Here is a 72,089-nt window from a genome sequence, read left to right as displayed (position 1 = left end):
TAATGGGAAGGTTTAACAAGATGAACGCAACAATCACCTCATCAGGACATCCAACAATCACTCAACTCATAGCTGGAAAATTGAGACAACACATGCTCTAATAAGTGCAAAGTGAAATTAACATAGACTCATGAGGTTTCAATTTTGATCAAAGCTTGTGTACCCTAAAATTCATAGGAATTCCATTAGATGAAAACAACCAAGGCTTTACTCAAAGGGTGCAATTTTTGTGTAGGCTATGCAATGCTTGACTCCCTTAAGCTTCTAATTGGCCTATGTAATGAGTGTTGGTCAGTGACTCCCAAACCAGATGGTTTTAGGGCACTAGATGTAGAAACATTCCTAAAGGCTTAATGGCTCAAATCAAAAAGAGCTACGAAGCCTAACTAGCCATACAATCAATCAACTCGAATTTTTCATCTTTTTACGCGAACACTCGATACTTAGTGAGGCAAGAGGTCCAGTTACACAATGAGAAACCCAAACTAATGATGATTTTTTTTTTTTTTTAATAGCCAAGGTTTCATCAACAAATCATCCTACAAATCTCAAGACACACACTCCTCAATTCAAATCTCATACCCCATAGACCCTATGCTAATGTGCATGTGATAAATAACTCAAACAAGTGAAGTCTCTCTAATCCAACAAATGAGTCAAAGACTCAGATTTCTAATGACGTGCATTGTTCAAGATGTTAAATCAACCAATGACATACAAATCATAGTTATGATGTAATTATGCTCAATCAATAGCATAGCGCAACAATTTTTTTTTTTTTTTACACACAGAAATAACAAGTAAAAGAAAAGACAAGAATGTTTACCCCACCCCCAAACTAAAACGACACATTGTCCCCAATGTGGCCAGAAATACAATACCGAATGGGTGGTGCAAGTCTGGTGTAACGTAGGAGAACGCTCCCCTAAACTTGAACAACAGACAAATCTCCTAAAAACCACAACAAAAACAAAAACAGAACAAGCAAAACCAAATCAAATGACAACAAAAACTAAAAGTAACAATGGGTTGCCTCCCACAAGCACTAATTTTACAGTCTTCAACCAAACTTTCTACAACAGGTGCGTTGCATGGTCCAGACAGCATGCGACAATAGGCAAATGCACCAAAGGCATATGTGAGAGTGGTGTGTTCTAGCTTGCCGGGGTCCAAACATGGTTGTAGCTAGAGTAATAGTCAAGCACACAGTAGTGAGAATGTCCAGCTGACCGTGCCACCAACGGATCAATGAATGGGGGAGGGAAGTGATCTTTCCTTGTGATGGCCTTTAACTTGCTGTAATCAATGCACTCTATCCATCCTATCTGAAAACGAGTTGGGAACAACTCGTTATCCTTATTCCTCCACACAGTCACACTCGGCCACTTAGGCCACATATGAATGGGTCTAACCCATTTGCTCTTAGAAATCAACTCGAGCGGCTCAACTGCTAATGAATATGGTGTGGGGAATGATATCTCAGTGGTTTCCTCACACTCCGGCTGCATCTCAAGAATTGGATCCAAAACTGCCTTAGCTTGCTCAACCAACTCACCCAAGCCCAGATCATCTCCATCTTGAGTAAAGCTCTCCACCTTAGGGTCCTCAAAGCTTAACTCACTTACCGCCTCATCTGTTATCACTTCAATTAAGCACACATTGCGGACTTCATCATCATCAAGTGGCTGCTTATGGGTATCAAATATGTTGAGCTCCACGATCATATTTCCAAAAGAAATTTTCATCACCCCAGTTCTGTAGTTGATTAGGGCGTTAGCCATGGCTAAGAAAGGTCGCCTTAAAATCACCGCAATCTGGCTCTCAACATCACCTTGATTAATACATCCTCAATTATTTTCCTTGGTCTCTTCACTGACCTGTCAGCCAATTGGAGTGTCATAGATGTGGGGTTCAATTCTCCCAACCCCAATTGTAAGTAGACTGAATAGGGCAAGAGTTTCACACATGCTCCAAGATCCAATAAAGCCCTTTCAATCTGGCTGACTCCTATCATGCAAGAAATGGTAGGACACCCAAAGTCCTTATACTTGATGGGAACCTTGCATTGAAGGATGGAGCTAACTTGCCCGGTAAAAAATGCTTTCTTTGGGACATTGGTCTTTCTCTTGACAGTGACCAAATCCTGTAGGAACTTAGCATAATAAGGCACTTATTGGATGACATCAAAAATAGAATGTTTATCTGAACTTGTTTGAATACCTCCAGGATTTCAGCATACTACGCATTCTTCTTTGGAGCTTTCGATCTTTCTGGGTAAGGAGCTTTTGGGATAAAAATCCTAGGGGGATCATCAACAATGGGCTGAACCGTGGTCGGCTCAACTTCTCTCCTCTTATCTTTTCCACTCTCTTGCCCTTGTGGCTTAGCAGGATCCTCATCATCTTGATCTACTTTATTGTCCACTTGTCTCCCTGACAATAGACTGCACTTGTTCATGCCCGTGCGTAGAATTTGAAGAATTTCCAATCGCATACCCCTTGGGATTGGGCACAGGCTGAGTTGGTAACTTCCCCTTTTCTCTCTCACCCAAGTGATTTGCAATTTGATCCATCTGACTCTCCAGCTTGGCAATCGCTTGGGTGTTTACCATGGTTGCACTCCTCACTTCACTTATGGATTGGCCAGTCATCTTTATGAAATCCTGGAGAGTCTGTGTAGTCTGAGAGTGGAGTTCCTTGATAGTGTCTTCCAAGGACAACTAGGAAGAAGAAACTAGCACTGGAGTGGGGGCTTGGAAGGCATGATTCTGAGCCGGCGGAAGAAATCCAAGAAGGTATTGATTGTGAGCATGATGAGGAGCTCCTCCCTGATTTACCGGTTGGTTCTGCTTCCATGCGAAGTTTGGGTGGTTCTGCCACCCTGGATTGCAGGTCTCTAAGTATGGTCCATTTGACTACTTCCAATAGTCGTTGAAAGCATTCACTTGTTCCATAGGATACTCGGCAAAAGCCGGCATAAATGGACAATTCGGTGCTAAGTGCATAGGACTAGCACAGATGGAATAGCTATCAAAATTGAAAGTGTTTGTAACATTGATGGACTGACCCACAGCAAGAGCTTCAACCTTCTTGGTGAGGGCATCAATTTTTAATCTCAAATCAGTGTCCTCCTTAACCCCATAGATGTCTCCTTTCTTGGGGATACTGGCAGATTTATCTCGACAACTCAAAAAATCGCACTACTGTGAGTTGTCAAACAACTTGTCCAATGCCTTATATGCTTCATCCCTCGTCAAACTTAAGAATGCTCCCCCATTCATTGACTCGATCATACTATGGTTGCATTGGGTCAATCCTTGGTAGAAGAATTGAACGAGTCTCCATTTCTCATATCCATGTGGAGGGTATCTTATCAACAACTCCTTGAATCTCTCCCAACTTTCTGAAAACTTCTCATCCTCCTCCTAAGTGAAAGAGCTAATATCCTTTCTGCATTCATTTACCTTTGACATTGGGAAAAACTTGTTATAGAACTTACTCAATAAGCTTTCCCAAGATATAATGGACCCGGGTGTGTTGGAATCCAACCATGCCCTGGCTTTATTGTGAAGAGAGAAAGGAAATAATCTAAAATGGACAAACTCTTTAGAAAAGTTTGAAACTTAAAAGTGGCGCACATGTCCTTGAATTTCTTTACATGACCGTAAGGATTTTCAAGTTGTAGGCCATGGAATGATGGTAGGAGTTTGATGACATGTGGCTTCAAATCAAAATGGGTAGCATTGGTTGGTGGCAAAACTATACATGAATGGGAATTAGTCACAATGGGTGTGAACAAATCCCTAAATGATGTAGTGAAATCCTCATTCTAAGCTCTAGCTTGCTCAAAATTCTGAGCTCTCGCATCCTCATTCTCAACTCTAGGTTGCTCCACATTTTGGGGTATGTTATTTCCCATCTCAACAGGTGCTCTTCGAGTTCTCCTAAGGGTTCTTTCTATGTCGGGATCTAGAGGTATCAAATCTAAGTTCAGGGATCTCTGACCAAGCATATACCAAACACCAACTCTAAAATAAACTAACTAAACAAAAAATAAAATATTCACACATCAATAAGAAGAACAAAACGAAGAATAAAAACAAAATAGAAAGCAAAATATCAACAAACAGAAAATGAAACAAAAGAAATGCAAATATTTTTATTTTTTTTCTTAGCTGCTTCAAGTGTGTTGTTGCCGACAGCAGAGGTGCGCTCAAGCCCAGGTAAGCTGCGATCGATCGCAGCTGCACTAGGGCGCTCGAGCGTCAAAGGCTTGCACTCGAGCTTCGGTCTGCTGTGCGCTCACGCGCACCTATGGACACGTCGAGCGCAGGTGCACAGAATGTGCTGCAATAGGCTCGAGTGTGCTTGAGCACCACTCAGGCGCACTCGATCGCACTAGTAGGAACTGGATTTTGCCAAATCTGCAACAAACTCAAAAACAAACAAACTTTTCTTTCTCCCTTTTTTCTATGTTAGATGAAACAAAACAGAAACAAATAAAAATAAACAAAAATTGCAAAAAGAAAATGAAACAAAAAAAAAATCTACCTAAACTAGTAGAAAAGTAAAATTAATTCAAACAAAAATCAACTTTCACAAACAAACAAATTCCCTGGCAACGACGTCAAAACTTGTTGTGTAAATTATAATTACTCGCAAGCGCACGAGTCGTGTGCAATATAGCGTGTGTGCAAGTGCGAGGTCGATCCACAGGGAATTGTGTTGTGCAAATCAATTTCTATTTAAACTATTTCTATCTTAACCTAGTTCCAAAATTTGAGTGATTTTGTCGTGCAAAATAAAAACAAACTAAAAATTAAAATTGACTAAATGGAATGATAAGAAGGCACTAAGGTTTTCAGAATCCGCCTCAACAAATCAAAATTCATACTCTCATGTTTTGTTCATACATCCGTCAAGAAATTAAACCTTAAGTCTGTTCTATTGTTTTATAAAATCCTATTGAAAGATTCGATAAATCCATTTTTATTACGAAAGACAACGAATATCCAATTGAGATCAAAAGATCCAATGTTTCCGTTTGAACAACAAAAAACAATGGATATCCAATTTCAATCAAAAGATTCGATGTATCCATTGGATGAAACACATCAAATATCCAACGTTTTAACAATTTTATAAACAACAATCAATACAATTTTTGTCACATGATTGGATTGAAATGAACAACCATTGCATTAAAAGTTGGAATTGTACGAGCAAACACATGAGAAATATAAAATTAATCAATGATGAGGCTTCAGCCTCAACCTTAGTTGAAGGTTTTCGCCTCTTATGATAACGAAAGACATAATCAAATCAATTGAAATCATAACAAACATAAAACTTACAAAGGAAAACGTTTGAAAAGCTCAAGAACAACTCTAGGCCGAAATTAGGCTCTCAACGGCGCCTCTCCACTTGTATTTTTACAAGAAAAATAAGTTATTTATAATCTAAACTAGGGTTTTGGCCCTGCCAGGTTAGCGTGGGTGTGCTCGATCGTACTCTAGGTGCGCTCGAGTGCACTCGGGTCTTTAGGGCTACTGCGGCGCAAGACTTGGGCGCTGCGCGTCTGGATGATTGCATGAGTGCGCTCGATCGCAGTCTCCCTGCACTCGAGCGCACTTCTAGAGAATGCTTCTTCTTCACTTCTTTGATTTCTTCGCACATTTCCACACCAAAGACCACAGTTTTCTCTCAATAACCTGTAAAACACCAAAACTAACCAAAAGCATCAGAAAATAACAAAACGAAGGTTTTAACAAATATAAGTTAAGAGGCCCAAATATGCAACATTTGGCACTCATCACCAAGGATAGAGTCCACCTTTACTCGGGCCGTGGAGTAGTAAGGTCCTTGAATGAAGATCCTTAACATGAAAACAATAGGATTGAAATTCAATGAAAACTTGATTAGCATGAGTAAACTGATTAACCGAAATCAGATTTTTTTCAATTTGAGGAACATGCAATAAATTGGGCAAAGAACAATTTTTAGAAGAGGATGGAATTTGAGCAAGACTAGTGTGAAGAATATCCAAACTTGGACCATTACCAACTTTGATTTGATTCGTGCCCTTGTAAATTCAAGTTAGACAAATCATTAGTGAGATGATTCATCAAACTTGTGTCCAGATACCAATTATGATCAGACGAAGATTGCTGAGAAGCAAGATAAGCAGCTGGAGGAGCAGATTCACAATGATAGGAGTGATCAAACCTATTGTAGCACTTCGGCAATGTGACCAATTCTATTATGGACTTGACAGATGGGATGATTTGAAGAAGAAGGACCGAAGCCACGACCACAACCAAATGACGACCTAGATTTCTGTGGCTGAAATGTGCTAGTGTTGGAAGAGTTGCGTTGAGCAAGATTTACCGTGGGGACAGAAAAATCATTGGGATTGTGAGCATGCTCTAGTGGCTGCTCATGGGTGAGCAAATGGCTGTATAGATCATCAAGTAAACATGTTCAATGCGGGTGGAAATGGAAGTAACCATGGATTCATATTCCAATCCTAAACCACCAAGAATATAGGACAACAACTCGGAGTCCTTGAGTGGTTCATCAATGGCAGCCAAGGTTTGTGCAAAGGTCTACGCCTTTTGAAAATAATCAGCAATAGACAATGCTTCCTTCATCAATGAGGTAAGTTGAAGTCCGATTTGCAAAACTGTTGTGCCAAATACCTAACTAAATTAATAGGCTAATATTTGGTACATTTTACTCGCAAGTGCACAAGATCAATACGATAGTATAGGGTGCAAGTACGAGATCATTCCCACGAGGATTGTTGATTTTGTTTAAAACAGGTTTTCCAAATTAAAATAACAGATTTTGTCACGAAATTGATATGTTGAAAAGAAATAAAAATTAATGACAGTTGATAAGTGCTAGAATATTCATATTTTCATCCCTTAACTTGCATGTTTTAATCCTTTAGTTTTGGTTAATTAGGCCATTTTACTTCCTTTTTGTATTTTCTTTGTTTTATAGGCTTTTGGAAGAAAATAAAGCGTTTCTGGAAAAATTCCAAGCTTAAAGGGCAAATTGGGAAGATCTAGAAGATATGATTAAGCTTAACCAATCATAGTTAAAGTTTAATCAAATAAAGGAAAGGATTAATTCGGAATTTCTCAATTTGAAGTCAAATCGGATTGGATGCAAAATTGGATTCTGAATACGTCTCGGTATTTTGGCCATAACTTTCATCTCAGATATCCGATTGAGGTGATTCCAGCGGCATTGGAAAGCTAACTCAAACTACTACAATTCATTGTGAAATATCATTTTCCCAATTCGGAGCGCCGCAAGGCCAAAATCATGCCGCAAGATAGGACCGCAATTCTGGGCGAATCCTATTCCGATTTGGGCTTAGGTTTTCTTTAACCTAATTGGGCTTGGACTTAAATCTCCGAAATTCCTAGGATTACTAGGGCTTCTAGGACTCTCTTAAGCCCTATAAATAGACCTCTAAGCCTCACAATTGAGGGGGGATCAGACGAAGACGCGCCGGAGGCGCCGTTCTTAGTCGCTTTCCGTGTTTTCTGGGTTTTTGTAGCTTGGAACTCGAATTCTTTTGTAAGTTTTTAATTTTAATGAAGTAATTTAGTTTCTTTATGATTTCTTTTGTCATGAAAGGCTAATTCTTCAACTAAGGTTGAAGATGAAGCCTCGCCATTGATGAGTTTTATATTTTTATGTTTCGTTCGTACAAATCCGTCGTTTAATGTAATGTATGTTCGTTTCAGTTCAATTGTGTGACAAAATTGTGATTGATTGTTGTTTATAAATCGTGAAAATGTTGGATATTCGTTGTGTTTCATCCAACGGATACATCGAATGATTTGATTGAGACTTATATCCATTGTGATTTACGGATACAATGGATGATTTGATCTCAATTGGATATTCGTTGTGATTTGTAATAGAGATGGATTCATCGAATGATTCAATTGGTTTATAAAAAAACAATAGAACATATATATGGGGTTTAATTGTTTGTCGGATGCATGAATGAAAACATAAGAATGTATGCTTTGATTTGGTGAGGTGAATTCTAAAACCTTAGTCGTTTATCTTTTGATTATTTTTATTTTATTTAGTTTATGTTAGTTTATTTTCAAAGTCAAAATCATTCGGAACTAGGTTAAGATATAATTGATTTAGATAGAAATTAAATTTCACAAACACAATTCCCTGTGGATCGACCTCGCACTTGCACACACACTATATTGCACACGACTCGTGCGCTTGCGAGTACAATTAAATTTGTACATCAAATTTTGGCGCCGTTGCCGGGGATTTGTTTGTTTGTGAAAATTGATTTTTGTTTAAATTGATTTTATTTTTCTACTAGTTATTTTCTTTTTACAGTTTGTTGCCTTTTATTTTTATTTTTTTTATTTGTTTCTGTTTATAGTTACTAATAAAAATAAAAAAATAAAATTAAAAAAAAAAAAAAAAAGAGAAAAAGTTGTTTGTTTTTGTTGTTTCTGTTGCAGCTCTGCCGAAGGAACTAGTCCCTGCCAAAGCACTTGATCGCACATCACCTACACTCGAGCACATTCGAGCCTAACGCAGCAAGCATCCCGCGTGCCTGCGCTCGACACTTCCGTAGGTGCGCGCGAGCCCACACCCCTCGCCCATGTACGCTCGATCGCACATCACTTGCGCTCGAGTGCACCATCGCAGACTGCACCAAAACGGGCCAGCACCTTGAATTTTGCCAAACTTATGTTTGGTCCGTTTTGTGAGTTTTTGTTTTGAGTTGTTTTTAATTTTTGGTATTTTTGTTTATTTTATTTTCAATAAAAAAAAAAAAAAAATATCCAAAAAATCCAAAAAAAAAAAATCCAAAAAAAAATTTTGGTTAATGTTTCATGTGGAAGTGTGCTTTGTTTAAAGAGTGAGGATAAGCATGAATTTTCCTTTAGGTAATTTTAATGCTACCCTTAGTTGTAGGACACCCGCTTTTTCCAATTATTCTCATAATTTTCACCCACATGGACCATGTTCATACTGCTCTAACCCTTATCATAGTTCAGGTAATTGTCCATCTTGGGGACAATTTTTCAATTTTTCACATGAGCAGATGAACACCAATTTCTCCAGTTTGGGGTCTGAATCAAATTTCAATTGCTACACCCTTGATTGGAGCAACCATTCTAATTTCTCGTGGCAAGCTAATGCTACGGGAAATTATGCTCCCCAATTTGATGAACTGCACCATCCTGAATATCCGCAGTTCGACAACCAATCCTCTACTCCTTCACCCTGCAATTATCCTCCACAAGATTTATCATTGGAAAACACCCTCAAAGAGTTCATACAGTCTAATGGCCAAACCTTGCAAGAGCTTAAAAATGCCACCATAGTCAACTCCCAAGCCATAAATGAAGTGAAGAATGCAGCCATGGCCAACACTCAAGCAATTGAAAAGTTGGAAGGACAGCTTGGTTATTTAGTTGCTGAACTCACTAGAATAGAGGAAGAAGAGCTTCAAAGTCAGTTGATGGCTGAAAGGCACTACATGATTGATGAGGATGATTCTAGCCATCCTTATCATGAGCATGTCAAAGCCACCACCCCAATTAGGAGAGAGAAAATTGTTGAGGAGACTGTTGATGAGACAAGTCTAGAGGACCCATTGGGAAAGTGCTTTGCTCAATTTGGATGTGACCTAGACCTTGACAAGTTACTTGAGCAAGCTGATGCCTTATTGGACTCCACTCCTAATATGCGAATTGAAAATGGGGAAACCACTGAGATATCATTCCCTAACTCACCCTCATTAGCAGCTGAGCCTTTCATTGTGGGTAACCATGAGGAGAAAGAAAAAGAAGAGCAGGTTGATCACATTGAGCCCCCATCAACTCCAAATCTGTCCAATGACAAGGGAGTGAGTACTGAAGCTCACTCCTTCATCAAAATCCCTCTTGCGACAATTCATGAACCCCAACCTTCAATTCTTCAATGTCTCAAAGAGCCGTCTCATGCTGAAATTTTCAAAGATCTATGCACACAAGGTCACAAATCTAGGAACCATGTTCCTAAGAAGATCTTTCGAAGCAAGCAACTAGGCTACCTGAGACGGCAAAACATCCTTCCAGAGGGATATCAAATTCTTAAGAAGAAAGGATGGAAGGGATTGGTTGGACACCCAAATGATCGAGGAAAGTGTGGTATTCTTTCTTTCTTTTTATTTTCAGCACTTTATTTTGATTTCTTTTCCTTTTTGTCATTTCATTTTGTGTCATTTTCTTTTTATTTCTATCAGCAATTAATCTTTTGATATTTGTTTCTATGAGAAAATATTGCTGCTAGATTTTGACAGGTGTTTTGGTGTTCAAGTCTGGGGGACGCCCTGGCCTTTGCACACTCGAGTTTCCGCATCCTACGGTATTGTGTCTCTTGCTACATTGGGGACAATGTGTCATTTAAGTTTGGGGGTGTGGACAAACACATTGTCTTTTTGTTTGTTTGTGTCTTTTTGTTTGTTTTTATCTGTTTGTTTTGTTTAAAAAAAAAAAAAAAAAAAATTGTGCTATGTTGTTGATTGGTCATGAGTTACATCATAACTGTGGTTTGCATGTCATTAGTGTGTTTAACTTTTTGAACACTACATGTCATTAGAAATCCGAGTCCTTTGACTCATTTGGTGGATTAGAAAGACTTCACATGTCTGAGTTGATTATTACAAGCACACTAGCATAAAGTTTGTGAGGTATGAGATTTGGATTGATTAGGGTGTGCTTTGTGATTTGTAGGATGAAGTGTTGATGAAACCTTGGCTTGAAGATAAAAAAATTAAAAAAAAAAAAAAATTAAAAAAAAAAAAAAAATTGTCATCATCAGTTTGAGCTTTTCATTGAGTAACCGGATCTCATGCCTCACTAAGCATTGAGTGTTCGCGTAAAAAGATGAGAAATTCAACTTGGTTGACTGTATGGCTAGTTTGGCTTCGTAGCCTTTTTGACTTGAGTAATTAAGCCTTAGGGATGTTTTACATCTAGTGCCCTAAAACCATCTGGTTTGGGAGTCACTGGCCCAATACTCGTTACATAGGTCAATTAGAAAGCTTAAGGGAGCCGAACATTGCACAGCCTACACAAAAAAAAAAAAAATATATATATATATATATATATATATATATATATATATATATATAATAATAATAATAATTAAAAAAAATGCATGTCTTGATCCAAGCCTTTGGTGTTTTCATTTGTGTAAATTCCTATGAATTTTGAGGTACACCAAACTTTGAGAAAAATTGAAGCCTCTTAACTTTGTGTTAGTCTCACTTTGCACATTTGGAGCTTGTGTTGTCTCAAATTTCCACCTTTGAGTTGAATGATTTGTGGTTGGCTTGATGATTTGATTGTGGTGTTTACTTTGTTAAACCTGCTCATGATATGAGAACCATATGTTTGTATGAAAATTGTGTCTGTCAATGACATAGTGCTAAAAATGTTTGTGGGTATCATTTCTATTAAACCCTCACGAGACTTCACTCGTCCTCTAGGGATGCCTAGGGGTTTAAAAGGCTTGTTGCATACGCTAAATGCAATCGTACATCCCACGAAAGATGGATTTATCTTTTGTTTTCTGTTTTTCCATTCTTGTTTTTAGTTTTGTATTGCTAAGGGACTAGCAATATGTAAGTTTGGGGGTGTGATAAGTGCTAGAATATTCATATTTTCATCCCTTAACTTGCATGTTTTAATCCTTTAGTTTTGGTTAATTAGGCCATTTTACTTCCTTTTTGTATTTTCTTTGTTTTATAGGCTTTTGGAAGAAAATAAAGCGTTTCTGGAAAAATTCCAAGCTTAAAGGGCAAATTGGGAAGATCTAGAAGATATGATTAAGCTTAACCAATCATAGTTAAAGTTTAATCAAATAAAGGAAAGGATTAATTCGGAATTTCTCAATTTGAAGTCAAATCGGATTGGATGCAAAATTGGATTCTGAATACGTCTCGGTATTTTGGCCATAACTTTCATCTCAGATATCCGATTGAGGTGATTCAAGCGGAATTGGAAAGCTAACTCAAACTACTACAATTCATTGTGAAATAGCATTTTCCCAATTCGGAGCGCCGCAAGGTCAAAATCATGCCGCAAGATAGGACCGCAATTCTGGGCGAATCCTATTCCGATTTGGGCTTAGGTTTTCTTTAACTTAATTGGGCTTGGACTTAAATCTCCGAAATTCCTAGGATTACTAGGGCTTCTAGGACTCTCTTAAGCCCTATAAATAGACCTCTAAGCCTCACAATTGAGGGGGGATCAGACGAAGACGCGCCGGAGGCGCCGTTCTTGGTCGCTTTCCGTGTTTTCTGGGTTTTTGTAGCTTGGAACTCGAATTCTTTTGTAAGTTTTTAATTTTAATGAAGTAATTTAGTTTCTTTATGATTTCTTTTGTCATGAAAGGCTAATTCTTCAACTAAGGTTGAAGATGAAGCCTCGCCATTGATGAGTTTTATATTTTTATGTTTCGTTCGTACAAATCCGTCGTTTAATGTAATGTATGTTCGTTTCAGTTCAATTGTGTGACAAAATTGTGATTGATTGTTGTTTATAAATCGTGAAAATGTTGGATATTCGTTGTGTTTCATCCAACGGATACATCGAATGATTTGATTGAGACTTATATCCATTGTGATTTACGGATACAATGGATGATTTGATCTCAATTGGATATTCGTTGTGATTTGTAATAGAGATGGATTCATCGAATGATTCAATTGGTTTATAAAAAAACAATAGAACATATATATGGGGTTTAATTGTTTGTCGGATGCATGAATGAAAACATAAGAATGTATGCTTTGATTTGGTGAGGTGAATTCTAAAACCTTAGTCGTTTATCTTTTGATTATTTTTATTTTATTTAGTTTATGTTAGTTTATTTTCAAAGTCAAAATCATTCGGAACTAGGTTAAGATATAATTGATTTAGATAGAAATTAAATTTCACAAACACAATTCCCTGTGGATCGACCTCGCACTTGCACACACACTATATTGCACACGACTCGTGCGCTTGCGAGTACAATTAAATTTGTACATCAACAGTGTTAGGGTTTTGACATCTGTTCTACCAAATACCCACCTAAATTAATAGGCAAATACTTGGTACGTTTTACTCACAAGTGCACATGATCAAACGATAGCATGGTGCGGTAAATACAAGATCATCACACGAGGATTGTTGATTTTATCTAGAATTGATTTTCCAAATTGAAATTGAAGAATTGTCACGGTTTTTGAAAAGATATAAAAGAAACAATTAATGAAAGAGTTAGGGTTTCGATATCCACCACAAATCACATTAATTAAGAAAATACTAGGCCAATGTTCCAATCATATAGTATATTTAATTTCTGTCAACCTAAGGGCATGGTATCTACACCTTAAGCTATTGATCTCCCTAAGCAATGAATTAGGCATGGTATCTACTCTAATTATTTTCTTCCCTAAAGGATTTAGCATGGTATCTACTAAGTTGTTCTTTAGAGAAACATAATTCTATGGAGATCGACAAACACATGAGTCTAGGGCATGGCATCTACTCCTATTTCCCATGTTGATTAAGCCAAGAACCCGTGATGAGGTTCTTTTGTCACTTTATTAAGCCCATGATTCGGTCATCTAAATTGACTTAACTAATAGATCCATGCCATAAAATATGAGGAATTAAATCACATAGACATAATCAATTAAAATAAATGTTGTGCAAATATCAACCTAAATTAATAGATAAATAATTGTACGTTTTACTCGCAAGTGCACAAGATCAATATTGTAGTATATGGTGCAAGTACAAGATCATTCCCACGAGGATTGTTAAATTTTGCTGAAAAATAAATTTCATAAGACAGACAAAACAAAGATTGATTTTGAGTTGATAATAATAAAAAGTAGGGCTTTGATATCCACCACTAATCATATTTAGATAACATAACAATATGCCAATGTTCCAATCATGTTATGAATATTTAATGTTTGCCAACCTAAGGGTATGAGTGTCTACTCCTTAAGCTATTGATTTCCTTAAGCAACGAATTAGGCATGGGTGTCTACTCAAATTCTTTTATTTCTTAAAGGATTTAGCATGGTTGTCTACTAAGTTGTTCTTAAAGGGTATGGGTATCTACTCCCAGTTCCCCATGTTGATTAACCCAAGAACCTGGTGTGGATTTCTTTTGTTACTTTTACTAAACCCAGGACTCGATCATCCAAATTGATTTAATTAACTTGTCCATACCACATGCATATGTTGATCAGACAAATACTTATGAGGAATTCATGAAAACAGGGATTAATCAAATTAAATATCACAACATGATCATCACAAAGGCGTCAATATTGAAATATTAACTAAACATAATTAGGGCTTCAATCCAGCCCTACTAAATAATTTAGTTACACATGAGTTTGATGTTAAACATCTTCATAAAACAAAAATAGAAAGGAAAAGAATCAACCCGAAACTTGAACTTGAAGAGCTCAAATTCTTCCCTTTGTAAATTCTTCCCCTATTCTAAAGGTTTAAGGATTTATTTATAGGCCTTAGAAATACTCTAGAAACCCTAAAAAATGTAAGGTTTGAACCCTGGTTTGAACCCTAGTTCGCACATGGCTTCAAAACCCTAAAAATGAACACTTTCCGTAAAAGGGATGTGGCTAGCTTGCTTCTCACGCACGGGTGCACTTGATCACATCCCGTGGGCGATTGATCATTTGTGTTGGGCGCTCGATCGCAGGTGCAATCGAGGCTGCTTCTTGTGTGCACAAGCGCACGCCTTGCGCTCGTCTTGGTCCTTGCCTGTAGTGCGCTCGATCGCAGCTCCACTGCGATCGATCGCACTACCAGAGCCTCCAGCTTTTCCCAAAATAGCTCCTTAAGCTCAAAACTTCCGAAATTGCTTCCTTTTCTTCCAAAAGCCTACAAAAAACAAATAAAGCACATAAAAGAACTAAAATGGCATAAATTAATCAAAACTAAGGAATTAACAAATATAAGTTAAGGGCTAAAATATGAATATTTTGGCTTTTAACACACCCCCAAACTTACATATTGCTAGTCCCTTAGCAATACAAAACTAAAAACTAAATGGAAAAACAGAAAACAAAAAAAATAAATCCAACTTTTGTGGGATGTCCGATTGTATTTAGCATATGCAACAAGCCTTTTAAACCCCTTGGAATTCCCTAGAGGACGAGTGAAATCTCGCGAGGGTTTTCCAGAAATGCTACGCACAAAAATCATGCAAGAGCTCATGTTAGCCAAAAATTAAGGTATCACTCATGACCATGATTTTCATTCATTAGCAAGCTTAAAAAGATAAACTCCATCTTCACAATGAATTGGAATTTTAAAGTTTAATTACTTACAAAAGACATGCTAAACCATCACAAGTTTGAAAACAACGTAAAGTGAACTAGCACATAAATATGAAGCTTCCAATTGTTTCCAATGTGCAATGTCTCAATATCTCAAAGTTCACTGAAATCCCTATTAGAATGAATAACTATGGCATATTGTTGTCACAATTACCTACCTAAATTAATAGGCAAATAATTGGATGTTTTACCCGCAAGTGCACGAGGTCAACATAGTAGCATAATGTGCAAATACAGAGTCATTCCCACGAGGATTGCTAGATTTTGCTTAAAATTAAATTCCAAAAGTAAAACAAACAAAGATTGAATTGTGATTTGATGATAATAAAAAGGTAGGGCTTTGGTATCCACCACTAATTATACTTAGCTAATATATCAATATGCCAATGATCCAATCATGTTATGAATATTTAATGTTTGCCAACGTAAGGGTATGGGTGTCTACTCCTTAAGCTATTGATTTTCCTAGGCAACAAATTAGGCATGGGTGTCTACTCTAATTCTTTTCTTTCTTAAAGGATTTAGCATGGGTGTCTACTAAGTTGTTCTTTAAGAAATCATAAATCTATGAAAATCGACAAACACACGAGGCTTAGGGCATGGGTGTCTACTCTCGGTTCCCCATGTTGATTAACCCAAGAATCGCGGTGTGGATTACTTTTGTTACTTATGTTAAACCAAGGACTCGGTCATCCAAATTGATTTAACTAACTAGTCCATACCACATGCATATAATGGCCAATCACATACATATGAGGAATCATGAAAATAGGAATTAATCAAGTTAAATATCACAACATGATCATCACAAAGGCGTCAATATTGAAATATTAAATAAACATAATTAGGGCTTCAATCTAGCCCTCCTTAAGAGTTAGTTACACATAATAAAAATAAAAGAAAAAGAAAAGGGAAAGAAAGAACCGAAAACCGCTCCTAGAAGTAGCCTCCAATCCTGTCCCCAAAGTTGTGCCTCTTCCAAGGATTATTTGGAATGAATAAATTGTGAGGCTTAAGGGTCTATTTATAGAGCTTAGGAGAGTCCTAGAAGCCCTAGTAATCCTAGGAAATTCGGAGTTTTAAGTCCAAGTCCAATTAGGATAGAGAAAACCTAAGTCCAAATCGGAGTAGGATTGCCCAGAATTGCGGTCTTAACATGCGACGCGATTTTTGACCTTGCGGCGGTCCGAATTAGGGAAATTCTATTTCACAATTAATTGTAGCCCTTTGAGTTAGCTTTCCAATGCCGCTTGAATCATCTTAATCGGATATCTGAGCTGAAAATTATGGTTAAAATACCGAGACATGTTCAGAATCCAATTTTGCATCCAATCCGATTTGTCTTCAATATGAGAAATTCCGAATTGATCCTTTCCTCTATTTGATTAAACTTAACCATGATTGGCTAAGCTCAACCATATCTTCTAGGTCTTCCCAATTTGCCCTTTAAGCTTGTAATTCTTCCAGAAACGCTTTCTTTTCTTCCAAAAGCCTAAAAAACAAAGAAAATACAAAAGGAAGTAAAATGGCCTAATTAACCAAAACCAAAGGATTAAAACATGCAAGTTAAGGGCTGAAAATATGAATATTTTAGCACTTAACACACCCCCAAACTTACATATTGCTAGTCCCTTAGCAATACAAAACTAAAGACAAGAATGGAAAAACAGAAAACAAAAGATAAATCCATCTTTCGTGGGATGTACGATTGCATTTAGCGTATGCAACAAGCCTTTTAAACCTCCAAGAATTCCCTAGAGGACGAGTGAAGTCTTGTGAGGGTTTTCCAGAAATGTTACCCACAAACATCATGCACAGTTCATGTTATTCCAAAAATTAAAGCATCACTTCAAAACCATGATTCTCATTCATTAGCAAGCTTAAAAAGATAAACTCCATCTTGATAATGAATTGGAATTTTAAAATTTAGTTACTCACAAAAGACATGCTAAGACATCACAAGTTTGAAAATAGGGTAAAGTGAACTAGCACATAAATATGAAGCTTCCAATTATTTTTATAATGTGCAATGTCTCAATATCTCAAAGTTCTCTGAAATCCCTATTAGAATGAACAACAATGGCTTTTTTTTTTTTTTTCTTTCTTTTTTTTTTCTTTCGTCAAGTCGTGCAATGTTTGATTCCCTTAAGCTTTCTAATTGACCCATGTAGCGAGTGTTAAGTCAATGACTCCCAACCCAAATGGTTTTAGGGCATTAGGTGTAGAGACACCCCTAAGGACCTACTAACTCGAGTCAAAAAGGCTACGAAACCAAACTAACCATGACATTAACCAAATCAAAATTCTTCACCTTTTGACGTGAACACTCAATGCTTTGAGACAAGAGATCCAGTTACTCAGTGAAAAACTTATCAATGATCAGATATATATATATATTTTTTTATATCTCATATGTATATGCCAAAGTATTCATCTAATAAATCATCCAGTTTCACCCAAGACATAGAAACACACACATTAAACTTTCATGTCATACCCCACAAATTATGTGCTAATGTGCTTGTGTAAGATCAGATCAAACATGTGAATTCTCAACTGTCCTAAGCAAGTAACCAAACTGAAAAACTCAATTATTAGATCATGTGTTCAAAATTTTAAGCTCACCAATGAAATCAAATCACAATTTTTTAAGATCAACTAAAATTTTAAGACAAACATGAACATGCATATATATATATATATATTTTTAATTTTTCACAAATAAAATAAAACTTGGACAAAGTGTGTGTAAAGTGTCCTCCATACCCCCAAACTTGAATTACACATTGTCCCCAATGTGTCTATAACATGGAAAGAATTTACCTGGGAGATGGGCGAAACTGTCTGGAATAGCATGGCTCATTTCATACCCCCAAACTTGAATTGAAGCACACTTGTCCCTGCAAAATAAGAAAACACAAAACAAGTAAAAAGAAACAAAACTAAAGATAAATAAAAAAGATTAACTTAAAACACACTAAACAAAACAAAATAAAAAGATAACTATGAGATGCTGCCCAAGTGCGCTCGATCGCACGCATGGTGCGCCCGATCGCACTTGCGCAAGGCTGTGCAAGTGTGGGTGATGTGCGCTCGATTGCACCTAAGGTGCGTTCAATCACACTAATAGAATGTACAATAGCCAAAAGTCAGTTACTGCGCTCGATCGCACTCAGGGTGCGCTCGATCGCAGTAACAGAATGTGATGAAACCACACGTGAAGACCTGCGCTCGATCGCACACAGGTTGCGATCAATCGCAGTAATAGAATGTAAAAACCTGACAAAAGACTTGAAACACTAAAACACCAAAGAAAAATAAAACACAAAGGAAAACAAAAACAAAATGTAAATAAAACAAAATAAAAGGATATGCTATGGGGTGCCTCCTATGAGCGCTAAGTTTAATGTCTTCAGCCAGACTTGTGGTCCCCTCTTATTGCTGTCCTGAGGAAGATGCTTCTGATGGTGGTGCTACATATTGGACAGCCTGGAGAGCCAAATCTTGTGATGCCAAATCTTGATCTCGTGGTGCAAAGGTCATTTCAATGTATGGCTTCACTCTGTGTCCATTCACCTTGAATGATTGACCTTTTTGTGGACTATAGACCTCCACAGCTCCATGAGGAAATACTTTAGTGACCATACAAGGGCCAAACCATTTTGACTTAAGTTTTCCAGGGAATAGTCTCAATCTTGAATTATAGATTAGTACCTTTTGTCCTTCATGAAACTCTTTCCTGACCAGTAGCTTGTCATGGTATGCCTTGGTTTTTTCCTTGTAGAGCTTTGCATTCTCATAAGCATCATGCCGTAATTCCTCAAGTTCATTTAGTTGCAGTTTCCTCTTGTCACCAGCTTGGTGCATGTCGAAGTTGAACTTCTTAATGGCCCAATATGCTTTGTGCTCCAACTCCACTGGTAGATGACATGCTTTCCCAAAAACCAATCAACATGGGGACATACCGATAGGTGTCTGGTATGTAGTCCTATAAGCCCATAGCGCATCATTCAAGCGTAGAGACCAATCCTTCCTGCTGGGATTCACTGTCCTTTCTAGTATGCTTTTGATTTCTCGGTTACTTATCTCCACTTGACCACTGGTTTGAGGATGGTATGGAGTGCCAACCTTATGGGTGATCCCATACTTCTTTAGTAAAGCAGCAAAAGCATAATTGTTGATGTGGCTACCTCCATCACTTATTATTGCCCTTGGCGTCCCAAACCTAGCAAAGATATTATCCTGCAAAAACTTCACAACCACTTTGTGATCATTAGTCTTTGAGGGGACAGCCTCGACCCATTTAGACACATAATCCACACCCACAAGAATATAAAGATAACCATACGAGTTAGGAAATGGTCCCATGAAGTCAATACCCCATACATCAAAAATCTCTACCACTTGAATATTTTGCAATGGCATCTGGTTTCTGAAGGAGATGTTACCGATTCTCTGGCATGTATCACAAGAGCTGCAAAACAAAAAGGCATCTTTAAACACATTAGGCCAATAAAAACCAGATTGTAATACCTTAAGCGCTATTCGCTTGGCCCCAAAGTGTCCTCCACAAGCAAATTGATGACAATGCTGCAGAATGCTCAAATGCTCCTCTTCTGAGACACACCTTCTAATGATTTGATCCGGGCAGAATTTGAACAGATAGGGGTCATCCCAATGGTACTGTCTAGATATGGACATCAACCTCTTCTTTTCTTGACTAGACATACCTGGAGGAAAAACCTTGGCAGTTATGTAATTCACAATATCTGCATACCATGGGAGTTGGACCTCAACTACAAATAGCTGCTCATCTGGGAAGTTTTCATTCAATGGGAGCTCATCTCTGTCTTCCTCATGAAGTAGTCTGGATAGGTGGTCTGCCACCACATTCTCACTGCCCTTCTTGTCTCTGATCTCAAGGTCGAACTCTTGTAGTAATAATACCCATCTGATCAATCTCGGCTTTGCATCCTTTTTAGCCAACAAATATCTCAAAGCAGCATGATCAGTGAATATAATGACCTTAGAACCAATTAGGTACGATCTAAACTTCTCCAAAGCAAATATGACAGCTAATAATTATTTCTCAGTGGTAGAATAATTTAGCTGAGCATCATTCAATGTTGTAGAAGCATAATAAATGGCATGAGGTACCTTATTGATTCTTTGACCCAAGACAGGTCCCAAGGCAAAGTCACTGGCATCACACATGAGCTCAAATGGTAGACTCCAATCGGGTGCCCTCATTATTGGTGCAGATGTGAGCAGCTTTTTTAGTATGTTGAAGGCAGTCATGCATTCTTTAGTCCATTCAAACTTGACCTCCTTCGCTAGAAATGCACAGAGGGGTCTAGAGATCTTGGAGAAGTCCTAGATGAACCTTCTATAGAACCCGGCATGTCCGAGAAAACTCCTCACCCCCTTTACTGTCAGAGGTGGGGGAAGTTTGGAGATGATGTCAATCTTGGCCTTATCTACCTCAATGCCTATGCTTGAAATAGAGTGACCCAATACAATGCCTTGTTGAACCATGAAGTGGCATTTTTCCCAATTGAGCATTGGGTTGTATTCTTCACATCTCTTGAGAACATTCTTTAAATGGTGGAGGCATTCATCAAAACTAGACCCAAAAACACTGAAGTCATCCATAAATACCTCAATTGATTTCTCCACCATATCTGAAAAAATGCTCATCATGCATCTTTGGAATGTGGTTGGTGCATTGCATAATCCAAATGGCATCCTTCTGTAGGCGAATGTGCCAAAAGGGCATGTGAAGGTGGTCTTCTCCTGATCCTCTGGTGCCATTGCAATCTGATTGTAGCCACTGTACCCATCCAAGAAGCAGTAGTAGCTATGGCCAGTTAACCTTTCTAGCATTTGATCGATGAAGGGTAGGGGGAAGTGGTCTTTTCTCGTCACTTTGTTCAGCTTTCAGTAATCAATGCATACCCTCCAACCAATGGTTACTCTTGTAGGTATCAGCTCATCATCTTCATTCTTCACCACTGTGATCCCACTTTTTTTTGGAACTACTTGGACTGGACTGACCCATTTACTGTCTGAAATGGGATAGATAATGCCCACATCCAGTAGTTTTAATACCTCTGCTTTAACTACCTCCTTCATGTGTGGATTGAGTCTTCTCTGTGCATCCCTGGTTGGCTTTGCTTCGTCTTCAAGGAAGATTTGATGCAAGAACTTGGTTGGACTTATTCCCTTGATGTCAGCAATGGTCCACCCCAAAGCAGTTTTATGCTCTCGAAGAACTCTCAATAGCTTTTCTTCTCCTCACAACTCAGGTTTGCAGCAATTATGACCGGTAGTGTCTTGTTCTCTCCTAAGTAGGCATATGTTAGGTGTTCTGGCAATTATTTCAATTCCAACTTTGGTGCCTGGACAATAGAAGGAACAAGAGAAGTATTAGTAGGCTCAAGAATCTCAAAGGGAGGAGTGTATTTACTTGAATACTTTGGAGAGGCCTCAAGGTGGTGCACGGTTTCAATGATGTCATCAGTGACATCTTCCGGTTCTGGCTCAATGTCCTGCCTTGTGAAACTATGGGTGAGGGTGGCCTCCAATGGATCTTTATGTTGGTCCTGCAAAACTGGCTCACTAACACCTTAGATCATACAAACATCAGAACAATCTAAATCATCATGAGGTAATTTTAGTGCATCGAATATTTTGAACTCTATGGTCTCACCATTTACCTTCATACTCACAATACCCTTTTTCACACCTATTGTGGTGTCAGCAGTTCTCATAAAGGGTTTTCCTAAAATAATAGGTAAAGGGGATGGCATAGGAGATTCTTCCACTTCCAACACAATAAAATCAGCAGGTAAAATGAATGTACCTACCTTTACCAACACATCCTCTAGTATACCTCTTGGTCTTTTGATGCTTCTATCTGCCAATTGCAAGATGACGGAGGTTGGTTGAAGCTCCCCTAAACCCAGCTTCTCATATACCGTGTAAGGCAGCAAATTGACCCCTGCTCCCAGATCCAGCAATGCATGCTAAAAAAGATGGTCTCCTATCCTGCAAGGAATGGTAAAACTTCCCGGATCTGTTAGCTTTGGTGGTAATTTTCTCAACCAAACTGCACTTACCTCTTCTGTAAGGGCCATTGTCTCATGCTCTTGAAACTTCCTTTTGTTAGTGCAACAATCCTTTAAAAATTTAGCATAAGAAGGAATCTGTTTGATTGCATCTAACAAGGAAATATTGATTTCTACTTTCCTCAAGGTCTCAAAGATATCCATGAGTTGCTTTTCTTTCTTTGGTTTGACTAACCTTTGAGGGAAGGGTGGTGCATTCACCTTCTCCATTTTACTTACCTTTGATGTTGATGCTTCCTCTAGAGATGCTTGAGCTGGCTTTTCAGTTCCTATGACCTTGCCATTCTTGAGAACTGTGACTGCTTTCACTTGCTGGTGACCCCCTGGATTGGGTGTTTGGGATGGACATTCATCCACTTTTCTTTCATTCTGCTCCTTAGCCATTTGTTCCATTCGCTCTTCAAGTCTTTGAAAGGATTGATCATACTTGGCATTGGTTTGTTGTTGTGCAGTCATAAATTGCTGTTGTGAAGTCACCAATTGTCTTACAAGATCCTTCAGGTCATTTTTCTCTGGCTCCTGAGCTTGTTGGACTGCTTGTTGTAGATTGCCTTGCTGTCCTTGAGGGTGCAGAATATTTCGACTGTTTCTCCATGAGGAATTGGGGTGGTTTTGCCACCCTAAATTATAAGTGTTGGAGTACGGATTGTTTTTGGGAGGATAATTGTGTTGTCCCACATAATTTGCTTGCTCTTGATCTGCAGAGGAATACAAAGGGCAGTTCTCAGTAGTGTGATCTAAATGAGAACATATGGCACATACCTGGAGTTGGGTGGCTGGTTGAATGAGAGAGATGTTCTGAGTAGTCATGGCTTTGACAATCATATCTAACTTTCTTTCCACAACAGCCATCTGACTTGGAGATCCACCATTGAGGTTTACTTCATTCATGCCTTTGCTCCTTACACCTTGCCTCCTTCTGGATGGAAATTGTTGGGTGTGTTCACTCAACATCTCAAAGATCTCTATGGCTTCCTCACTGCTCTTTTCCATCAGCACGCCTCCACAGGCTGTATCAACACTATCCTTGTTAAAATCATCTAACCCTTCATAAAAAATTTGTACCTGGTCATCATGAGGTATGTTGTGATTTGGACACTTAAGAAGCAGTGCATTGAAGTGGTCCCAAGCTTCAAAGAAAAGGTCTCCATCTCTTTGTTGGAACGAATGCAGCTCCCTTCTAAGCTGCCTTGTCCTATGAGCTGGGAAAAACTTCTTTAGGAACTTACTGGACAACTCTTCCCAAGTATGAATGGACTCTGCAGGCAAGGAATTATACCACAATTTAGCATTTCCTTTCAAGGAAAATGGGAATAAGACTAACCTGAGTTTCTCTAGAGTTAGGCCTTGAATGTGCTGAAGTTTGCAAAGATCAAAGAACTCCCTGAGATGCAAGTTTCGATCTTCAATAGATGTGCCTCTGAAGTAAGTCAACACACTGAGTATTTGTGGGGATATATAGTAATTGCCTTCCACCTCTGGTTGATAGGCGATGCATGATGGTTGGTTGAGATTCCTTGGGATGAAAGATTGTTTCATGGGCCTTCGCACTGGTGGCAAGTTTTCTAATAGATCTTCCATTGTTACCTCAACTTCTTCTTCTTCCTCCGTGTTGGAGCTGTCTCTAGGCCTTTGTTGAATGGTCCCCTTGATTTCTTGCATAAAAATATTTTGCCCCTGCAGTCACAGCAGCTTCAGTATTGTTGATGTCCGGAAACTCCTGGAACTGCGCTCGATCGCAGAATAGTACGCTCGATCGCACTGCGCTAGATCGCACACGGCCTACGCTCGATCGCAATAACAGAATGCTGATGCGGCCGAACTGCAACAAAAACAGAGAACCGGAAACCAAAAAGTGAAAGAAATGGAAAATATTTTTGATTTTTGGTAAAACAAGATTTAAGATTGAAAATTAAAATAACACAATTAAACGAAAATAATTCAAAGGAAAATTTGCCGCAATCCCCGGCAACGGTGCCAAAAACTTGTTGTCACAATTACCTACCTAAATTAATAGGCAGAATATTGGATGTTTTACCCGCAAGTGCACGAGGTCAACATAGTAGCATAGTGTGCAAATACGGAGTCATTCCCACGAGGATTGCTAGATTTTGCTTAAAATTAAATTCCAAAAGTAAAACAAACAAAGATTGAATTGTGATTTGATGATAATAAAAAGGTAGGGCTTTGGTATCCACCACTAATTATACTTAGCTAATATATCAATATGCCAATGATCCAATCATGTTATAAATATTTAATGTTTGCAACCTGAGGGTATGGGTGTCTACTCCTTAAGCTATTGATATCCCTAAGCAACAAATTAGGCATGGGTGTCTACTCTAATTCTTTTCTTTCTTAAAAGATTTAGCATGGGTGTCTATTAAGTTGTTCTTTAAGAAATCATAAATCTGTGGAAATCGACAAACACACGAGGCCTAGGGCATGGGTGTCTACTCCCGGTTCCCCATATTGATTAACTCAAGAATCGCGGTGTGCATTACTTTTGTTACTTATGTTAAACCTAGGACTCGGTCATCCAAATTGATTTAACTAACTAGTTCATACCACATGCATATAATGGCCAATCACATACATATGAGGAATTCATGAAAATAGGAATTAATCAAGTTAAATATCACAACATGATCATCACAAAGGCGCCAATATTGAAATATTAAATAAACATAATTAGGGCTTCAATCTAGCCCTCCTTAAGAGTTAGTTACACATAATAAAAATAAAAGAAAAAGAAAAGGGAAAGAAAGAACCGAAAACCGCTCCTAGAAGTAGCCTCCAATCCTCTCCCCAAAGTTGTGCCTCTTCCAAGGCTTTTTTGGAATGAATAAATTGCAAGGCTTAAGGGTCTATTTATAGAGCTTAGGAGAGTCCTACAAGCTCTAGTAATCCTAGGAAATTCGGAGTTTTAAGTCCAAGTCCAATTAGGATAGAGAAAACCTAAGTCCAAATCGGAGTAGGATTGCCCAGAATTGCGGTCTTAACTTACGGCGCGATTTTGACCTTGCGGCGCTCCGAATTGGGGAAATGATATTTCACAATGAATTGTAGCCCTTTGAGTTAGCTTTTCAATGCCGCTTGAATCATCTTAATCGGATATCTGAGATGAAAATTATGGTTAAAATACCGAGACATGTTCAGAATCCAATTTTGCATCCAATCCGATTTGTCTTCAATGTGAGAAATTCCGAATTGATCCTTTCATCTATTTGATTAAACTTAACCATGATTGGCTAAGCTCAACCATATCTTCTAGGTCTTCCCAATTTGCCCTTTAAGCTTGTAATTCTTCCAGAAACGCTTTCTTTTCTTCCAAAAGCCTAAAAAATAAAGAAAATACAAAAATGAAGTAAAATGGCCTAATTAACCAAAACCAAAGGATTAAAACATGCAAGTTAAAGGCTGAAAATATGAATATTTTAGCACTTAACACACACACACACACACACACACACATATATATATATATATATATATATATATATATATATATATATATATATATATATATAACATTGTTTTGCTAATACCTTTAATTATGCTTTACAACATGCAATTCTATTTCATTACCAAAAAAAAAAAAGCGATGTTGTTACTCTCATTCGTGTACTGGGATACTATGCCCAAGTGGCATACCTTTTTTAAAGAAACTTAAATTTCAAAACTTTCGAGGTATATCATTTACAAGTAGATGGGAAACACCTCTTTTGAATATAGCAGATTAGTTCATATATGTGCCTCATACATATAGTTACTGAGATTATGGTGCACTCAATCTATATTCAAATGACATTTATTTCTCTATACTATCATTTCTTTCATTTATATGAAGTCTCGTACTGTATTGAAAATACGACCGAGTTCTCGTCGGTATGTACAATTCTTGAAGGACAACTCCAAATTCTAAAGACCACCTCAAAGTGCTAGGGGGACCTCCGAAAGTACCGACGAGCTTCATCTAGTATTTGCTCTCACCACTGAAAAACTTCGGCTAACCCACTTCCCGAGGGTCCAACTCTACCTACAAAGGCATGAACCTCTCATTCTAGACGCTGCCAAGTCCAACAGACTGCAAAGTCCGCCTGACACCCACCAAGTCCAGTAGACTGCAAAGTCCGTCGGAGACCCACCAAGTCCAACTTACTGCAAAGTCCGTCGGACACCTGTCAAGTCCAACGAACTGCAAAATCCAGCAACCTCATCAATCTCTGGTTTCGTTGTGGACTACCTTGTAGGAACCAACCTAAGCGAAGAGGTAACATCAAAGGAGAAGGAGAAGGCAAAATTTTGTGTATCTGGCAACTACAGCCACTAGAGTTAGCTCCACTACAGCAAAAATCCTGGAGGTTTGTAAAAGGAAACCATTAAAGCATTTGTGAAACAAGCAAAAAAGGAGAAGTCTCCAGAAAGAAGGAAGGACAAATGGCAGTCCGAGAGGGACGTACGGACCCGCAGAGCAGAAAATTGTTCTGTAGCATACCCCACTCCTTTGTAGAGCAAAACAGGTGAAGTCCCGCAGACCGCTAAGCCCGTCAGACAACTATTAAGTCCAGCGGACCTTTAAGCCCAGAGGACACCTGCTAAATTCAGTGGCCTCATCAATGGCTTCTTTTTTCTTCAAATTTCCGGTCCCAACTTCTCCCCAACATCTACTTCAGAGTTTGCTATCATTTATTTGCTATTATACATTTTCTCAAATATGATTCTAATGTTGTTTCCTTAAAAATTGGCTAACGTACTGTCAACCCCTTGTAAACAAGAAACCAACGTAAGCATCGGAGAGTCCTAGTAACCCGGGGACGTTGTCCCAAGAATAACTCCAGGTGGACCACTCAACGGTCCCACAATCTCTCTCTCTCTCTCTCTCTCTTCGTCTTCAAAAGAAAGAAGGCACACCAATGTATCAAAGGTAACTCCACATACGTGAAACCACGCAACAGTGATGAACCAACATCCTGCTCGGGTTGGTAAGGGTATATGCCGTGTTTACAAAACGGTACTCCTTTTTGTAACTAGTTAAAATGGTGTCGGGTAGCCATCAACAAATTAAAATGCCTCCGTTCAAACAACGGAAAATTAAAAGGTTAACATCTCGCCTGGGTTGGTAGGCGTATGTACCGTTTGTCATAAAATGATACTTACCTATGCAACTAGTTAAAACAGTGTCTAGGTAGCCTACATACTACATCTCTATGCACAATCGGTTTCACAATGTTCAAACTCTCATGTCAAAATTGAGAGGTCCTCTCTCCTACATACAAAGAGAGACGCCCTAACTTTCAAACTCAAAGGGGGCAGAGACAAAGATTTGTAGGAAAAGAAATACACAAAACGAAGCTCCACATGGGCCATCAAGGGCACACTCCATCAAAAGGTACTCCCTTGCTAAGAGCTCTAAAAGTCCTACTTATCAAAATACAAATTGCAATTTTCGAAGGTGCCGGTAATATGCCCACCTACTAAAACACCATTGTCGGATTGTGCGTTTTATGTTGCCTTCGACCCTCTTGGATTAGATGCCTATACTCGTCTCCCCAAGCTTGAAATTGGATGCATGGCATATTAATCGCTACTCTCTACTTTTTCCTGTGATTATTCGCTCTTTACTTCCGTGGTATTTTAAGTCATACATACATACAAACATACATACATGCATACATACATCTAATCATGAATAGAACTAGGACTTCAATCTAGCCCTACTAAATAATTTAGCTATACATAGAGTTAATGTTAAACATCTTCATAAAATAAAAGAAAAGAAAAGAATAAACCCGAGACTTGAACTTCAAGAGCTCCTCTTCTTCTCCTTGCAAAGTATATATTCTAGAGGCTTAAGGGTCTATTTATAGGCTTTAGAAGTCCTTGAGAAAGTAGTAAACCTAGGGATTTCGTAGGGTTTCCAAACCTATTACAATTGGGAGTTGGAAAACCCTAATATGGAAAAAAGGAACATTCTGGCCACCACTTGATATGTCTTCTGCGCACGGGTGCGATCGATCGCAACCCTTGTGCGCTCAATCGCAGGTCTGCAATCGATCATTCCTCTGTCATGCGCTCGATTGCTCCTGGCTTGGTTCGTGCAGTGTCTTCTCTGGTACTGCAATCGATCGCAGGTACCCTGTGATCAATCGCAGTGTCAGGGAGCTTCCAATTTTTCCATCTTCTCTCTTTGAGCCCAAATCACCTTGATTTACTTCATTTTCTTCCAAAAGCCTACAAAAGTATGAAAAACACAAAAAGGAATTAAAATGGCCCAATTAACTAAAACCAAAGGATTAAAACATGCAAGTTAGGGGCTGAAAATATGAATATTTTAGAACTTATCAGAGGCACTACTTGTATGGCGAGAAGTGCGAGATCTACACAGACCATAAGAGTTTTAAGGAGCTTAACATGAGGCAGAGAAGGTGGTTGGAACTGATCAAGGATTATGATTGTGAAATCAATTATCACCCTAGAAAGGCTAAGTAGTAACAGATGCATTGAGAAGGAAACCAAAGGTGGAGCTTGCCACTCTTGGAATTTCTCTACCCCAGTTGACCAGGGAGTTCGCTGGGATGGGATTGGAAGTAATACGTGAAGGTGCGCCTGCACACTTCGCGAATCTGGTGGTTCAGTCAGAGCTACTTGCAAGAATCAAAGCTGCTCAATTGGAGGACCCCGAGTGTGCCAAGATCAAGCAGTTGCTTGAAGAAGGGAAGACGAAGGAATTCTGTCTTAAGGATGATGGGTTGCTCACCCATTTCAAGCAAGTATGTGTGCCAGAAGGCAGAGGATTAAGGAAAGAGATAATGACTGAGGCTCATCATTCTCAGTACACTGTACATCCTAGTCGTACTAAGATGTATAGGCACGTGAAAGGATAATATTGGTGGAACAATATGAAGCGGGATATCGAAGATTTATGGAGCAATGCTCAACCAACCAACAGGTTAAAGCGGAGTGTTAAATGCTAAAATATTCATATTTTCAGCCCTTAACTTGCATGTTTTAATCCTGTTGTTTTAGTCAATTAGGTCATTTTAATTCATTTTTGTGTTTTCCATTCTTTTGTAGGCTTTTGGAAGAAATTGAAGTAAATCTAGAAGATTTGGGCTCAAAGAGAGAAGATAGGAAAAATGGGAGCCCCTGACATTGCGATCAAGCGCAGTACCAGAGAAGACACAGCACGAAGCAGGCAATCAGCGTTCGAGCGCAGAAAAGAAGAGGCTCGATCACAGACCTGCGATCGTTCTCACCCGTGCGCAGGAGACACATCAAAGCTGCGGCCAAAGTGTCATTCTTTCCATATTAGGGTTTTCCAACTTCCAATTGTAATAGGTTTTGAAACCCTATGAAATTCCTAGGTTTACTAGTTTGTCAAGGACTTCTAAAGCCTATAAATAGACCTTTAAGCCTCTAAAATAGGTATGCTTTGTAAGGAGAAGAATTGGAGCTCTTCAAGTTCAAGTCTCGGGTTTATTCTTTTCCTTTCTTTTCTTTATTTTTAGAAGATGTTTATCATCAATTCTATGTGTAGCTAATTTATTCAGTAGGGCTAGATTGAAGCCCTAGTTATGTTTTGTTAATATTCAATATTGGCGCCTTTGTGATGATCTTGTTATGATGTCTAACTTGATTAATACCTAGTTTCATGAATTCCTCGTATGTGTGTGCCTGATCAACATGTGCATGTGGTATGGACTAGTTAGTTAAATCAATTTGGATGACCGAGTCCTGGGTTTAACATAAGTAACAAAAGATATCCACACCGGATTCTTGGGTTAATCAACATGGGGAACCAGGAGTAGACACCCATGCCCTAGGCCTCATGTGTTTGTCAATTTCCACAGTTTTATGCTTTCTTAAAGAACAACTTAGTAGACACTCATGCTAAATCCTTTAAGAAAGAAAAGAATTAGAGTAGACACCCATGCCTAATTCATTGCTTAGGAAAATCAATAGCTTAAGGAGTAGACATCAATGCCCTTAGGTTGACAAACATTTGATATTCATAAGATGGTCAAAACATTGGCATATTGATATATTAGCTAAATATAATTAGTGGTGGATATCAAAGCCCTACCTTTTTATCATTGTCAATTTTAATCCAATCTTTTGTTTTACTTCACTTTGGGAATTAATTTTAGACAAGATTCAGTAGTCCTCGTGGGAATAACCCCATATTTACACACTATACTACTATGTTGACCTCGTGCACTTGCGGGTAAAACATCTAATTATTTTCCTATTAATTTAGGTGAGTAATTGTGGAACAACACGGAGCATCAAAGGCCGGCATGGACACTCAAACCCTTGCTTATACCTAAGTGGAAATGGGATGAGATCGCTATGGATTTTATTTTGGGGTTACCCAAGACACCCACTGGAGAAGATTCCATTTGGGTAGTAGTCGATCGTCTCACGAAGAGTGCTCACTTCATTCCCACTAAGGTTAAGGATAAGATGGATAAGTTGGCCAGACTATATGTTCAGAATATAGTTCGATTACACGGAGTACCATCGGCAATTGTATCAGATAGAGACTATCGCTTTACTTCAAGGTTTTGGCAAAGTCTGCAGAAGGAGATGGGAACGGAGCTAAAGTTTGGTACTACTATTTACCCCCAGACAGATGGTTAGTCGGAGCGGACTAACCAAATTCTGGAAGACATGCTATGAGCTTGCATGTTGGATTTCAAAGGTAGTTGGGTCCAGTACCTACCTTTGATTGAGTTTGCCTATAACAACAGCTACCATGCCATTATTGGAATGTCGCCTTATGAAGCACTTTAAAGACGTAAGTGTCAGTCACCCTTGTATTAGGACGGTGAGAGGTAGACGTTGGGGCTGAAGTTGATTCAAGATACTCGCAACAAGGTGCTCATCATTAGGGAAAGCATGAGTGTAGCACAGAGTCGACAAAAGAGCTATGCCAATAACCGGAGACGACCGTTGGAATTTGAAGTGGGGGATCGCATATTCGTTAAGATATCACCCATGAGGGGAGTGATGCAATTTGGGAAGAAGGGGAAGCTCAGTCCTTGATTTATTGGACCGTTTGAGATCACCCAGAGAGTAGGGAGGTTGGCGTACAGAGTCGCCTTACCCCCAGATTTGGTCGGAACGCATGATGTTTTTCATGTCTCGATGCTGAGGAAGTACATTGGCTAACCCCGATGTAACTGTGGAATACGAGCCGTTAGGAATCCAGGAGGGATTGACCTAGATCAAGGAGCCGGTGAAGATTGTGGACAAGGAGCAAGTGTTATGTACCAAAACGATTCCTATCGTTAAGGTACTATGGTGTAATCATGGTGTCAAGGAAGCGTCATGGGAGGTGGAGCAAGACATGCGGAGTTATCCGCATTTGTTTGAGTGATTGTGTATGACTCTTTTCTTTAAGATTATACTTGGATAGTATATCTATTTCCATTTTCGATAATGGAATAGTTGATTAAGAAAGATTTTTCTTTTCTCTACATGATCATGGCACCCATACCAATTTTTGTGAGTTTTAATGTTACTCACAAGTGCACAAGTCGTTTGCAATATAGCTTTTTGCAAGTGCGAGGTCGAATCCGCAGGGAATTGTATTCGTGTAAATAAACTTCTATCTAAATCAATCTTACTTTAACCTAGTTTCAATGTTGTGTGATTTTTGAAACTGAAAACAAAACAAACATGAATTGAAACAAAATGAAATTAAACAGTGGATAAAATACTAAGGTATTGGAATCAGCCCTCACAAACTTATAGCAACAACTTTCACGTTCATCAATATTTTTCGACATTTCAAATGACACATTTTATGTATGTTCTATTTTTGCAAAACAAATGTATCAAAACATCCAAAGTATCTGTTCTTTGTACAAATCACAAAGGATGTCCGATTTAGTTCAAAACATCCAATGTGTCCATGCTTTGCACAAATCACAAGGGATATCCAAAGTAAACCAAAAGATCTGATGTATCTGTTGAACAAAAGACAATGGATACCCAATATATAACAAATAAAACAAGCAATCAATTAAAAGTGATTAACAATTAATTGAAATATAAATAAAACAATGAGAAATACGATTCTTATCAATGGAAAATATCGATATACATGAAAATTAACTGTTGCTACTCATCTGTGAGGCTTCATTCTCAAACTTAGTTGATGGATTTAGCCTCTCATGACTACAAATATCATATAAGTGATAAATGAATTCAAGAAAACTAAAAACTTACAACACAAAATGAACTCAGGGCTACAAATGCAAAGAAAACGTAAAAAATACACTGAATGGCGCCCATTGGGCGGCTTCCTGCCATTTCCCTAGAAAAATATGATATTTATAAGCTAATTTTAAGGTTTTAGCGCTTCCAGGTCAGACGAATGCACTCGAGCGCACACTAGGTGTGCTCAATCACACTCTTGCAAATATTAGTTCTTTTTTAGGCGCAGCGCTCGTGCGATGGTGTTGGCTTGTGGGCCTGGGTGCGCTCAAGCGCAACCCATTCGTGATCAAGCGCACATGTGCTCAAGCGTAGGGTTGTGCACTTGACCCTAATCCTCCAGATTGCTCTTTTTTCAACTTTCTTCAAGACTTTTGTAATTTTCACCTTAAAGCCGTAGTTTTCTCTTAACAACCTGCACAACGCTAAGACACCAAAACTAACAAAAACATCATAAAATAACAAAACTAAAGGCTTAACAAACATAAATTAAGGGGCCCAAATACGCAATATTTGGCACTCAACACCAATCGACCCGGACTGCATGTGGAACTACTCATTTAGTGCGCTAATGGATTTAGGAGTAGAGATTGATGACGACTGGTATAGCGTTGGTAACATCGAGTATGACCTGTTAGATGACTTACAAGGTGATTTTCCGCAATTGTTCGAGGATGATGCAGTGCCAGTTAACGGATGGTAAGAGATAGCCCAGGAGCCTACTGAGCACGATGTTGATGATAGTACGGACGAAAGGTAACATTCTTTTCCTCTTTGAATGCTGTTCTTTTGGTTTTTTATCTAGAAATTTCGAAGACGAAATTCTTTTTAAGGAGGAGAGAATGTAGTGACCCAAATAAATTAACTAAGCTTAGGTAGCTTAGTTAGAGGGTTAATTTGGATTTTGGGTCACTAAAGATCGAAAGAGGGGCATTTTGGGAATTTTGGACTTCCAGATCGAACGTACGCTAGGGTTCCAGGACATACTCTCTTGTCTGTAGTAGAGGACGTACGCGAGGGGACCACCATATGCCTGCAAAAAGTACAAGGACGTACGATGGGGGACCACTGTACGTACACTACTTTTTGGTAAACCTCTAGATAATACCTGGACGTACGCTACAGCCTTTGGACCACTGTATAAATAGTACCGAACGTACGCCCCAAAAGTACCGAACGTCCACAACTTTTTAGAAGAGTTGATGAGCGTCTCTAGCTTTTCTCCTCTATAAATACTAACCCTACCCTCACCCTTTTCCCGTTCAAACTCGCTCCCAAGCTCCCAAAAACCCTTTTGTGACTGTGTTCTTGTGAGATTGTGTGTTCTGTGGCGAATGAGAGGTGTTTTCTTGAAGGTTGCTTCTAGGAGGTAACCCTCTACGCTTAGCTTTTCTTTCTAAGTTGTTATGCTCTTTTAATGCTTTCTAGAGTAGCTTATACATTGGTTTGAAACTTTAGACATATTTATACCACTGATCTTGCTTAGAGTTGAGCTTAGCAATCCATTGTGTTTTCTATTGCGTGGAGACATTATTTTGAGATAGGTAGTGATGTGAAAATTTAATTGCACTCGCAAGCGCACGACTCGTGTGCAATATAGCGTGTGTGCAAGTGCGAGGTCGATCCACAGGGAATTGTGTTTGTGAAATTTAATTTCTATCTAAATCAATTATATCTTAACCTAGTTCCGAATGATTTTGATTTTGAAAATAAACAAACATAAACTAAATAAAATAAAAATAATCAAAAGATAAACAACTAAGGTTTTAGAATTCACCTCACCAAATCAAAGCATACATTCTCATGTTTTCATTCATGCATCCAACAAACAATTAAAAACTATATATGTTCTATTTTTTTTTATAAACCAATTGAATCATTCGATAAATCCATCCGTTAAAATAATCACAACGAATATTTAATTGAGATCAAATTATCCACTGTATCCGTAGATCACAATGGATATTAGTCTCAATCCAATCATTCGATGTACCCCCAGACAAAACACAACGAATATCCAACGTTTTCATGTTTTATAAACAACAATCAATCACAATTTTGTCACATAATTGAATTTAAACGAACATACATTACATTAAACAACAGATTTGTACGAACAAAACATAAAAATATAAAACTAATCAATGGCGAGGCTTCATCTTCAACCTTAGTTGAAGATTTAGCCTCTCATTACAAAATAAATCATAAAGAAACTAAATTACTTCATTAAAATTAAAAACTTACAAAAGAATTCGAGTTCCAAGCTACAAAAACCCAGAAAACACGAAAAACGACGAAGAAGGGCGCCCTCGGCGCGTCTCCGTCCGTTTACAATGAAAAAGAATGATATTTATAAGCTAATTTTAGGGTTTTAGCACTGCCAGGTCGGCCGAGTGCACTCGATCGCACTCTAGGTGCGCTCGATCGAACTCGTGCAACTTGTGTTTTGCTGCGCTGGCACGAGTGCGCTCGATCATACTAAACGTGCGCTCGAGCGCACTTCCAGTTGGAATTTGCCTACTCTTGTGAAACATGACTTTGTAGATCTTTGAGTTAGCTTTCCAATGACACCAAGATCACCTTAATTCTAGCTATAAAACTCAAGATATGGTCTTTTTAGTGGGACTCGTCGAGTGCGAATCATGCTCGATCCCAATTTGCTACCAATGCTCCATGAAGTGTCTTAAGCCACAGAATGAGCTGCAAATATCACCTTAAAGCCGCATTTTTCTCTTAATAGCCTGCAAATCACTAAAACACCAAAACTAACCAAAACATCAGATAATAATAAAGCTAAAGGCTTAGTAAATGCAAATTAAGGGATCCAAATATGCAATATTTGGCACTCATCAAATACCCCCAAACTTACATTTTGCTAGTTCCTTAGCAAAACAAAATGAAAAACAAATTGAAAGCAGGAAACATAAGTCTGCTGTCGTGGGAGAGACGATTGCATTTAGCATATGCAACAAGCCTTTTAAACCCCTAGGCATCCCTAGTGGACGAGTGAAGTCTCGTGAGGGTTTAACAAAAATAATACCCACAAACATTTTTAGCACTATGTCATTGACAAACACAATTTCCATACAAACATATGGTTCTCACATCATGAGCAGGTTTAACAAAGTAAACACCACAATCAAATCATCAAGCCAACAACAAATCATTCAACTCAAAGGTGGAAATTTGAGACAACACAAGCTCCAATTGGTGCAAAGTGAGACTAACACAAAGTTAAGAGGCTTCAATTTTTCTCAAAGTTTGGTGTACCTCAAAATTCATAGGAATTCACACAAATAAAAACACCAAAGGCTTAGATCAAGACATGCATTTTTTTATATATATATTTTTTATTTTTTTGTGTAGGCTGTGCAATGTTCGTCTCCCTTAAGCTTTCTAATTGACCTATGTAACGAGTGTTGGGCCAGTGACTCCCAAACCAGATAGTTTTAGGGCACTAGATGTAAAACATCCCTAAGGCTTAGTTACTCAAGTCAAAAAGGCTACAAAGCCAAACTAGCCATACAATCAACCAAATTGAATTTCTCATCTTTTTACGCGAACACTCAATGCTTAGTGGGACATGAGGTCCAGTTACTCAATGAAAAGCTCAAACTGATGATGACACTTTTTCTTTTCTTTTTTTTTTTTTTCTTTTTTTTTTCTATCTTCAAGCCAAGGTTTCATCAACACTTCATCCTACAAATCGCAAGGCACACCCTAATCAATCCAAATCTCATACCTTACAGACTTTATGCTAGTGTGCTTGTGATAATCAACTCAGACATGTGAAGTCTCTCTAATCCACCAAATGAGTCAAAGGACTCAGATTTCTAATGACATGCGGTGTTCAAAAATTTAAACACACTAATGACATGCAAACCACAGTTATGATGTAACTCATGCCCAATCAACAACATAGCACAATTTTTTTTTTTTTTTTAAAAAAAACAAATAGATAAAAACAAACAAATAACACAAACAAACAAACAGACAATGTGTTTGTCCACACCCCCAAACTTAAATGACACATTGTCCCAATGTGGCAAGAGATACAATACCGTGGGATGAGGAACCGGAGTGTGCAAAAGGCCAGGGCGTCCCCCAAACTTGAACACCAAAACACCTGTCAAAATCTAACAGCAATATTTCCTCATAGAACCAAACATCAAAAGATTAATTGCTGTTAGAGACAAAAAAAATGAAATGACAAGAAATGAAGTGACAAAAAGGAAAAGAAATCAAAAATAAAGTGCGTAAAATAAACAGGATGAAAGAAGACCACACTTTCCCCGATCATTTGGGTGTCCAACCAATCCCTTCCACCCTTTCTTCTTAAGAATTTGATATCCCTCTGTAAGGATGTTTCGCCATCTTATGTAGCCAACTTGCATGCTCCGAAGGATCTTCTTGGAACGATGGTTCCTAGGTTTGCTCGCTTGTTTGCAAAGATCCTTGAGAGTGTTGGCATAAAATGGCTCTTTGAGACATTGAATAAGTGGAGCTTAGGGTTCATGAAGTGTCTTAAGAGGGATTGTGACAAAGGAATGAGATTCAGTACTCACTTCCTTCTCATTAGACAGACTTGGAGTTGGCAGGGGATCAATTTGCTCAACTTGCTCCTCTTTTTCTTTCTCCTCATGGTTACCCACAATGAAAGGCTCAGCTGCTAATGAGGGAGAGTTAGGGAATGATATCTCAGTGGTTTCCCCATTCTTAGTTTGCATCTTGGGAGTGGAGCCCAATAAAACATCAGCTTGCTCAAGTAACTTGTCAAGGTCTAGGTCACATCCAAATTGTGCAAAGCACTTTCCCAGTGGGTCCTCCAGACATGGCTCATCAACAGTCTCCTCAACAACTTTCTCTCTCCCAGTTGGGGTGGTGGCTTTGACATGCTCATGATAAGGATTGCTGGAATCATCCTCATCAATCATGTAGTGCCTTTCAGCCATCAACTGACTTTGAAGCTCTTCTTCCTCTATTCTAGTGAGTTCAACAACTAAATGACCAAGCTGTCCTTCCAAGTTTTCAATTGCTTGAGTGTTGGCCATGGCTACATTCTTCACTTCATTTATGGCTCAGGAGTTGACCATGGTGGCATTTTTAAGCTCTTGCAAGGTTTGGCCATTAGACTGTATGAACGCTTTGAGGGTGTTTTCCAATGATAAATCTTGTGGAGGATAATTGCAGGGTGAAGGGGTAGAGGATTGGTTGTCGAACTGCGGATATTCAGGATGATGCAGTTCATCAAATTGGGGAGCATAATTTCCCTTAGCATTAGCTTGCCATGAGAAATTAGAATGGTTGCTCCAGTCTGGGGTGTAGCAATTGAAATTTGATTCAGACCCCGGACTAGAGAAGTTGGTGTTCATCTGCTCATGTGAAAAATTGGAAAATTGTCCTCAAGATGGACAATTACCTGAACTATGATAAGGGTTAGAGCAGTATGAACATGGTCCATGTGGATGAAAATGGTAAGGATAGTTGGTAGGAGTGGGTATACTACAACTAGGGGTAGCATTAAAATTACCAAAAGTAAAATTCATGCTTATCCTCACTCTTTAAACAAAACACAATTCCACATGAAACATTAACCAAAAATTTTTTTTTTTTGTTCTTTGTTGGGTTTTTTTTTTTAAATAAAAATAAAATAAACAAAAATACCAAAAATTAAAAATAAAAACTCAAAATGAAAACTCACAAAACGGACCAAACATAAGTTTGGCAAAATTCAAGGTGCTGGCCCGTTTTGGTGCAGTCTGCGGAAGTGCGCTCGAGCACAGGTGAGAAGCGATCGAGCGCAGGTGTGAACTGGTCCGGCCGGTGTGCTGCTGTTGCGCGTGTGCACTCGAGCGTAAGAGAATCGCGCTCGAGCGTATGTTTGCTATGCGCTTGAGCGCAGTTGGGGAGGATCGAGCGCAAGTGCGCTTCGTCTACTGCCTTGTGCTCGAGTACGCTCGAGCGCGAGTGGGGTGCAATCGAGCGCCCTAGCAGGGAGTAGATTCCGCAGAACTACAGAAGAAAAAAAAAATGAAAACAGAAACCAAACTCTTTTTTTTTTTCTTTTTTTTAATGGCTAGATGAAACAAAGCAAAAACAGATAAAAATAAAAATAAACAAAAATTGCAAAAAGAAAATGAAACAAAAATCTACCTAAACTAGTAGAAAAATAAAATCAATTTAAACAAAAAACAATTTTCACAAAAACAAACAACTCCCCGGCAATGGCACCAAAATTTGATGTGCAAATTTAATTGTACTCGCAAGCGCACGTGTCGTGTGCAATAAAGCGTGTGTGCAAGTGCGAGGTCGATCCACAGGAAATTGTGTTTGTGAAATTTAATTTCTATCTAAATCAATTATATCTTAACCTAGTTCCGAATGATTTTGATTTTGAAAATAAACAAACATAAACTAAATAAAATAAAAATAATCAAAAGATAAACAACTAAGGTTTTAGAATTCACCTCACCAAATCAAAGCATACATTCTCATGTTTTCATTCATGCATCCGACAAACAATTAAACCCTATATATGTTATATTGTTTTTTATAAACCAATTGAATCATTCAATGAATCCATCCGTTAAAAGAATCACAACGAATATTTAATTGAGATCAAATCATCCACTGTATCCATAGATCACAATGGATATTAGTCTCAATCCAATCATTCGATGTACCCCTAGACGAAACACAACGAATATCCAATGTTTTCACGATTTATAAACAACAATCAATCACAATTTTGTCACATAATTGAATTGAAAGGAACATACATTACATTAAACGACGGATTTATACGAACAAAACATAAAAATATAAAACTAATCAATGGCGAGGCTTCATCTTCAACCTTAGTTGAAGATTTAGCCTCTCATGACAACAGAAGTCATAAAGAAACTAAATTACTTCATTAAAATTAAAAACTTACAAAAGAATTCGAGTTCCAAGCTACAAAAACCCAAAAAACACGAAAAACGACCAAGAACGGCGCCCCTGGCGCGTCTACATCCATTTACAATGAAAAAGAATGATATTTATAAGCTAATTTTAGGGTTTTAGCACTGCCAGGTCGGCCGAGTGCGCTCGATCGCACTCGTGCAACATGTGTTTTGCTGCGCGGGCGCGAGTGCGCTCAATCGCACTAAACGTGCGTTCGAGCGCACTTCCAGTAGGAATTTACCTACTCTTGTGAAACATTACTTTGTAAATCTTTGAGTTAGCTTTCCAATGACACCAAAATCACCTCAATCCGAGCTATACAACTCAAGATATGATCTTTTTAGTGAGACTCGTCGAGTGCGAATCATGCTCAATCTCAATTTGCTACCAATGCTCCATGAAGTGTCTTAAGCCACAGAATGAGTTGCAAATATCACCTTAAAGCTGCATTTTTCTCTTAACAGCCTACAAATCACTAAAATACTAAAACTAACCAAAACATCAGATAATAATAAAGCTAAAGGCTTAGTAAATGCAAATTAAGGGGTCCAAATATGCAATATTTGGCACTCATCAGGTAGTCTTAGAAAGCCTTTTGGTAGCCTTAGAAATTGGTTTGGGAAGAGAGGAAAACGAATGGACAAAATAAGGTTCTACCTGAAACCTTCTAGGCAAACGTATGGCCTTGAGCCCGGATGTACGGTCAGAAGCGTTACAGGGAATGCTATTTTGGTTGGCCGTCCGATAGCTCCAGTTTTCTTGTTATAGAGTTGTTTTAGTGGAATTAGGACTAATAGAGGGTTTTTCACAGATTTGGGGAACCAGGACGATTCGGAAGACTATTGAGAGAATTTATACGACCTAGGTGAGTTTTAATTCACATAATGCTCGCTGTTATTTTCCATGACTGCACAACTATTTTTTGTACCTAAAATATGCATAGTTGCAACTCTCAGAATTTACACTTGTTGCACATGAACTCTAGCATCTTGAGAAGAACATTGTGCTAAATATGTTAACAAAGTGAGACTTGTAAAAAGCATGCATGTAAAATATATACAAGATAAATTGCATCGTATGACATGGTATACCGATACGTGTGGTATAATAGTCATGGGCTTACTATACATGTTAGCTTTATGGTCAAATGTGAGTGTTGTTATATAGGCCTTGGATCCAATGATTGTTTCGTGGCCGGCACAGCATTAATGGGCGGTCACTATAGACGGACATCATTAGCGGTGTGGGCCACCCGACGTCAGACTCGGTTGTGCCTCTAGTGTTGTACGATAGCGTACAATGGCTTGGGCACTGGCATTGTATTACAGGTCCCTCAGGACAGCGCCAACCCTACTGAGAAGGGATAATATTTCGGGTAAACCATACTGTTGAACTGTGACTGTTACTCTATATCATATGCATATATCATATATCTATATCACACCTATGGAAAACTATCATGATAGAACTGTTACATACTTTATAAAAACCAGAGTTCATTACAAAACTGGCATAGGCATTATATGTGTTAACATTCACTAAGTCTTTAGACTTACCACTTTATTTTATGTTTTCCCCCTTCCATTTCGAATAATTGCGTGGTTTAGCTAGCTTAGATGAAGATGCCTTCAGAGCAAATGTGGGTGATCGCGCAGGATCTTATTCGAGTAATTTTTTAGGACATGGATCTAGTTTGGTTACATTCTATGTGGACAAATGGATGAACCACCCTAGCAGACATGGCCGAGAATGTTATCTCTTTAGCTTTGCTTAAAGTTAGGATTTGATCCGTTGATCTTTTGTTAAGACAATTACATTATGAGTTGTAACCGTATTTGATGATGGTCTGATGACCGGTACATTTGATGATTATCTTAATATTATGAGATATTTTGTTTACTTTCGTGTATGAATGTGTGGTTGTGTATGTAATGCTCTTTATTCTTATAGTTTAGAAAGTCTTTCGCTAACGTCTCTCGTCTATGAGAGGTTGAAGTCCCTAAGTCTTGTCTTATGAGGGATAGGGCTGAAAGACGAACCATGGAATCAATTACTAGTTAATTGACTTGCCCATCGAGGTCGTTACATAGAAGTTGCCATTGTCCTTAGGCATTCTCCCCTAGAAACCTCTAGAGTAGGGACATTCTTTGCACTCACTAGACCGCCCTGAGGGGCCGCACACAAAGCTAAAGGGGGTTGCACCTCCTCCGTGGCAACCCGAGCAGATCCAACAGCAGGTTCAGGCTCCTTAGAGCCACCAAAGTCTTGAGGTGGCACTTCTTCTTCAGAGGATGAAGAAATGGAAATGTAATCTGGAGAATGGACCCCTTCACCTTCACCAGGCAGATTTACACTGTTGGCTGTCGAAGAAGATGGTGATGAGAAAACCAAACCTATCTCGGGCTCGCTGAGACGTTGCAAACTCAAAGGCATAATCTAAGATGCATCAACGCCTTTAGTGATCTCTGGGGGCGGACCAGGATGACGTGGTGCAGACTGACCCCTTGAAGGAGATGATGAACCCGTTGATCCGCTGGCAAGGGCATTAACAGAACTATCAGCAAAGGCACTGTCGCCGGCAACACTGGGCGAATCATCATGAGCAGCACCCAGAGGACCCCCAAAACCTATATACAAGCGTCTCCATTTGTTAGGCCTCACAAAAGAACACTCCCCAGGAGAAACTGGACCCGCTTTAGCATCTGGTTGAACTCCAAAATCTCTAGCTTGATCCTTCGCCACCACCTCATCGGATGTGTTGGGCACTACGAACCCAACAGAGGTTGAGCTGACAGACAACACACCTCTTGCCTCTTCTCCAGCCGCCTAGTTCGCTTCTTCTCCAACAGGGGGGAACCAAAGGACCCGCTTCCTCTTCAACAGCAGGAACTACGGGGTCCGCCTCCTAGCCAACAAGGCCGCCTTCTCCAACAGCAAGACCGGCCTCATCTTCAGGAATCAAAATCATAAAGTGGATTTTTTTTTTCCTGTAGAAATTTGGCCTGCGAGTGGGAGACGGCCGGGAATAGTACCAGGAAAGAAAGAGTTAGGGTATCTAGCGGCCCTAAACTCTGGTGCCCTTCTCTGGTCCTCATTCAGGTTTGACAGCCCCCTATACCCAAAAGACTCTTCCATGTGTTCCTCTCTGATCAACCAGTCCCGTGGGTCCAGAAATTACAGACTGTAATATCGTCTTTGGCCCAATAAATGGCGTTCTGAAGTTTGATCAGTGTTGAGCGAGGAAGGACCGGCAAATCCAAAGCCCCATTTGGAATCCTACCCCACTAGGCCTTAGAAGCTAGTTTCCACTTTATTCCTATTAAGCCACCACAGTGACTTAAGGGAATGGCGGGATACTGTTGATACAAAATATCTCTCAAGACCTAAATAAAGGGCACACTCCAAATAGGCGGCCCACAGCTCACTAAGTCACTAAGCCACTATGCCCAAACCCCTGGAATCTTGATAGGGTCACCTAGCCGTCGCCTAGTCTGCCCCAAATCATACAGTTATGTGCCATCTTATGCTAACCCGATAATCAGGGAAGTATAATCACTCTCCAACACCAAATCAAAGGATAACAAACTAAATCTCTCCCAAAAGGAGTCTAGATACACAATATTCTATCCATTTGAATCTCCCAGATTATCTTGAAGGATGATCTTCCGTTGAAACCACTCCCACGGATCAAGGGAGTCGAGTGAGAGTCCCACAAGGATTCACCCATTCACTCATAGCCTCTATAAAAGGAGGAGCCAACCAACGATAAAGACACGGTGAATTCTACCTTGAATACTCTCTGTTATTATTTCTCTATTTTACGACTCTTATCTTAATCAAATTCTCACTCAGGCATCAGAGGTGGTACGACCGCCACATTCTCCACCTCGCAGTCTACCACTACTGATCCTTTTTCATTCTTAGCAGGCCTTTGAAGTCCCGTTGCTACCAAGGTTGATAACTGTCTCAACATTACCCATTTGCATACCATTTTTTCAAGGCAAATAATTTCTTAAGAAAAGTGACGATATAACACACCTTAATTAGGAACAATTTTGATTTTATGTCTTTTCATTATTTTTCTAACAAAGCTTTTTTTTTCCTAATTGAAGACGGGAAAGAATTACAACAAGACCTTACCAAAAGCTTGAATACATAAGGGGCGGCTAGCTCTTTTTCTTAGGTTATGAAAGCTTCCAACCCGATTTAAAAGATATTGGAAAAGTGAGGCATGATTATTTTTGCGAAGTAAAAGTTGCAATTACAGGCTCAACACATTCTATTCACTTTTTGTTTTTACGTTATAAAGAATTTTACCAATTAAACCAACTGAAAACCACACTAATCTTGATACAGGTTATTAGTTATTCCAAGCCTTGCCATTCACCACTAACGCTAAGTACAATACGGCAACCTGGCATCACTTTCTCTCTCTCTAATGAAAAATGGCAGAAAAAACTAAAAAAAAAAACCATTGCACACTTCATCGTATCTCCTTGCTGGATCAGATGCTCATTTTTCTACTCCATGAACGAAGGCGCAAGGCTGGTGCCAGCTGGTGAAAACATGAAAAAAAAAAAAAAAAAAAAAAAAAGCAAAAAAGTGCCCTTGGAGACATTGACCACATGCAATGCAAGTAGATGAAGAAACAATCGCTTTAGACTTCCAGTGCATTCAAATCAAAGAATTGACGCAGCGGTCATTTTGTGTCTAATAATCAATTCACTCAATCATTGCTGCTATTTGTTGAAATTGCCCTAACACCCACGGTTCCAGGAAACATGAATGATCAAAGTACTAAACGAACGTAGAATTTTCTTCATCGCTTTAGACAGATTCACGCAATTATTTCTCCCTTGACTGACAGAGGGGTCAAGTCTTCCTTTAAAGTTTCATGAATCACACCCTTGCTTTCAAGGGAACATGGATGTTGAAAGTTTTAAACACTTGTAGAATTTTCTTATCACTTTGGATGGATTCACGCATTTGTTTCTCCAATGACCGACTGAGGGATCAAGTCTTCCTTTAAAGCGAAACCACGCACTAAATGCATTTCATTTAATTTCTTTGTCATTGGCTGTGTTTGGCAATGAAATGGAAAAAAAGAGTGGAACGGTACTGTAACAGATTTGATTGATATAAAAGAAAAAAGTAAGAATGTTTTGTATAAAAAAGTAAAAAAATTTGTTTTGTAGTGATTTTTTTATTTGAATGGTGATAAAAAGTTATTGATGTGATGTAAAAAGTAAGAATGTTGGAATTGATTTTAAGAAAAAAAATTTTGATTTTTGGGTCCGGTCCGGTCCGGTCCTTTCCCAAACACAGCCATTGAGTCTTCCTTGAAAGTGAAACCACGCACTAAATTCATTTCATTTAATTTCTTTGTCATTGAGTCTTCCTTGAAAGTGAAACCATGCACTAAATGCATTTTCTTATATTTTTTCTAGAATTCTCTTTAAATTTAAGATTTTTAAATTTATAAATTTCAACCGTTCATCTCATCTAAGAGTTTCAAATAATGGATATAGCTTACATGCTGGCTTAGATAATGGATCTCATCTAAACGTTTAAGATTGAATCTCAAAGTTAACTTACTTTGAGAAGCTTTTAATAAGAGAGAAAATAAAGAAAAAAATTTAAAGATTCAATCTTGACCGTTGCTTAAATTATAGTATATATGTTGTTATTAAAATAACAGCATGTAAGCTAGATCCTAAAATAAGCCATAAATCATATCCCATGACTGCATTTGGTTTTATACCTTCACCCTGGAAGAAAAAAAATCATTATACGAATTCATGGAAGGGGATATATGTTTCACAAAAACGAATATTAGAAACTAACAAAATGTTACTTTTTCCGGTAGTAGAAGCATGAGCTATTTCTCCACTAGGACGTGCATTGGTTCATACAAAGTTTTCTTCCAATTCAATATATTAAATTAAAATGTGTCAAAAAAATGCATAGACTCATCTAAAGGACAACTGGGTTTGTGTATAGTAAATCGAGACCAGATGGGACTAGTTTTGGCGGCCAAATGTATGCCCATGCAAGGACATTTGGAGCCCAACGCTGCTGAGGCTGTGGCAGCTTATCATGCTGTCAAACTTAGTAAGGACGTGGGTGTAAATAATCTTGTGTTGGAAGGGGATGCACAAAACGTGGTGACAGCAGTCAATGCCAATGAAGGTTCAACATCCCGCTATGGCCATCTGGTGAGAGATGTAAAGAACGTGTTAAGTGAATTTCCATGTTGGGAATGTCGTTATCTCATTTGTAATTTCAATAAAGCTGCACATGGCTTTTCCCAAGAGGCTTGTAAACGATTCATATAGAAGACCTGGAACACTACAATTCAAAGGGTTATCCGTGATATTGTTTTGATGGAACAAGTTGTACCCAGCTGATTTTTCATCAATGAGAATTCATCTATTTCTTCAAAAACAAAAAACAAAAAAAAAATCAATAATAGTAATGATTCTTACTAACTATCTATTAATGCTTTGATAATCACATTCCAAGTTATCTTTTCGCTATTTTTCTTTTCTTTATATTTTTCATTTTAAACTATACATATAGGAACAAAGATTTTAACCTGTTTTAATTTATATGGATTAAACTAATTAAAGTTAAATGCCTTATGATAGTAAAATTTTATGCTACTTATACATTTATGCAATGTTCTGTGTATGATTGTGTATCATTATGTTGAGTAATATATTGGTGTATAACCTGGGAATACCAATTCAAAAAAAAAAAAAAAAAAAAAAAAATTGAGTAATATATTGGTGTAAGAGAGGGACTTAGATGCACCTGTTGCACAAAATTGACCTTTTGTGCCATCAATCAAAAGCTGACACATCAGCCATTCTCATTAAACTTATATTTGAAACAAACACACAACCATACCAGATTACACTCTATATGAAATAAAAAATTATTTTTAAAAAAAAAAAACAGAGTTGAGGGGGTGGCTGGTTGGCCACCCCTCTCCCACTTGGGGTGCCTGGCCGCCACCCCTAGGCCTGGGGGTGACTGCCCTATGGTAGGGGTGGTCGCATGGCCACCCCCAAGCTATGGGGGTGGCGGCTAGCCACCTCAGATCTAGTAGGGGTAGCCGTGCGGCCACCACAATGGCTTATGGAGTGGCTGGCGAGCCACCCCATGGCCTGGATGGGTGGCGGTGCTCCACCCCATGGCCTATGGGGTGGCTGGCCTAGGGGTGGCCCGCGTGGGCACCCCCATGGGTTGGGGTGGCGGCGCACCCACCCCAACCCATGGGGGTGACTGGCGAGCCACCCCATGGCCTAGGGGTGGCCCACGTCGCGCCCACCCCATCCAAGCCTTGGGGTGGCCGCGCGGGCCACCCCTAGGCCATGGGTGGCTTATCTCTTACATTTTTAATTTTTTTTTTTTTAAAAAAAAAAAAAAAAAAAAAAGTTGATTAAACCTGGTATAATCTGGTGGTTTGGTTTTATTTTGTTATTATCCTCTATGCTAAGGTGGCAACTCCTCATTGATGGGCACAAAATGGAGATTTTGTACAACCTCCCTATATAAGTTATTCTCATTAGTGTCTAACCTTTAGTATGTCTTTTTATTTAAAATGGCATGATAGTTTTTTTTTTTACAACCTATAATGAAAAGTTCATAGAGATGTGTTTAAATTTTGAAATAAAATTATAACAAAAATTCTCACGCATACTTTTTTCTACAACCAAAGTACTTTTTCAAATGTTTATAATTTTGAGTTTTATTTGTGTTGAAATCAAATAAGTATTACACCAACAAAGGTTCTTTCTAATTTTATATTAATGTTTTGATTAAGTGAAATTCAAGTTTTTCTCTTGCAATTACGAAAAGTAAATTTCATAATACTTATGAAAAGTACGATTATAATAGTTTTAAATTTTATAATTAAATTGTAATAAAAAATCTCGCGCATTGAGCGGGTTATAAGCTAGTTTATATAACATTGTAACACATTTTATGAGCAATTTCGATTTTTTGTCTTTTTATTATTTTTTCTAGCAAAACTTTTTTTTTTTTTTTTCCTTTCCTAATTGAAGATGAGAAAGGATTACAACGAGACCTTACGTACCAAAGCTTGAATACGTAAAGGGTCTTTAATTTTCTTAGGCTATGAAGGCTTCCAACCCGATTTAAAAGATATTGGAAAAGTGAGGCGTGATTATTTTTGGGAAGTAAAAGTAGCAATTACAGGCTCAACACATTCTATTCACTTTTTGTTTTTCCGTTATAAAGAATTTTACCAATTAAACCAACTGAAAACCACACTAATCTTGATGCAGGTTATCAGTCATTTCTAGCCTTGCCATTCACCACCAACACTAGAGGACAATACGGCAACCTGGCATCACTCTCTCTCTCTCTAATGAAAATGGCAGAAAAAAGTAAAAAAAAAAAAAAAACGCATGGCACTCTTCTTCTTTTCTCCTTGTTGGACCAGGGTGCGTTTGTTAAACGCTTTTCATCCGATACTATTTATTTTATTTTTTATTTTTTAAACATTCTTTTATTTTTATATTACATTAATTATTTTTTATCTTCGTGTCTCCTTGTTGTTGGATTAAGGGTGCCTTTTGGTCTGATATTTTTTATTTTTTCAACATTTTTTTTTATTTTTTATATTACATCAATTTTTTTTATTATTATTTAAATAAATAAAAAATTACTACAAAATAAAATTTTTTTATTTTTTCATATCAAATGTTTTTATTTTTTTACTTTTGTAAAAACAAATTTATTCATATTTTTTTTTTACATCAATTAATTTTTGCTGAGGTGAAAGCAAAAAGTAGCCATGGAGACATCAATTGACCACATGCAGTGCAAGTAGATGAAGAAACAATCGCTTTAGACTTTTCAGTGCATTCAAATAGAAGAATTGACGCAGCGGTCATTTTGTGTCTAATAATCAATTCACTCAATTATTGCTGCTATTTGTTGAAATTGCTCTAACACCCACGGTTCCAGGAAACATGAATGATCAGAGTTCTAAACGGACGTAGAATTTTCTAACTTACAAAAAAAAAAAATCACACAATTATTTCTCCCTCGACTGACAGAGGAGTCAAGTCTTCCTTTAAAGTTTCATGAATCACCCACGTGCTTTCCAGCTCCAGGTACCAAGGACCACGGAACATGGATGTTGAAAGTTTTAAACACACGTAGAATTTTCTTATCGCTTTGGATGGGTTCACGCATTTGTTTCTCTGATGACTAACTGAGGGGTCAAGTCTTCTTTTAAAGTGAAACCATACACTAAATGCATTTCATTTAATTTCATGAATCACACACCTTCTTTTCAGGGAACATGGTTGTGGAAAGTTTTAAACACACGTAGAATTTTCTTATCGCTTTAGATGGATTCACGCATTTGTTTCTCCGATGACTAACTGAGGGGTCAAGTCTTCCTTTAAAGTGAAACCACCCACTAAATGCATTTCATTTAATTTCTTTGACATTGAGTCTTCCTTTTCTGAATTGAACACTCAATGACAAAGAAATTAAATGAAATGCATTTGTCATCGGGTCTTCCTTGAAAGTGATGCGACGCACTAAATGCATTTCATTTAATTTTTCTTAAAATTTTTTTAAATTTTTAAATTTTAACCGTTAATCTTATTTAAGTGTCTAAACTAAATTGTGTTTCAGTATTTAATAAGCAAACATAACTTATTAAATTCCTTTTCTTTTTAAATGGTAAAACATGACTTATTTTAGACGTTTAGATGAAATGACGGTTGAGATTTATGAATTTGAGAATTTTAAATTTAAGGAGAAATGTAGATCTCAGATCATCTCAAATTCAATTAGACTAAATAATATCAAGTTAGTTATATGAGAGGAATAACTGGATATTGGATCTATTCCATGAAGGAGAGGCCGTGTTTCACGTGCAACTTAGCTATTTTAACTATTTAACTTCTAAGGGTTAAAAAACCCTTAAAAGAAATCCCAGCCGTCTGCGGTAGTTTGGTCTACCGCAGTGGTGAATTGGATTCCTGTTCCTTGTCTCGTCAATTTGATGTCGAGAATTATAAAAACCTGATTTACTTATGGGTTTGTTTTGTTTTGTTTTCTTGTTTTTTGTTTTTTTGTTTTTTTCATATTTAGAAAAAGCTTTGTATGATCTATTGAGTGCAATAAGGGTATATATATATATATGGTAAATTAGGAGACGTTCCTCTACTGTATAAGCAATGTAAACAATCTTTTGAGCCTGGGCCAGTGCTATGTACCCATTCAATTTTACAGAAGAGCCGAAGTACCAAACATCTTATAAAGGTATGAGTTGAAAAATACAAAATTCATGTCTCCGTCGTCATGGACCAATTTTACAGAACAGCTGAACCCATACAATGGAGCTTAAAGGGCTCATGGCCGATAAGGGAAAGAGAGTTTTTTTTTTTTTTTTTTTTTTGGTTAATAAATTAACGATAAGGTGATGCGAACCAACTAATAACAAATAATAGGAAATGATAAATCGGCTACTTCGAGAGAGCCGTGATCTCCAATAGCTACTTTGAGGGAGCATTGACCTCCAAACCACAATAAACTGTATTTTAAAACAATAATCAACTCATATATTGTTATTCATTGTTCCCCTTTAAATAGAGAAACAATATACTATTGATTACATAATACATAATAGACTAATTAGGTCTTGACTTGAATGTCTCTAATAAAGAAAGAATCTAACTATTTATTGAACTATAAAATCTACGAAGATATACTCCTTATTAGACTCTAATACGACACCAGACAATATCAAATAATATCAAATAATTATGATCATATCATAAGGGTAGCATTGTAGCTCACACTTGGTTTAGTGAAAGGAAGAAAAATCAGCTCCAAATGAGTTTCTTTTTTTGAAGATTTTCCTTATATTTAGAAAAGATAATGAAATTAGAGAATCTGCTTAGTGCTTACAACTTGTGCTTTTGTTACTTCTTTCACAAGTGCTATAAAGCATACGTCAAGATTCTTGATAATACATTAGGTGGGATATGACATGTCGACAATTATCAACAATTATCTATTTTAGTTAAGGGTTTGAGTCACCTTGCAGTGTTTTTATTGCAATATGTATCTATTGCCTTAGTTTATTAGAAGTAGGAGTTTATAATTTATCTGATAATAGGGTTAGAAGTTATCTTCAAGTTATAGTCGGAGTTTATCTCCACACACTGCATTTGGTTTTATACTTTCACCCTGGAAGAAAAAGAATCATTATACGAATTCATGGAAGAGGATATATGTTTCACAAAAACAAATATTAGAAACTAACAAAATGTTACTTTTTCCGGTAGTAGAAGCATGAGCTATTTCTCCACTAGGACGTGCGTTGGTTCATACAAAGTTTTCTTCCAATTCAATATATTAAACTAAAATGTGTCGAAAAAAATGCATGTGAGAATTACATACTTCATTAAAAATTTATGTGAGAATTGTATGTATTTTGAATAGATATCAGTCTAATATATTGGGTTGAAGGAAATTCTTTCAACAAAGCTTCAGAGAAAACTCTATCCAATGAAAACTGACCAGTTTATATTTTGATACAATACAATGATTTTTCTCCAAATGGAGATGATCGATCCAGGACAAGAAGAGGGCGATACCATCTTCATCCAATGTCTCTTGACGATTATATTTCTGTCTCGTCCACTAGCTTATCCACATCACCACCAACAGGCTAACAAGTGAATACTACGCCTGTCCGGCGTCATTGAAGTAGCCACCTAGGCAAAACTGTAAGCCTAATATATTATTCCAAGCATATATGTCATAAAACATAGTTATCAAATGTCACAAGGAGAATAGAATCTACACAATTTGATACTCCATGTCAAGCACCTAGAAGAAAATGTCTATCAAGACATCTTCATGTATCGATATAGTCTATAGACAATGTGACAATGTGATCGAAAGTACATATCAAGAGAAAAAGCAGGGAAATTGAGGATGCTTTCTTTTGTAGTGAATTGATTTTTGATGATCTACGGGTCGAATTTTTTTCAAACAGTTATTTTTCTTTCTTTCTAGATGGAGTGAGGAAGATCTTATAAAATCAATTATATATGTTTGTTTGGCTTCTCACATGGGTTGTCAAACCCCACCCCCTCCCCTCAAAAAAACAAAAAAGGGGGCTTTGCATATGAGGTACTCTCCTTTCTTTATATCCTCATTTGTTTTAACATTTAAGAGGAAAATGATCCACACGGGTATGTGAAACAGATGTCTTAGTAACAGGTGCAGCTAATACAAAACATGCTACAGAAGTATATCATCAGACAGAAAATTCAGATAAGCAAATCACTGTACTTTGCAATGAAACAATGCTCTAACTGGTAACAGTAGCTAAGACTCTTTCATTCATATGGCAGATTGAAGATAGTGAAAACATAATTACATAATGATGAATCATCATATCGGATAAAACAATGGCCAAGGCCACTTCGGTTATATTTTGATTTCCACTAATTCAAAATTTCTTGCTCATATGCAAGAGAAAACCAAGAAGAAAGACTAGGCTCACAGCCTGATTGGGGTCAATAATACAGGCAAGAGCAGCAGGGAATGATCAGAGATAATTCTTGGTTGCAGTTTACACTGTTAGCTATGGAAAGGAGGTGAGAGACATTAAAGCTGAGGTACTGGAAAAGGCAAATAATTGACACTTCATTTGAATGATTTTCACAATGTCCAGCTTTACTTACAAGGAGAGTGTCCCACAAGGAATATCCCGCATAGGAGTTCCCAAGAGTTGATATTTAAGTTGCCACTCCTTTTCTTCTCAAAAAAATATGCCGATAAAATTCATTGAAGGACAGGCGGTCCGCTGCAACATTACAGGAATATATAAGGTACAAGTCTAAGAGATGACTCAAGAGTAAAACAATATATAATTTTTCTGGGAGGAGGTATAACAAATAAATATTTTCAGTTAAGACAATATGCTAAACCTGGATTTAAAGACAGTAGCCTTGAACAGATATCAACACAGTCGGGATGCAAACCCGGAAGGAATAACTGAGAAAATGGAAGACATTTGCACGTCTTGATGTTCTGTAGCAGCTGAGGGAAACAAAACTTTTAATGGTGATTGTACCCCGTACATCTGAAGGACCCTTAATTTAGGACCATGGTGATACCTGAACGTTAGTCCTACCACGAAAAGGTGGATAGCCATTCAGAAGCTCAAAAAGAATTGCACCAACACTCCACATGTCAACCTATAGCAAAGCCCCAAATCTAAGTTATTCCCCAGTTCAGAACAAAAGGATGAGATTTAGCAATGATCTTACTTTTTCATCATATCTTTGGAATTGAAGAACTTCTGGAGCCATGTATAATGGGGTTCCACAAACTGTCTCAGCATAATCACTTGGATGTACAGATCTGTCAACAATATGAAAAATTAATGCCGGGAATAACTTAGAAATTCAACAAATGTTTCATAATAAGAAAAGTATAAATTATGGGAATCTGCATTACTGCCCTTCTGCTATGATTTTACCTTGAAAGTCCAAAATCAGATATCTTTAGGACTGCATCATCCTTGGGGACAGAGAGAAGAATATTCTGTGCCATTGGAATCACCATGATAAGAAAATTAAAAGGAACTCTGATCTCGTGAAATTGAAAATTTTAGCAACAAAAAAGTAATTTTTTTTCTAAGCAAAGTACAAACATAAAAAGAAATTCATAGCATAACTTTGCTTCTGCAGCTACCTATTAGACTGTAATATTAGTCAATTTTAGCAAGTTTTGTTCCTTTTCTTTCTCTTTTCCTTTTGTCCAGAAATTATCGCGAGGTCAGACAAACACAAACATGCCTACAAAAATTACTAACTTTGAAATTCACAAGATCATACAAAAGTCAGAATTTCCCCCATGCAACATCTGAACATTTAGAAATCGCCTATAGTATGGAAGTTCACTTTTTAAGTTTTAACTTTCAAAGTGGCAACCCATCGGTGAAGTCTATAAAAAATGATCCTTCAGTGAACAACATAGGACTAAAATTTTATGTCATCTTTTCACTTTAGATGAGGGATCATCATGATCTTATAGCATCATATGGTACAAACTAACTAATTGCCAGACTGGATGGTTGCTAATCAGAGAGAAGCTGCATGCTGTATTAATATGGAAAACAAGAAAAAAAGGAACTCACTGAAAGAAAAACAATACAGGTAGACTTGGTAACAGAACACCTACTAAGTAGGTAAAAAAATGCAAAATAGAACCATGAGCTCTCATCTCCTTGTTACCATCTACTTGCCTATGACCAAATTTCTTACCTCTGGTTTCAAGTCCCTGTGAATGATGTGGTGAGAATTCAGTACTTCCAGAGCAGCTCCTGCATCAAAGAGGTCAAATGCATTATGTTCATCTAATGCAAAGCATGGAAGCAATAGCAGCAACTATGAAGCCCAGCTATTGCTAAGAAAGCAAAGGAGTTACCGAGCTGCTGCATAAATCCTCTGGCTATCTGTTCTTGAACTCTCCCATGGAGTCGAATAAATGAAGCAAGATTTCCGCCAGCACAAAATTCCAGGACAAGGAAAATACTACCTTCAGCCTGAGGATGAAACAAAAGAGAGCATACAAAAAATTGTTTTTAGTTTTCTGTGTAAAAAAAATATTCTAGATTCTTTGACTTAAAGAGTATGCAATGAGCTTATACTCTTACTTTAATACCAGCTCCACACACCGTGACTGACAATGTTCTGATTCATTACAAAAAAAAAAAAAAACAAGGTAGTTTCTCTAGGTTCGCTACCACACAAGATGCTTGGGCCAATTTAGTAAACTATGCACACTAGGATTCTTAATACAACGACCAGAGATCCCCTTCAAGGGTATTGGCCTATTTTCTTCAATTCAGTAATTGGACAGTGGAGGTTCTCAATCATCACAGAAAACTTGCATAATTAATGAAACTAGTCGTTTCAAAAAGAACTGTAACTTTAATTTTTTTATTTTATTTTTTAAACTATATCTCACTATTAAAGCAATTCGCTTGCACCCATTCCATGCAGTTACAGGTGCACTTATAATCTAGATCAGATAATATTCCATTTAGTTCTAAAATCTTGGCTTGGATTGGGAAAAAGATTAATTTACTTTATAAAATCTTGATCAATTATTTAAAGAGGACCAATCTCTAATCAAAGACAGATGAGTGGCAGACCAGAATGATGAACAAAATGTAAGCCAGAGGTGGGGTTGGGGAGGGGAGAAGAGGGATCCAGACCAATCGACGTGCATATGATGTCTGTGTCACTTTGAAAAACTCATTGGAAAACAATTAGAAAAGGTAACAGAATGCAGAAAGCCAAAAATGAAGCTCATTTAGTTGCTTGTACAAATGAGGACTATACATTTTATTGAAAAGTTCACAACACTCAGATGGTGCTCAGGAAATTTCTATGGCCTTCTGTCCCCAGGCACTGCAATGGGTGAACTAACCCACCAACAAATGGGTCTCACAATTCTTCTTGAATATGACCCCTTGCCTTCTCTTCCACATATCAAAACCACGGTTGGTTATGGCAAACATCTTAGGTTTTGGACCTTCAGTAAAGAGAAAAGAAGAAGAAGAAAAAAAAAAGGGGGTCCATTTTCCAAAAGTGACTGCAAAGAATGTGTGGCAAGCGTTGGGCCTCATGAATACCACAATGGAGTCAATGAGCAATAAACTAGTTTTAATGTGATAGGGGCAGCAAACAGTCAAGTGGATTAAACCAAACATCTTAACTAGATCACCCTTCACGACAAGTAGGCCAAGAAATTGTTGTGTATATAATCAAGTGATGTGGCAAGCATTGGGCCTCATGAAAACCACAATGGAGTCAACAAGCAATAAACTAGTTTTAATTTGATAGGGACAGAGAGAACCGTCAAGTGGGATAAACCAAACATCTGAAATAGATCACCCTTCACGACAAGTAGGCCAAGAAATTGTTGTGTATATAACCAAGTGCATGTGGCATCTTAAGTTCAAAAGAATTGAGTTATTGCTTTTTTTTTTCTTTTAATAAAATAGTCGTGAAAGCACTAGACTCTCGAGCAAAGGAAAAGGCAAGAACAATTAAATAAGTGCCAAGACAAGCATGAGCAGAAATTTGCATGTGTGTAACAGCAGAACCTCTACTATCAATTTGTTAGAATTTAAAATAGCAGAAGCTCATTCACACACAAAATAAATAAATAAACATGTACACAAGACTATTGTGGGATTGTGGGATTGTGGGATTGTCATATGAGGGGTATGAGGAGCAGATGTGGGCTCTGTTATTGAAGCAAACCAGAATACGAGTAGTATGGTTAGCACATCTGAACTTTTCGCTAAGTTGGATTCCAAAGGAAAAGGAGAATTAAAGCGCACCAATTATGATGTAAAGGGAGGCCCATATAACAGAGATAAAGGAAAGGGGAGGAGACTCCGTATGATTAATGAAGCCTAAGATTTTATCTTGAAATGTGAAAGGGCTGAATAAGGAGGAGAAGAGGATGAAGATTAAGGGCATTATTAAGGAGTGGAAGGAAAATATTGTTTGTCTGCAGGAAAACAAACTAGAATTCATTAATAGGGAGGTGGTAAGAAGTTTGTGGGGCTGTGTTCATGAGGATTGGTGTTATTTAGGGTCGAGTGGGACCTCTAGAGGAATTTTACTCATGTGGAATAGAAGAGTGGTAGAAAAGGTGGAGGATTGTGTGAGGAGATTTATTGTTGTGTTCTTTTCGGTCTGTAAATGATAAGTTTGAACAGGCATTTGCGGGCATGTATGGTCCTAATAATGACTGACAGGAAATTACTTCGGGATGAATTGGGTGGAATTATGAGTTAGTGGGAAAAGCCGTTGTGCAATCGAGGAGATTTTAATGCCATTCTATATACAAAAAGAGATCAGGAGATACCAGTTGTTCTTCAGCTATGAGGGAGTTTTTAGACTTCATCTTTGTCAATCAGATACGGTCCATATATATTTAGCCATAACTAGTCTTTCTAGTTATGGCATGTTCTTGTATTATAGCTATAGTATATTGTAATTAATAGATAGATTTTAGTTGCCTTATTGGGGTCCCTAGATTGCTGTAATCGCTGAGATACAGCTTGTAATTACCTAGACAATTTTCTATATAATACGAGCAACCCTCACATTGAGAGGTATTCAGTACAATTGACATGGTATCAGAGCCATCATCTAAATTAGGGTTGTTTTCAGTTACCTGTTGAGGGCCGTAGGTCAAGCTTGGGTTGGGACTGGGTCGTTGTATTTTTGTGGCGGTCGATAATTTCAGGGGAGTTGTTGATCATTCTGGTGGGTTCTAAACTGCTGTTCGGCAGTTTCTTGGTTTGTGGAGGATCCTTGGTGACTGTCGGCAAGGTCTGTGGTGGTCGTCGGCAAGTTCTGTGCAGTCTTGGAGTGTTCCCGGCGATTTGTGGTGGTTGTCGGCAGATTCTGTGCGACGTGGGCTGTCGGCGTGGTGTTATCGGCGACGTGGGCTGTCGGCGTGGTGTTATCGGCGACGTGGGCTGTCGGCGTGGTGTTATCGGCGACTTGGGCAGTCGGCGTGGTTTTTCCGGCGAGTTGGGCTATCGGAGATTTGGGCTGTCGGCGTGGTGCGGTGAGCGTGGAGTTTCCGGTGAGTTGGGCTGTCGAGATTTTTTGCTTGTGGTGCTGTTGAATTTGAGTTGCTGAAATTGTGGTTTTGGGCTTGGGTATTGTTGGGCTTGGACTTGCTGGGCTGATTGGTTTGGACTTACTGATTTGAGTTGCTGAAATTGTGTTTTTGGGCTTGGGCGTTGTTGGGCTTGAACTTGCTGGGCTGATTGGCTTAGACTTGCTGAGTTGCTGGTAACTTTGGGCTTGCTGGGCTTGGGCTTTGTTGCTGTTCAGGGTTGCAGATTGCTGTTTGACTTGAGTGGACTTGGGCTTGCTGTCCAACAGATCTGGTGGGCTTGTTACTTCTTTATCAGGTTGTTTAATTTCTAATTTTTTGATTTCATTATGTCTTCTAGCGAGACTTTTGGGGTCCGTTTTACTGGAAAAAATTATTCTGCTTGGGAATTCCAATTTCAATTATTTGTTACGGGAAAAGAGTTGTGGGGCCATATTGACGGTAGTGATCCAGCTCCTACGGAAGCTAAGGATTTGGCTAAGTGGAAGGTCAAGGATGCACGTGTGATGTCTTGGATCTTAGGGTCTGTTGATCCTCTTATTGTGCTCAATCTGAGGCCCTATAAGACTGCAAAGACTATGTGGGAGTATTTGCTGAAGGTTTATCACCAGGATAATACCGCACGCCGTTTTCAGCTGGAATATGAGATTGCTAATTACACTCAAGGCAATCTCTCCATTCCGGAGTATTTTTCTGGTTTTCAAAATTTGTGGGGAGAATTTTCTGATATGGTTTATGCGAAGGTACCTGCTGCATCTCTGTCTGCTGTTCAGGCTGTTCATGAACAGAGCAAGAGAGATCAATTCCTGATGAAATTACGCCCTGAATTTGAGGTTACTCGCTCAAATTTAATGAATCGGGATCCTTCGCCATCTTTGGATGTTTGTTTTGGAGAATTACTCCGTGAGGAGCAGCGTCTTTTCACGCAGGCTACGTTCCAGCACAATTCCAACCCAAATCCAGTAGCCTATGCAGCCTATGGGAAAGGGAAGGGTAAGGATATGCGTAAGGTCCAGTGTTTCAGCTGTAAGGAATATGGTCATATTGCGGCCAATTGTGCAAAGAAATCTTGCTATTACTGTAAGAAACCGGGCCACTTTATCAAAGAATGTCCCACTCGGCCTCAGAATCGTCAAGCTACTGCCTATCAGGCTGCAGTAAACACCTCTTCTGCTTCAGTGATGTCCTCAGCCTCTTCTTCTACGGCCGGATCAGCTGTTCTTACTCCTGAAATGGTCCAGCAGATGATTATGTCAGCCTTCTCTGCCTTAGGGCTCCAAGGTAATGGTACTATTTCGTCTAAGTCTTGGCTTATTGATTCTGCAGCATCCAATCATATGACCAGATCGTCTGATACTCTTTGCAATGTTCGTCCATATCATGGTTCATCTCATATTCAAGTAGCTAATGGAAGTCATTTAGCTATTAATGAAGTAGGAGATATTAATCCTTCATTCAGAGATGTTTATGTCTCTCCTGGCCTTTCTAATAGTCTTATTTCAGTTGGCCAGTTAGTTGAAAAAAACTGTGATGTCCATTTCTCTCGTGATGGTTGTCTTGTGCAGGATCAGGTGTCGGGGAAGATACTCGCGAAGGGGCCTAAAGTTGGCAGACTATTTCCACTGCACTTTTCAATTCCTAGTTGTTTATCTTTGGCTTGTAGCACAGTTAACACTCCAAACGAAGTATGGCACAAACGTTTGGGTCATCCAAATTCTGTTATTCTGTCTCATATGTTAAATTCTGGTGTGTTAGGCAATAAAGAAAGAGTTTCTCAAAATTTGTCATTTGATTGTTCTGTATGCAAACTTGGTAAGAGTAAAACTCTTTCGTTTTCTTCTCATGGTAGTCGTGCTACAAAATGCTTTGATGTTGTGCATAGTGATGTATGGGGCATTTCTCCTGTCATTTCTCATGCTCGATATAAATATTTTGTAACATTCATAGATGATTTCAGTCGATATACTTGGGTCTATTTTCTTAGGGCCAAATCTGAGGTTCTGTCTGTTTTTCAGACCTTTGTAGCATATATTGAGAATCAATTTTCTACAGGCATTAAGATTTTGAGGTCTGATTCTGGTGGAGAATATATGTCCCACGAGTTTCATGATTTCTTACGTCACAAAGGAATTGTCTCTCAGCGCTCTTGTCCTTATACTCCTCAGCAAAATGGGGTGGCGGAACGAAAGAACCGCCATCTCTTGGATGTTGTTCGTACTTTATTACTTGAGTCCTGTGTTCCTTCTAAATTCTGGGTTGAGGCATTATCTACTGCAGTTTACTTAATTAATCGACTGCCCTCTCAGGTCTTGCATTTTGATTCTCCTTATTATCGTTTGTATCATCAGCATCCTAGCTATCTTAATCTGCATACTTTTGGATGTGTTTGTTTTGTTCATTTACCTGCTCATGAACGTCACAAACTTTCTGCTCAGTCTGTTAAATGTGCCTTTATGGGTTATAGTGTTTCTCACAAAGGTTATGTTTGTTATGATCCTTGTTCTGACAAATTTCGTATCTTTCGTAATGTTGTGTTCTTTGAGCATCAATATTTCTTTTCTACACATGTTGAATCATCGCCTGAGATTAGTATTCTACCTTGTTTTGATGAATTGCCTCTTTTGCCTGAGCGGTTCAAACCTGGAATTGTGTATACTCGACGTCTACCAACTTTGCCCCTTCCCGAGACTGACCCTTCTTCTGAAACTGTTCCGACAACTCCTCCGATTGATCCGCCATCTGAGACAGTTCATGAGTTTGGTCCTCGACGATCTTCTAGGGTATCACGCCCTCCTGATAGGTATGGTTTTCCCCACACTTCGTTTACTGCTACTTTATCTTCTATTTCCATTCCTACATGTTTTTCCGAGGCTGTTCAATATGAATGTTGGCGGAAAGCGATGGATGAGGAACTTCGGGCTCTCCAGGACAATCATACATGGGACATGGTTCCTTGCCCCTCTCATGTTAAAGCCATTGGTTGTAAATGGGTTTACTCGATTAAGCTTCGCTCTGATGGGACTTTGGATCGGTATAAGGCCCGCTTAGTTGCTCTTGGGAATAGGCAAGAATATGGGGTAGACTATGAGGAGACATTTGCTCCAGTTGCGAAGATGACTACAGTGCGTACAATTATTTCTATTGCCGCCTCCCAAGGCTGGCCACTTCACCAGATGGATGTCAAAAATGCTTTTCTTCATGGTGATCTCAAAGAAGATATTTACATGACTCCTCCTCCGGGGTTGTTTTCTTCTCCATCTACCGCTGTGTGTAAGTTAAAGCGGTCTCTCTATGGCTTAAAACAGGCTCCCCGGGCATGGTTTGAAAAATTCAGGTCTACTTTGCTTCGCTTCTCCTTTGTCCAAAGCCAATATGATTCTTCTTTGTTCCTTTGCAAGACTCAAACTGGTATTGTTCTTTTACTTGTGTATGTGGATGATATCGTTATTACGGGAACCGACTCCAGTTTGATTGCACATCTCAAGCGGAATCTTCAAGACTCTTTTCATATGAAAGACCTTGGTCCTCTTACGTATTTTTTGGGGTTGGAGGTGCACACTGATTCTTTTGGTATATTCTTGAATCAACACAAATATACCCAGGACTTGATTAGTCTAGCTGGTCTTCAAGATTCTTCTTCGGTGGATACTCCTATGGAGGTTAATGTGAAATATCGAAGTGAGGAGGGTGATCTTCTCTCTGATCCTACTGTGTTTCGACAGTTGGTAGGCAGCTTGAATTATTTGACTATTACTCGGCCCGATATTTCCTTCGCTGTACAGCAGGTTAGCCAGTTTATGCAAACTCCCCGCCATCTTCATTTAGCTGCTGTTCGGCGTATCATTCGATATCTTCGGGGCTCTTCTGGCCGTGGGTTGTTCTTTCCAACTGGCTCTTCTCTTCGCCTTGTTGCTTATAGTGATGCGGATTGGGCAGGATGTCCTGACACTCGGCGGTCTGTCACAGGTTGGTGCATGTTTCTTGGTGATTCTTTGATTTCTTGGAAGAGTAAGAAGCAAGCTCGTGTTTCTAAATCATCTACTGAATCCGAATACCGGGCAATGTTTGCTGCTTGTTCTGAGATTGTCTGGCTTCGTGGGCTTTTGGCTGAGCTTGGTTTTTCTCAAACTGATTCTACTCCTCTTCATGCTGATAATACTAGTGCCATTCAAATAGCTGCTAATCCTGTTTACCATGAACGTACGAAGCATATTGAGGTAGACTGTCATTCTATTCGGGAAGCCTTGGACACTCGTGTTATCTCTCTTCCTCATGTTTCCACTGATCTCCAGATTGCTGACGTCTTCACGAAGGCTATGACACGACAACGTCATCAGTTTCTTGTGGGCAAATTGATGCTTCTTGATCGACCAGCATCAATTTGAGGGGGGATGTCAATCAGATACGGTCCATATATATTTAGCCATAACTAGTCTTTCTAGTTATGGCATGTTCTTGTATTATAGCTATAGTATATTGTAATTAATAGATAGATTTTAGTTGCCTTATTGGGGTCCCTAGATTGCTGTAATCGCTGAGATACAGCTTGTAATTACCTAGACAATTTTCTATATAATACGAGCAACCCTCACATTGAGAGGTATTCAGTACAATTGACAATCTTTGAACAGGGGCTCATGGACATTCTTCTTGTGCGTGGTAAGTTCACTTGGTCTAACAATTGGGAAGATCAAAGTTGGTCAAGAATTGATAGATTTTTATTCTCTCCTGATTGAGAGGGACAGTTTCCTGATGTAGTTCAAAGAAGACTCCCTCGTGTTTTGTCAGATCATTTTCCTTTATTGCTAGATTGTGGGGTATTGAAAAGAAGTGGTGGGAATTTCAAATTCGAAAACATGTGGCTGAGATCTGAGGGCTTTGTGGATCAAGTGAAATTATGGTGGCAGAATTATCAGTTTGAGGGCTGTCCCAGTTATGTGTTTGCATGCAAACTGAAAGCTTTGAAAGGTGATTTGAGAAAATGGAATGAAGAAATTTTTGAAGGTGTAGGGGAGCAAAAAAAGGCTTTATTGGAGGGTATTCGAGAGCTAGGTGTCATTGGAGAAGGGAGAGTCTTGGCTGAGGAGGAAAAGGTGAGGAATGAGGATTTTGCTAGGGAGTTGTTGAGGTTGCTACTATGTGAAAAAGTGAGCTGGAGACAGAAATCTCGGGGTCTTTGGTTGAAAAAGGGAGATAAGAACACTAAGCTTTTTCACAGGGTGGCGAACTCGAATAGAAGAAATAATACTGTCGATTCTTTACTTGTTAATGGGTCCTTACTGTCAGATTCTACAGAGATAAGGGAGCATATAGTACAGTTTTATATGCAACTGTATTTAGAACCGTATAGTTGGAGGCCAAAGATGAATGGACTCTCTTTTCAAGCCATTGGTGAAGAGGAGGGTTCTTGGTTGGAAAGAGACTTTGAGGAGAGTGAGGTTTTGGAGGTGGTTAAAAATCTGAATGGAGATAAAGCCCTAGGGCCTGATGGATTTTCTTAGGGATTTTTTTTCAAACATTTTGGGAGATTTTGAAAAAGGATATAATGTCAGTTTTTAGAGAATTTCATTGTAAAGGGCGGTTTGAGAAAAGTATCAACGCTACTTTCATCTCCCTTATACCAAAAAAAGTTTGGGGCGGTAAATATTAAGGATTTTCATCCTATCAGCCTAGTTGGTGCAGTATACAAAATAATTTCTCTAAAGAATACCGTGTGTATGTCGTTTATATTTCTTATCAAAAAAAATTTCTAAGGTGCTAGCGAACAGATTGAAACAAGTGTTGGAGAACATCATATCAAATTCCCAAAATGCATTTATCAACGGGAGACAAATTCTAGATTCTGTTCTGATTGCAAATGAGTGTATTGATAGTCAACTCAGATTAGGAGTACCAAGTTTAATATGCAAATTGGACCTCAAAAAGGGATATGATCATGTGAAGTGGGAGTTCTTGTTATTCTTGTTGGAAAGGAGGGAGTTTGGGGAGAAATAGAGAGCATGGATAGCTTTTTTGTATTTTTACGGTTCACTATTCTGTTTTAATAAATGGAGCCCCCGTCTGGTTTTTTTAGTACTACTCAGGGTTTAAGAAGAGGGGATCTGTTATCACCTTTACTTTTTGATGTGGTTATGCAGCCTCTAAGTAGGATGATGTCAGCGGCCATAGTGGATAGGGGTCTTTTGGATGGCTTTACAGTGGGATCGATACAGACTACAGGAATGGTTGTCACACTTATTATTTGCAGATGATACTTTAATTTTTTGCGAGGATAATGGTAAACATCTTCGTAATTTGAGATGTCTTTTTGTGTGTTTCAAAGCAATCTCGGGGTTGAAGATTAATTTGTCGAAGTCCGAGATCATTCCTATTGGCAAGATGGATGATGTAGAAAGGGTGGCCGGTATATTTGGATGTAGGGTGCTTGTGTTACCAATGAAATATCTGGGACTTCCTTTAGGAGCACCATAAAAGTCAGTTACTATATGGAATGGTATTGTAGAAAAAATGGAAAGGCGGTTGGCGGGGATGGGGGTGGAAGAGGCTATATTTGTCTAAGGGAGGGAGGTTGCCGTTGATCAAAAGTACTTTGTCCAATTTACCCACTTATTATATCTTTGTTTCCTAATCCTTCAAGTGTGGCGAAAAGGATTGAGAAACTGCAAAGAGATTTTTTTATGAGATATCAAGGAGGAGTTTAAATTCCATCTAGTTAAATGGGCAACAATTTTTCTTCTTGATATCATCTAGTTAAATATCAAGAAGAAATTTGAGGTGCGGTCGTTTTTTCATGAGTTATCTACTTCCGGGCATTCTTCTTTTCCTTGGAGGAGTGTTTGGAAAGTTAAAGTCCCTTTGAGAGTGAGTTTTTTTGTGTGAACAGCAGCTCATGATAGTATGGCAGCTTTGACATATGCCAAGGATCCCATATACCATTGCAGAACCAAAAACATAGACATTCGGTTTCACTACATTTCTGATGTTGCACAAGGATAGATGATCCTACAACATATCTTCACTAGCAGGATAGTAGCAAATCTTCCTACCAAGGCTACTGCTGGAAGTGTTTTTTAGACTCATATCTGGATTTTGGAACTTAGTAGGACTTAATCTGTGTTGTTTTGAGGATACCTTATTGGACATTTGCAATTATTAGTATCTTTTGCATTAATGAAATTGTTCATTTTGCTTCATATTGTGATTTGGTTGATACTATATGTAGAGCACACATATTTAACATGTCACTAGGCTAAGATCAATCCACTCATATGGATGATCACCCTAACGATAGCGAGTGGGATGAGACAAGACGATTATTTTGGCACTTAGAAAGTGAGAAAGTAATTATCTTGGCACTTCAGTAGCGTGCAAGATAAATTCCCAGTATGTCGCCTTAGCTTGGCTAAGATAAATTCCAAGAATGTCGCACATGAAGTCTTTACATAACTTCATGAAGCCTGAATAAAGCAAAATGTGAGATCTTAGAGCTTCTCTAGCAATAGTAGTCAAAATAGCTACTGAAAAGGTACAAATTTTTACTTTAACTACTGTTTTTCTATAGACACTCCAACAAATTCTCTATTCTACTCTCTATTTTATTTAAATAGTATTTTTCAATTATTTTTTTATTTTTTTCTTCTCTCTCTAAGACATGGCAAATGGGAATTTTTTTTTTTTTTTTCCTTCTCTATTCTACTCTCTCACTAACACGGGAAATGTTTCGATCTGCCTTTGGTGTTGAAGAAACAGCAGCAACAGAAAAAGAAGAAAATGAAGCAAAGGAATACCCTTTCTTCTTGCTGAAACAACCACCCATGATGTTTAGTGTAACCCAGCATAGCCAAATAGAGAAAGCTAGCGTGTGTGTTTGTCGAAGAATGCAAGAAAGAAACAATGGGGAAGGTGGAATGCTTACTTAATAATGGATTTGTAGTAACTTGGAGGGCTACTGCTGAAGAGGTCGAGGAGGGAGAGAGAGACAGAGAGGGAGAAAGAAGAATAAAAAAATGGTTAAAGATGCTACAGTGAACTTTCAAAACTTTTCATTTTGAAACATCTGCTGAAGGGGTAAAATAGATCACAATAGCTATATTAGCTATTATGAGCCATATGAAAGATCTGCTCGAGATGCTCTTAGATAGGTACTCGACATGTGACTCTGCTAAGAAACTGAAGTTAGGGCGCATTTATCGTGATTAGATTAAGATTTGTGTGGCTTTTGAGTGTGACAAGCTGAATTGAGTGGAAGCTCTGATGCAGCATATATTTCACACTATATGTGCTATAGACAACAAATTAAGGGAGTGCTTGGATGAATCCCTGCTCCGTCACTATGTGAGCCCTAATGGACCAAAATAATGGTATAATTTATGCCCTTTGAACCTGGAACTATGTCATGAAGTGAATACTTAATATCACTACTTTAGCATGTTATCTTAAGACCATGATTAATACGATCCTGTGAAGCATTTCTAGGAAAACGGTCTTGTCTAAATGAATTGACATGAGTGTCTAGGGAAGATTGTTTGAAGCACAACCTTATTGTATGGCTCATAGCCCAAGCAATTATGTCATTTTGTTTTTTATATAATCGCATATTAGATGGTACAAGGTTTATATTTGCTTTTGAGTTGTAAATTCATAAGGGATCAAAGATGCTTGATCTGGTGTGATCAAATAGTCTGCGGCGTGGATGAGATATAACGAGTGAGGTGCAATGATAGTTAGATAGTGAGTTAATATAGCACTCCTACCCAATGCCTTCTTGTGAGGTCGCAAGCTTCATTTTCCGTATGAAGAGATGATTGGATGAAATATCATAAGGAGGTAGCGTATGGACAAGGCACCCAATGTGGACGAGCGGGAGATGCTGGACATTAAATTGACTCATGGATTGTCTACATAGGTTAATGGAGTTATAATTCAAATTGAGATAATCTTTTAAGGATTAACAAGTAGTGGGTGAGGTGGTTATTTGATAACCACCCACTTTTTTTTTCTAATCAAATGCAGGAAAAGGTTACAAGAAAAACTACCCACTTATTTGATTTATGGCTAAGTTGTCTCTAAAAGGACTCCACTAGTTTTGAGATGTCTAATTTCTCTCTACTAGAACTTCTCTCTCCTTCAGAATCTAGTATTAGAAATTCTAAGTTGGTTTTAAAAAAACTCAACGTTGATTTTGCAAACGCACTCATAAGAGCATGAGAAAGATATTGCTCCTCTCTCTACATTCATAATCTATAGGGTATCCATCATCAGCCCTAGAATTTGAAGTGTGAAGTTTTAAGGAGACTCTGGTAGCCTCCTAAGTGACAAAGAAGGGCTCTGCTTCGTGAGATCATGCATTGGAATTTGGACGTCAGCCATAAGACAAGCAGAAGATCCAACAGTTTGTAGTGAGGTATATGGAATAAACCCCTATTTAACAAATTTTGTCTCCACTGACTAACTTCCTACATAGTACATGATGAACAATCAATTTATCTAGGCCCTTGGTAGCAAGTAGATCACCTTTCCTAGGTTTCATTCTTGCTTGTGAACCAAACTCCATGCATCCAACCTAGAAGTAGGTTAAATAACCACTTGTCCCAAAAGCTAAAGTTAATAGGAAGTGGTAAATTTAACTATTTAATCAACACTTTAACACTCCCCCAACATATGGGCTCAAACTCTATTTTAATATGTGAGTCCCAACATGTAGAATATTTAATTGAAATGGGAGTAAATGACAGAGTCAAGCTTCAATCGTAGGAGGACATTGGCTCTAATATCATATTAAATTACCACTTGTCTCACAAGTATAAGCTCAAATTGTAGGTAAATTTAATAATTTAATCAATACTTTAACAACTTATTATAATATATCTAGCGTTGAGAGATGGATTGTGTTAGACATAAATGCTTGTAATTTCAATTGTAGCTGAAATTTCAGGGTTTTCCCTAAAACTAATCCTAGCTCTCTATCAACATCATAAAGTGTGATGTGCCAAACACGCCAAAAAAAAAAAAAAAAAAATCAAAATTAATGAAATGGGTCATAACAAATCCCAACCAAGATCACACCAGAACGCCAAAAACACATAATTACCGACGAAACGCCCAGATTTAACAAAAAAACGAAAAGGGTATCCGACGAGAGCTGAGAGAAAGCTAAAGACAATGATACCGCGAACCTGGAAAAATTCGAAAAGGCGGACGATGTTGGGGTGGTTTACAGAGGACAAGAAGTTGAGCTCACAGTCCAAGCAGCTCCTGAGGTGGCGGTTCAGCCTGGACAGGTAGACCTGCTTCAACGCCACCACTTGGCCGCTCAACCTGTGCTCGGCCTTCCACACTGTGGAGAACGAACCCTCTCCCAGCTTCGATTCTAGAACATAGTCTCCCCCTTTGACGGGTTCGGTGTTATCGGGTGCAGTTTCGGTTTCCATTTGCGTTTCGAGCTCATCGACAATGGCACGGTTTGTAAATCCAAAGTATCGTGTTCGCCCATCTGTATGGGTTGTTAGTTATACGTGGCATGTGGCCAAATACAGGGGCTCGTTTGGTAATACGCCTTTTAAATGATGCTATTTTTTTTTTCTTTGTTTTTTCTTTGGTTAACTACCGAAAACCTCATAGGTTTTCACAACTTTACTTTTTTTTTTTTATCCTAGAGTTTTGATTTGTATCGCAAGAGGTACCTGTGATTTTGATAAAGATCAAATTAGTCCTTAGTTAACTTAACAGAAATGACACGTGAACCAATTAAATCTTGCCACGTGTCATGTAATTTATTTTTTATATATTTTTTAAAAGAAATTAAAAAAAAAATGCATATTTTTTCAAAAAAAAAACTTGGGGGTGGCCGAAACCACCCCCAAGACCCATTGAGCCACCCCCTTGGCTCCAAAGGGGCCACCCCCAAGTGGCCAAGGGGGTGGCCGAAACCACCCCCATGCCAAGACCGACCCATTGGGGATGGCCTGGCCACTCCCAATTTTTTTTTTCTTTTTTTCTGAATTTTTTTTTTTTATTAAAAAATAAATTACATGACACATAGCAAGATTTAATTGGTCCACGTGTCATTTTCATTAAGTCAACTCACGGTCAATTGACGGAAAGACTAATTTAGTCTTTATTAAAACCACAGGTACCTCCTGTGATACAAATCAAAACCCAGGGAAAAAAATAAATGAATAAAGTAGTAAAAGCCTAGGGAGGTTTTAGGTGGTTAACCCCTTTTTTTATTATTATTGTAATGTAATATGAGTGATTATGAAAAATGTTAGGGGTCAATAAATTCCTCATATTTAGCTCATATTCACTTACAATCAATCATTGAATTTATAACTTATGTAGGAGAAGTGCTAGGAAGCCAACAAATGAACTCAAAAAAATTTTCAAACTGACGTGCAAGGGTTTTTAAATTAAAAAAATGCAATTCCCTCTCCATTGTCTGCCACTTACGGTCGGCCACGTTCGTTTGAAAATTTTTCTGGGTTCATTTGTTTGGCTCCCTAGCACTTCCCCTTATGTAGATCCCACATAAATCAATGGTAGACCCCACAAATCTAATGGTTGATTGTAAGGAAATATAGGTCAAATATGAGGAACTTATTGACCCCTAACATTTCTCATTGATTATATCTTCTTCTTTTTTTTTAGAATGCTATGTATTCTCTTAGTGCATAGGTGGATATTATTTTCTTAAAAAAAAAAAACGAATGCTTGGTACTCTCTTAGTGTCCTCCTAGTCCTAGGTAGATATTATTTTCTAAAAAAGAAAATGACTCTTATTTCTCTCATTTGATTTTTAAAAAATAATATACACCTAGAATCAGGAGGACACCAAGAGAACACAGGAGATCACCTAGCATTTTTTTTTTTTTTAAGAACATGAGTGATACTATGCACATAATGTCATATGGTTATATTATTGTTGTATTTGGGAGATAATTGAGTGATACTAGTTTGAATAACTCAAAAGCTGCAAAAAAATAAAGGACTTTGTACTAATGTGTTGGTAATCCGATTTTCTTTATGTAGTATGATCTTGTTATGCAGATTATTTTGGTTTTGGTTTTCCAAAGTGTGTGTTTACTGTTTATGATGGTCGGAGAAACTACTTTGTGGAAAGATGTCATACAAATACTTCAAGCTTTCTCAACTATGGAGACAAAATGTATAGCTTATTGTGAGGCTATGTGTTAGAATACATGATTACGAAATTTTATCTTAGGGTTTGGTATTCTAGATGTCATTGTAATACCAGTAGAGATATTTTGTGTTAATTCTACTATAGTTTCTTTCTCTCAGAACAATAGGAGCCCTTTTCAATCCAAGTATACTGACATAAAAGTATTTGTTTGTCAAAGAAAAAATTAGTTGAATCTCACATTTGTGTTGCGCATGTTCTCACATAATATATGTTGACGGACCCACTAACCAAAGGTTTCGCTTCTCAAGTGTTTCAAAAGCATGTGACTCATATAGGGTTGTTCGAATATTTTGTTCTATTGATTTAGTGAGAGTTATGTACTTTTGTATATATTATCAGTATTTTTGTGTTGTCATATATTGTTTTGTGTGTGCGCATTTGTATTAACTATGGCATTGGTGTTGTGATACCAAACATTATGTGTTAGTCTCAGTGAGACATTATGTTTTAGTCTCAGTGGGTTTCGTGTGAATATATAGTGATCACTATTTCTATTATTTTTATCTTACACTTGCATTCTATTTGCCTAGATCATGTGATTGTAAGTACTTGTTACATGTCTTACATTATATATTGGTATTCTTAACTTGTCACTTGCAAACATATTTAGACCAGGTTATGTTTTTGGATTCATATTTGTGTTTGTTTTGTGATTAAATGATTTGGTGTCTAAGTGTGAGATTGTTGTATTACTTCCTTTTGGGTAAATTAACATAATCATTTTTGTTTTATTTTAGGCTTATAATGGGATGGGCCAATATTTGCGGACACATGAGAAAATTAGAAATCATCTACTCTTACCTTATATATATATAAGTAAAGTTTGATTGCAAAATTAGGATTGAGATACTAATCTCTCTACGCATAACATAGGCAGATATTGGAAAGCCAAAGCCTACCCATTCACATGGGGTGACTGGTGAGGTACGGGCAATCAGGAATTTGATCAACACGTGGCAGACTTGACATGAAGCCAATTTATACAAGGAGGCTAGGACGACTAGTTGCCAACGTTGGCACAAGTGCCGGCAATGTAACCTTGTCTGATTTCGGTCTTCTGCGTTTCGTTTTTTTGTTGTGGTCGCAGTGTTTGATTGTGAATAGAAACTATATGGACAGTTTTTAAAGGCCGGATCGGCGATAAAACTAATGCAAAATAGAGAAAGAAGCTACTAGAGTCCGTCGGGGGTATGGATTAGGCTTGAATATTGTTTGGACTCTATGTTGAGCGAGCCGGTATTCGGATTGTTAGGCCCAACGAAACTGTCAAAGTCTCTCACCAACCGCATTCTACTAAATTCTTTTCTTCCGCGTTTTTGTTGGTCACAAATTCATATATAAATATGAAAAATGTTAGATGTTCTTCTAGTGTTTTCTTAGTGTCCTCCTTATTGTGATACAATTTTTAAAATTACCATTAAATTTGAGATTATCATTATTGACTTTTAATCTATTAGTGATTTTAAAAATTACATCACAATTGTGACTTGAGAAGATATCAGAAAAATATTAAAAGAGCACCTAACATTTTCTATATAAATATATAATAACATGCGCAATTTAAAAGTGCAAAAATAGCAAACAATGTAGAACATCCAACAAATTCATGTAGAACACTATCGATCTTCATATATGTCTTGGTAGCAAAAAGATAACTACAATGGTTTTATGAAAGTTTAATTTTGACAAAATAATGAGAATATTTAATTTGGATCCCCAACCACCCCATGGTGCTTAACACTCCTGGTTTTGCAGTGGTTGCATTTAAAATTTAGGTCATTGACAATTAACTCCGATCTATGAAATAATTAGTGAAAAAGGACTCCTTCAATCTTCATAGGATGCCACAAAAGACCCTCTCCATATATAATTTGTCACCAAAATCATAGTGATAGTAATATAATAATAATTATTTTTTATATATAAAAAATACCTTTAATTATCATGCCACAACAATGCTTTTCAATGATCTCCTCTCAACATTTCAAGGACTCTTCAAAATTCTAAGTACAATCTGATTACAAATATTTCAAAAATGCTATTTCCAGTTGATAGCTTCATGCAAAGAGTGTGTTTCCTTTTTTTAACTTTATGTTTTTTTTTTTATCATCATCTGGTGCATAACTTTCAATAGAGTAATGCTATATATAATATTTTTATTCGACAACTACCGTATAATATTGATGTGACAGTCCCAATAAACTTTTTTTTTTTTTTTTTAATGCCACATGCCACATTATTATCTCATAATTAACCTACAATGTTAATATGAGAGTCTCAACTAACCATTGAACTTTTTATTTTTTAACAACAATTGATCCAATGATTGGTTGAGACTATCATGTTACCGTTGTATGTGAGATAAAAATGTGGCATGTAACATTACTATATTTGTTTTTAGTAATGTTAGAAGCACATTTTTATCTCACAACTATCCAACAATGCTAATGTGG

At 38.0% G+C, this 72,089-nt stretch overlaps 1 protein-coding gene, 1 non-coding gene and 2 pseudogenes across 4 annotated transcripts; all 4 read right to left on the bottom strand.

Moving 5' to 3' along the window:
• Positions 1-6,433: 6,433 nt before the first annotated feature.
• Positions 6,434-6,571, bottom strand: LOC132166811 (small nucleolar RNA Z247). Its single transcript, XR_009438613.2, has one exon. It is a non-coding gene; the product is annotated as a small nucleolar RNA Z247 (small nucleolar RNA).
• Positions 6,572-18,852: 12,281 nt separating this feature from the next.
• On the bottom strand, positions 18,853-19,785 carry LOC132177957 (uncharacterized; annotated as a pseudogene).
• Positions 19,786-19,814: 29 nt separating this feature from the next.
• Positions 19,815-24,125, bottom strand: LOC148583125 (uncharacterized; annotated as a pseudogene).
• Positions 24,126-51,153: 27,028 nt separating this feature from the next.
• On the bottom strand, positions 51,154-67,912 carry LOC132165976 (protein kinase family protein). 3 transcript variants are annotated; one of them, XR_015909451.1, is made up of 9 exons: positions 67,613-67,912; positions 54,213-54,330; positions 54,050-54,108; positions 53,263-53,327; positions 53,051-53,144; positions 52,898-52,978; positions 52,709-52,820; positions 52,463-52,584; positions 51,154-51,502 (listed from the first exon to the last, which is right to left on the bottom strand). XR_015909451.1 is itself a non-coding variant. In XM_088511742.1 (8 exons), exons 1-8 carry the CDS (start codon positions 67,865-67,867, stop codon positions 52,517-52,519), a joined length of 852 nt encoding a protein of 283 aa, XP_088367868.1. In that variant the 5' UTR covers positions 67,868-67,912; the 3' UTR covers positions 52,154-52,516. The 3 variants fall into 3 exon arrangements, 1 of the variants encoding a protein (XP_088367868.1); XR_015909450.1 differs by having other exon boundaries at positions 51,154-51,494; XM_088511742.1 differs by lacking the exon at positions 51,154-51,502 and having other exon boundaries at positions 52,154-52,584.
• Between the last annotated feature and the right edge of the window lie 4,177 nt (positions 67,913-72,089).

Source organism: Corylus avellana, chromosome 11 (assembly GCF_965113065.1).
Source record: "Corylus avellana chromosome 11, dhCorAvel1.hap1.2, whole genome shotgun sequence".
Taxonomy (NCBI): domain Eukaryota; kingdom Viridiplantae; phylum Streptophyta; class Magnoliopsida; order Fagales; family Betulaceae; genus Corylus; species Corylus avellana.
The sequence above is the reverse complement of the archived record's forward strand: the minus strand, read 5'-3'. Positions and strand labels throughout refer to the sequence as shown.

Coding starts and splice junctions, on each gene's coding strand:
- LOC132165976 (XM_088511742.1), bottom strand. CDS start 67,867: ATGGAAACCGAAACTGCACCCGATAACACCGAACCCGTCAAAGGGGGA. Junction 54,331..67,612: donor GCCTTTTCGAATTTTTCCAG/GTTCGCGGTATC, acceptor TTTCATCCTCAG/GCTGAAGGTAGTATTTTCCT. Junction 52,585..52,708: donor GCTACTGTCTTTAAATCCAG/GTTTAGCATATT, acceptor GTAATGTTGCAG/CGGACCGCCTGTCCTTCAAT.